The following is a 70,323-nucleotide window of genomic DNA, read 5'->3' as shown; positions in this document are numbered from 1 at the left end:
ATTTGGAGCAATGTCCCCCTGTCCCTCTTTCCTCCTCATTTGTCCATCATTTCAGCCTGATCTATATAGTTGTATATAAAATGCATTATTTATCTTGTAAAAAAAGTGTTTCCAGTGCTAAACCTTTCATACAATTTTTAAAATTTTGCATTGGTAAATTTCAAATGCCAATATAAAGGAATAATATTGGTTAAGAAAAGCACTTGTGGGCTTAACTAATCATTTTTTTTGGGTATAATTTTCCTTTAAGGGGGCGTGGCATGGGGGTATGTCCTATGCCTATATACTTTTGCTAATAGGTGTCCCTTGTTCCTATAGCAAAAAGTTAGCAGGTATGACTTACACAAGCATCCTAAGCACCCCTCTCAGTGGTAAATGGTTTGTCTCAATACTCTTAACTGATACATCTGCAGGAGAGCTTGTTCTTTTGAAAAACAACAGACTTACTGGCCAGATCACCAGGTGAAAGTAGAAGAAAGAAAGCCTAAAAAAGCAAACTAATGCAACCAGCAGAATTGTTAAGCTGCAATATAATAAATATTTGCTTTTGGGTTTAATATCGATTTAAATAAGCTTGGGTTTCCTCCAAACTCATCTGTAGCTGATCTCTGAACTTGTTCTCTTTTTCATTGTAATGAGCAGCAGGCTGGGTTATTCCTGCCCCTGGGCTCCCATAAACAAAGAGGCGGGGTGAAGACAAGCTGTTCGTTCAAGTAAAAAAGAAAAAGCGCGAGTTCAGAGTTCAGCTAGAGGTGAGTTCAGAGAATGTCTGAGCTCATCTCTATTGTTCATACATGTACAAAATGCTTCGTATTTATTTGTAGAGCTCAGATGTGTAGTCAGACCCTCAGTGTTATTTAAACCAGTTATAAAGGCTATTTTATGCTAGTAATTTCTTTTCTATGCAGACAGTTCTTAGGCTTCGTTTACATACTGGCGTATCGGATCGCAGGCAGAATCGCCGCCATTCTACCCACGATCCCGAATCATTGCAAATTGCGGGATGCCCATGCGATTCCCGTGACTTGCAATAGCACCCCAAACGCGGCGCGCGATTGTCGCCCGACGAATCGTTGTAAAATTGCGCAAACAGAATCGCAGGACGCCTGTCCCCCCAAAAAAGTACAAGAACTTCTTTTGGGTGATAGACTTCCTGCGATTTTGTTTGCGCGATTTTACCGTGACTCGTTGGGCGAGAATCGTGGCAAAATCATGCTGCGTTTGGGGTGCCATTGCAAGTCATGGGAATCACATGGGCAGCAATTCTGCCTCCGATCCGATATGCCAGTATGCGAACAGAGCCTTATTGTTATTAGTGTCCTTCACAGGCCTACTTTACTTTGAAAATTAAGAGTTTCTGAAATGACTTCTTTGCATCTCACCCCCTTATTGACTGCAGACTGAACTCTGTGTGCTGTATGAAACTCCCAGGGATCGATCGAGAAAAACCAGACAGGCTGTTTGTACAGAAAAAAGTTGGTAGATCAACTTGCGTACAACCAGCCGATCCATACATGGATCGAAATTTTTCCGGTCCCTGCTGAACTGGCTGAATTTCCATCCATGTATGTAAAACGGAGTTCCAGTCTGGGGGTAAAAAAAATAAAAGTCAGCAGCTACAAATACTGTAGCTGCTAACTTGTAATATAAGGACACTTACCTGTCCAGGGATCCAGTGATGTTGGCACCCCAAGCTGATTCATCCGTTGGCTTTGGGTGCAGGCGTGGTCATTGCAAGTAAGAGAAACCGGCAGTAAAGCCTTTAGGTTTCCTAATGCGCATGCGCGAGTCACTCTGCGCTTTCTGAATGGTTCCGCCGTCTTTTCTGGGACTCACACAGGTCCCGGAAGGCAGCGGGGGGGGGGGGGGGGAAGGAGGGGCTGGAGCTGACATATTTTGCTGTGCGCCACTTTTAATAGCAAGTGGGAGCGGGTACTTATCAAAACCAGGTACTTGCCCTCCCCCCCTAAAAAAGTACCAAATGTGGCAGTGGAGGGGGGGGAGGGCGTGAACAAGCGGAGCTTCCACTTTTGGGTGGCGCTCCGCTTTAAGGCATAGATTGACTGATTGCCTGGCAAACAGGTTCTACAGGGAGCAATGGTGTGCATCCCAGTGCACAAACACACATGCGTGTATATCAGCAGAGCAGAGATTGGTGTCAGTAGGGCAGTGGATGGTGTCAAAAGTTTTTATTATTATTTTTTTATTACGATTTTTTTTTTACAATTTTTTAAGGAGCCCTGGGGGGCATTGATGAAATAACAAGGGTCTAAACAGAGAGAAAGGGGCTGAGGACACAGCCAGGAAGCAGGGGGAATCGGCACTGCAGGAGAGATGCCAGGAAGCAGGGGGAATCGGCACTGCACAGGGTGATTAGGGTGTGCCCAGAGAGAAAGGGACTGAGGACACAGCTTCCCCAGTCTCTTTCTCTGCAGCCTCAGCTACACTGGACAATGAATAAATGGGAAGTGCTCTTTGCTGAGTGGCTTCCTGTTCATTCACAAACTGAAGCGTAGTAAACATAGTATACTATGCTGCATTTAAGAATGAACACAGGAGCGATCAATACAGATCACTCACTGTTCGTTCATTTATCCATCCTGAAACATCCCCTGCAGCAGCCAGCAGGAGAAGAAAGAGGAGGGAAGTTGGCTGCACTGCAGGGGAGAGACAGGAAATGCCAGGAAGCAGGGGTAATGGGCACGGCACAGAGTGATTAGGGTGTGCCCAGGCATACTCAGCACACCCTGTGCACACGCCTATGACAGGGAGGATAAGGTTAATGCAGAGCTTGGGAAGCAGTGTAGAAAACCACCACCTATTTTTTTACCTTGGTTGCTTAGAACAGGCGGGGGGGGGGGGGGGGAGCATGTTTTCTGAGGCTCTGGAAATACTGTATTTTCCTAAAGATTTTTTAGTTTTGTTTTTTTTAAGCGCAAACACTTTGAATAAAAATAATATAATGGATTCTATAGATACCAAGCGATAAGAGAAATTCCCAGGCTGCCATTGCAAACATGCTTCTGAAAATACTAGGTGCCTGGCTGTCTCTGGAGTCAGTAGTTTCCGAGTCATTGACGTGTAACAAATATTCTAGATGCAAGATGATATTGTCTTTGTGTTGGAGGGTCTAGATGACGTTTTTTTTCGAAATGCATAACCATCTGGCGCGTCCTGAGATGGATAAGTTAGGCTGTTGCGCAGGTAATAGATCCCCCTCCTCCTCTTAGTGAGGGGGGCTCTCTTATCTTTTGTCCCAACCTCATTCAATGCCTCCATTCTTCTCTAATGCAGTGTTTGTGTTCCCGGCTCCTGGGACCGGCTGGTGAAGGTCACCGCGGCTGGAGCCAGCCCAAGAAAAGGGATTTCTCGTCCTCAGATTAGCGGGAGGTCACTAAATGAGGCATGAATGACTCAACAGCACAAATAATAGCGCAGGCCGCGTCACTGCGGTGACCCCCGCGTGACCGAGAGATTACACCAATCAGCCACCAGGCCGGACACCTGTCTTCACAGGTTTGGCGCTTGAGGAGTCAATAAGAGGGGGCAGTAGCCGGGCATAGGTGGCACAGGTCAGGGGAATTAGAGGATTACATACCCTAATGGAAAAAAATCCATCTTTAACCCTTTAAAGAGGAAGTAAACCCTCCTCTGCAACTTTTACCTCTAGGTAAGCCTCTGATAAGGCTTACCTATAGGTACTGTAAATATCTCCTAAACTTGTACCGTTTAGGAGATATTTACCTTACATGCAGCCAGTGACGTCACTGGCGCATGCGCTCTGAAGGAACGGCCGCTGGTGCCGTTCCTTCAGAGCCCGTGCCGAGCGATGTCACCGCGGCTCCGGCCAATCAGATGGCCGGATGCCGCGATCCCGGAAGACAGGCGACTGGACATGTCGCCCATCATACAGGTAAGCGGACGGCACGGCGGGGGCTCGTTCTAAGGTAAGTATTTCATAATGAGCTAGTATGCGATACATACTAGCTCATTATGTGTTTCTCTTTCAGGTCGAAAAAAAAAAAACATTTCGTATGGGTTTACAACCTCTTTAAGTGTAAGGGGCGATTTTGTAACACCGGAAAATAGCTGCTACAGATCACTAATGAAAACGATTAAGAGCGTTTTGGAAATAGCGATGGAATTGCTATAGTCGTTGGTGATTTGTCGCATAGAACAATTTGACACTGCTACAATTTAAAATACACGTGTAGTGCTACATCATTGGGTTGTGTGCTTTGCTACAAACTTCTAAGCCATAGAAGGGTTGTTCTATTGTAGCTGGTGAGTAGAAATGCTGCTCAGGCTGAAGTTGAGCGATTGAGCTACAAATCACATTACAATTACTGAGTTAGCGTTTCAATAGAAAATAACAATGTTTTCCCTTCTGCTGAGTTAAGCAGGCAGTACAGCCTGCCAAACGTGACCCATTTAAAGCGGAACTTCAGTCTCTCAATCAACATTGACTACTTTTAATCTTTATGCTGCTGGCATTTATAAATAGATAAAAAAAAGGATATTATCTTTACTTGTTTTAAACTGTTTTCCTGGTGCCTCCATGGCAGCATACTAGTGATAGAGCTCCGCCTCGACTCCACCTTCAGGATCAGTGAATAGCATAAATTAAAAGGTATAGCCCCCCCCATCATTCTCCTTTTTTTCCTCATACCTCTTGAGCAGTGAAGATGGCAGTATGTCCCTACCTCTGCCTGTGAAAACGGGCAGCTTCCACCGGGTTCAGCCTCTCCCGTGTGCAGTCCCTGTTCTTGGGCCGCTAAACGCGCTAATAAGACTGGGAACCCCTTCTGTGGATCTTCTGGGGTCTGTGAGTAACGGCGTTTCCTAACGTGGAACAAATATGCCGTCTTTTCTAAAGATATATTTATATGCATATATAAATACATTTGTGTTGATACGTATGTATATGGAAATCATTACATATGAGGTGGAAGTTATGGTGGCAGAAGGATCAGCAGTCTGTCCTGGCTTTTCTGTTTTGTCTACTATGGTGTGTTTGTTTCCTGTACTGGCTCCCCTTTAGGTAGAATTTTCCCACTATTTATTCATTTTAATATGCCTGCTTTTATTTAAGCTGTACCTGGGGTTTGTGCCTTGTATCCTTTGTTAGCATTTATTTTCCTTTCTACCGAGGGTTTCCATGTCGGGTCCTGGGGCCGTGGCGTCCTCGTGTCTCGTTCGCGCCGGTCGCGCTGTGATGACGCGACGGTCGGCGCATGCGCATTGACTCCCGATGCGGCCATTTTTTCGGTGGGAGCAGCGGTGCGGCGACACGTCGGGTTGCGGCGGCGGCTGCGCATGCGCGGTAACTTCGCGGCGGCGGCGCATGCGCGGTAGAGATCACGGCGGCCATTTTGCCGTGGTCTTAAAAAAAAAAAAAAAAAAGAAGGGAAAAAGGACAAATAAAATATAGATTAATGATAATTTAAAACAAGTACATTTTTACAAATGATTATATCAGGAAACAGACTGGGGAGGTTAAATTTGGCAATGGATTAGGGACAGCATACTTGGCTGTTCCCTTAAAGAGGCGGTACTAAAAAAAAAAAAAAAAAAGAAAAGGGGGGGATCCGATTAAAGGCTTTCCTGTATCCTATTGGTACCTCGGTTCAGGTGGAGGTGGAGCTTGAGGTATTTAAGGCAGGAAGTTTAGAGTGGTAGTGTCTTCGGTTTCAGCTAGCCTTGCCCTGCAGACCCCTTTTGTTTGCTCTCACTCGGTAGGTAATTTCAGGCTGTCGTTCTTACCTTTCCTTTATATATATGTATATATATATTTGTATACATATTTTTCTTTTATAATTTTTCCCTTTTCAGCTGATCCTTTTGCCCTTACCATGAGTCATTCCTCACGAAACCAAGATCCACCTGACCGTAATAGGTATGGGACCAACTTTTCGTGAGTATTAAAAAAAAAAAAAAAAAAAAGAGTGCGCCATTGACATCCATTATTTTTGGTTTGTCATAGTCCAGTACCATCGAAGAGATCTCAAAAGTCATCGGGAAGACGGGATGACCACAGTCCTGATCGCAGGTCACATTCCTCAAGATACCCAGAGAGATCAAGATCCAGAAGCCGTTATCGCTCTCCTTCACCACATTATTCTTCGAGAAAAAAGTGCTGGTCTTGTGGCGCGGAACCCCTCCCGAGAAAGCTGGTCTGTAAAGACTGTCTCAGGGATTATGCGGCCAGTTGTGACACGGAGAGCCGCCAAGTAGTTGATCTACTTAAACAAACAATGAAGGACTCAATTTCAGAGCTGATGTCCACCACCATCCCAGCTCGTCCTATACCACAGGCTTCTCAGCCACAGGAATCGGATCCGGTGATCGCAGGTCCTTCCGCTATCACTGTTAGCGCAGTTCCAGCCACTAGAGATCCTTCCTCGGAGGAACATTCGGACAAATCTTCAGATGAAGAAGAGCCTTCAGGTTTCAACTTTGCTTTAGTTCAGCCGTTTATTCAGGCGGTTAAGCAGGCCATCGCCTGGGATGAACCAGCGGAAACCCGGCCTAAGTCAAAGTCATATTTCCCTTTTCTCAAGAGGAAACAAGTCGCTTTCCCTTTAATGGGAGAAATAAGGGAAGTGATTGAGAATGAATGGAGTAAGACAGATAAAAAATTCTCCTTCAACAGAGTGAATAAATTTTATCCGTTGCCGGAAGAAGGAATACAAGCCTTATCCTCCATGCCAGTAGTGGATGCAGCGGTGGTGCGTCTAGCGAAGAACATGACCCTTCCAATGGAAGATTCAACTTCATTTAAAGATCCATTGGATAGGCGCATTGATCTTGACCTAAAAAGAGGCTATCTGGCCGCAGGGGCAGCTTGTAAGCCCGCTATTGCGCTGACTTCAGTCTCAAGTGCCATTCATTCCTGGACTGACAACGTTGAGACAGCTCTGCGACAGGATGTCCCTAAAGAGGATATTATCAAGTCACTTGAGGAATTGAAGTTAGCGGCAGACTTCGTGGGAGAAGCCGCCATTGACACAATTAGGTGCGCCTCTCGTTCAATGCTCCACTCAGTGATGGCTAAGAGGGCACTATGGTTGAGGCCTTGGACGGCTGACTTGGCATCAAAGCAGAGCTGGTGCAAAATACCTTTTGATGGTAAATCGCTATTTGGTGAAAGATTGGAGAAGGCCATTTCCAGGGTCACTGGAGGAAAGACTGGTATTCTTCCACAAGATAGGAAGGAACGCAGAACAAGGGGTTTCCTCTCAAGGTTCCGCCAGTCAAATTCTAGAGGCTACAGACAGACCCATCCATTCAGGGACAATAAGAGGCCCTGGAAAGGTACCCAGTCTTCCTTTCTTGCATCCAGAAAAAATAAAAATCTCACTACCCCACAAGGGGAGACAAAGTCCTTTTGACGCCAGAAAAGAAGTGACCGATCCAGTGGGAGCCCGACTTCGCCACTTCTTACCAAATTGGATGACAAAATGCCAGGACCCTTGGGTCCTTTCTACCATCCGTTACGGTCACTTCTGGACATTCCAACAGCAACCACCTCGGGCGACTTACAAAAAGACGACACTACCATCATCCCCACAGAAGGCACAGGCCTTAAAGGACTTTCTAGTTTCACTTCAACTTCAACAAGCGGCGGTACCGGTACCCTATGGGGAACGCTTCACAGGTTTCTATTCAACCCTGTTCCTGGTGGAGAAGAAGACAGGGGGTTGGAGGCCGGTTATAGATTTGAAAGGTCTAAACCGCTATATTCATCTGGAAAGATTCAAGATGGAGTCTTTACAGACAATAATCCAAACAGTACAGCCTATGGATTGGTTGATATCTGTGGATCTGCAAGATGCCTACCTACACATTCCTATACTTCCCGCCTTCCAAAAATATCTAAGGTTCGCAGTAGGTCATGTCCACCTACAATTTCAAGCTCTGCCTTTCGGCCTGTGCACATCCCCAAGAGTCTTCACAAAGGTCTTGATATCGGCCCTTGCCCCCCTAAGGGAGAAAGGATTAAGAGTATATCATTACCTGGACGATATCCTCCTCCTAGCCGACTGTCCACGGAAATTGATTCTCCACAGGGACATTCTACTACAAACCCTGAAGGATCTAGGGTGGTTAGTAAATCGGCAGAAGAGTCAACTATCTCCAACCCAGGTGATGGTATACTTAGGGGCAGAATTCAACACGGCCAGAGGCACGGTCTCTCTACCCCAAATGAAGGCAACAGCAATAATTCAAAAGACACTTCATGCCATAGGAAGGGACTACATGTCAGCTTCACAATGTATGAGTCTGATCGGCTCAATGTCTTCCTGCATCCCTCTAGTGCCATGGTCACATTGGCACCTGAGGTTCTTTCAGTCGGGATTCCTGTCCCAGTGGCGCACACGTCAACTCTCGCAAACGATCCAGATAACATCGATAATGCGCAGAGGCCTTCATTGGTGGACAGATCCGGAGAATCTCGCCAAACCTCACCATCTGGGTTCTCATTCCTGGACCATGATCACATCGGATGCGAGCAGCCAGGGATGGGGAGCGCATTGCGAAACAATACAGATTCAGGGGAGATGGTCCTTTCCGGTGAAAGGCTTGGTTTCCAACATTCTGGAGCTGAGGGCGGCATTCATGGCACTAACCTCACTAGCTCCTCAGGTGAGGGCGCAGAGGGTCCTACTACGCCTAGACAACAGGGCAGCGGTTTCATACATCCAGAAGCAGGGAGGAACCCGCAGCAGGACCCTCCTGAGGGAAGTAGAGCCCATTATGATCTGGGCAGAAAGGTATCTGGTGGCCCTCAGAGCAGCCTATCTACCAGGCAGATTGAACACAGTGGCGGATCATTTATCAAGAGACTTCGAGGACACCAACGAATGGGCAATACATCCGCACATTTTTCAGCAGATCCTCAGCCTATGGGATCTCCCACAAGTAGATCTATTTGCAACTCCAGAGAACTCCAAGCTCCCGAGTTTCTTCTCACGTCTCCCTTACCCGCAAGCGGAGGAAGTGGATGCTCTGTCCTGCCCATGGCGGTTCACGACAGGCTACGCCTTTCCACCACGTCCCCTAATTCACAGGTTCTTACTGAGATTGACGAGGGAACCAGTACAGATACTGGCAATCCTTCCGTATTGGCCGAAGAGGCCTTGGTTTCCATTGGCCCTACGCATGAGCGTATGCTCCCCGATCAAGATTCCCCCCTTTCCTCACCTACTATCACAGGGGGGGAGGTTCCATCCAAGACCACAGACTCTGAACCTTCGAATATGGCTGTTGAGAGGAGGCGGTTTGAATCCTTAGGATGCTCCCAGCAAGTCATCAATACTCTCCTCAAAGCCAAAAAGCCAGCAACCAATTCCGTATATGCTAAGATCTGGAATAGGTTTGTGTCCTACGCGGAAACAGAAGAATTTGATCCCATCACGCCTTCTGTTTCAAATGTATTGGCCTTCCTTCAGTCTGGCCTAGACAGGGGTCTCGGCTTGAGTACACTTAAAGTTCAGGTGTCAGCGATTTCAGCGGCAACCAGCATCAGATGGGCAGATAATCCGCTGGTAATCACCTTTCTCAGAGGAGTTCTTAAGATTCGTCCTCCAAGTAGAAGTCCCTTTCCTCAGTGGGACCTTCCTCTGATTCTGGAGATGCTGTCCAAACACCCTTTTGTGCCGGTGGAGCAAATTTCGCTATGGAACCTGACTTTGAAGACAGTTTTTCTAGTGGCGATCACTTCCGGCAAAAGAATTTCAGACTTGCACTCCCTAGGAATAGGGGAGGAGCATATATCGTTTTTTCCTGACAGAGTGGAGCTACGGCCTCTTCGAGGTTTTACTCCGAAAGTGACTACACCAGACAACTTAAGTGAACCATGGGCATTACCAGTCTTCTCAGATTCGTGTCAGGAACTAGATGTTCCCAAGATATTAAAAGCCTATCTGGAAATGACAGCAGCCTTCAGGAACTCGGAAAAGCTTTTCGTGATTCCTTGGGGTAAAAACAGAGGAAAGGAAGCCTCAAAAAGGACCTTGGCATCCTGGGTAGTCAAGACCATTCAAAAGGCCTATACTGCACAAAACATGGATGTTCCTTCCAGAGTGAACGCACACTCAACAAGGGCAGTGTCAACTTCATGGGCAACGAGAGCAAACGTCTCATTGGAGACAATATGCAGGGCGGCATCTTGGTCGTCACAGCACACGTTTCTCAGACACTATAGAGTTGATCCAGGGGCCCTAACGACGGTTGAATTTGGAAGACGAGTTGTTCAAGCAGCAATGTCTTTGTCTAATTAAACTTTATTTTTTGATTAAGCATTATCCCACCCGTGTAAGCTAGTTATTTATCACTAGTATGCTGCCATGGAGGCACCAGGAAAACGGAAAATTGTATCATACTTACCGTAATTTTCCTTTCCTGGTGCCTATCCATGGCAGCATACTATCCCTCCCTCGGTTTTCCTATTTACGGAGAATGATGGGGGGGGCTATACCTTTTAATTTATGCTATTCACTGATCCTGAAGGTGGAGTCGAGGCGGAGCTCTATCACTAGTATGCTGCCATGGATAGGCACCAGGAAAGGAAAATTACGGTAAGTATGATACAATTTTCCGTTTTTTTTTTTACAATTCTTCAGTTGCTTTCTGGTTTTCAGGCCTAGGCAAATTATGTCATACATCCCAGCAGTCTTCAGGAGGGGAGGAGTGGTTTTCTCAGCTAACCACACCCTCCTGTCTGCATACATGAGCTAAGGGCAGATGGATTCCAGGAAGTTAATGCTACTACTCAAGATAGCCACTGCAAGAAATGCTAGGGGGTACTTTTCCGAGTGATTTCTCAGCAAAATAAAACATGGAGACATGGATGGATGGGTGTTTATTTTGAATAATAAACATGAATTAAATAGTGATTTTGGTTTATGGTGCTGAGATTCAGTGTAGTTCTGCTTTAACCACTTGCGGACCAGTCGCCGCAGATATACAGGTCTCTGTGAAACGAAGTACCTGTATGTCGCTTTGCGGGAGCGATCGTAGGGATGTGTGCCCATTCGCCAGAGGGGAAGCTGATCTGCGGGGCCAGCGGCCGTGATTGCCCTAGGGCACCCGCGATTGCTCCCCGTGGAGACAGAATGACGGTCTGCTCTTGTAAACACACGGCAGACCGCTGTTCTGTCAAAAATGAACAGAGGGATTTTGTGTTTCTCCTATTTAGGAACAAAGGTCCCTGTGTTTATTCCATAAGCCCATCCACCACACAGTTTGAAAGCACCCCCTAGGGATGCATTTAACCCTTTGATCGCCCCTGGTGTTAACCCCTTCCCTGCCAGTGTCATTAGTACAGTAGCAGTGCATATTTTTAGCACTGATTACTGTAGTAATGTCACTGGTCCCCCTAAAAGTGTCAGAAATATCAGTTAGGTGCCCGATCTGTCTGCCGCAAAGTCGCAGTCCCGCTAAAAATCGCTGACCGCCACCATTACTAGTAAAAAATAAATAAATAAAAATGACATCAATCATTTTCCTAGTTAGTAGACGCGATAAAGTTTGCGCAAACCAATCAATATACATTTATTGGGATTTTTTTTTACCAAAAATATGTAGCAAAATACAAATTGGCCTAAAATTATAAAAAAAAAAATTAGATTTTTACTTTTTTTATATATATATATATATTGGGAATGTTATATAGCAGAAAGTGAAAAATATTGTTTTTTTTTTTCAGAATTGTCGCAATTTTTTGGTTTATAGCGCAAAAAATAAAAAGCACAGAAGTGATCAAATACCACCAAAAGAAAGCTCTATTTGTGGGAAAAAGAAGGACATCAATTGTATTTGGGTACAGCATTGCACAACCGCGCAATTGTATGTTAAAGTAACGCAGTGCCGAATCGCAAAGAAATGGCCTGGTTATTAAGGGGAAAAATATTCCGATTCAGAAGTGGTTAAGCGAACAGGGACATGCCACAACTGCTCGGCATCCATGGTTTCAGCACAGTGGTGCATGCTTATAGGGCTGTTGTAAACAGGTGGTGGTTAGAGGTGTGCCGAACTGTTCGCCGGCGGACAGTTCCCGGCGAACTTAGCATGTTCGCGTTCGCCGCTGCGGGCGAACATATGCGATGTTCGGTACGTCCCCATAATACATCATTGAGGCAAACTTTGACCCTGAACTTCACAGTCAGCAGGCACATTTCCAGCCAATCAGCATACCTCCCTCCCACACCCTTCCACCTCCTATAAATAAGCAAGGGCAGCATCCATCTTAGATCATTCTGAAGCAGTGTGTGTTAGTGAGAGCAGGGAGAGCTGCTGCTGCTGCTGCTGTCAAGCTAGGGACAGTTGTTAGGCAGTGTTCCTGGTCTTGCTAGTCAGTGTTCTTGGTCCACTACTGCTGTAAGGACAACATCCTGACAGCACCCCAAAAAGCCCTTCTAAGGGCTGGTATTTGTGTAATTTTTTATATATATATATAGGATTTTTTTTTATTTATATATATATATATAGATATATATAGATATATCTATATATATAGTGTCCCCAAAAGCCCTTTTAAGGGCTGGAAATTGAGTTTTTTCTTTTTATATATATATCTATTGTACACTGCAGTTGCCTGCCCGCTGTGTGTGAGAGGCCACAGACCCACCACAGACTGTACTGTGTGCACACCACACTCATTTCGGGTGGCACAGGCACAGTACCTTGCATTTTAAAAAATATTTTTTTTTTTCCTCTGTCATAATTGCAGTGAGTGCTGTGTCAGCTCCACAGAGTGCACTGTACCCACTGCAGTGCACTGCCCACCACTGATATATATATACGGTGGCACAGCATCTTGTTGCAAATTGAAAAAAATATATATATTTTTTATTATTGCAGTTGCCTGGGCTGCCAGTGACTGTCAGGTCCACAGAGTGTACTGTGCCCACTGTAGTGCCACTGCGTGCCCACCCACCACTGATATATATATACGGTGGCACAGCAGCTTGCAAAGTAAAAATATATATATTTTTTTTATAATTGCAGTTGCCTGGGTGCCAGTGACTGTCAGGTCCACAGAGTGTACTGTGCCCACTGTAGTGCCACTGCGTGCCCACCCACCACTGATATATATATATATACGGTGGCACAGCAGCTTGCAAAGTAAAAATATATATATTTTTTTTATAATTGCAGTTGCCTGGGTGCCAGTGACTGTCAGGTCCACAGAGTGTACTGTGCCCACTGCAGTGCCACTGCCCACCCACCACTGATATATACGGTGGCAGGCATGACTTTTTTTGGATTAGTGTCTGGGGGGGTCTAAAAAGCGTACCTGTCAAGTTTCAGCTCTGTAGCATGTCCAGAACCAGAAAAAAAAGATCATATAGGTGTAAAAGGGGTTCCCACCATCCCTGCTCTACTGAAAAATGATCTTTTTTTCTGGTTCTGGACATGCTACAGAGCTGAAACTTCACAGGTACACTTTTTAGTCCCCCTAGACACTAAATCACACAAAAAAGTTCTTAAAAATTGTCATTTTTGATAAAGAGCCAATTATTGGGAAAAAAAAAAACTTAAAAAAAAAAAAATTTCTTTGTATTTATTGTCTGGGGGGTCTAAAAATCGTACCTGTGAAGTTTCAGCTCTGTAGCATGTCCAGAACCAGAAAAAAAGATCATATAGGTGTAAAAGGGGTTCCCACCATCCCTGCTCTACTGAAAAATGATCTTTTTTTTCTGGTTCTGGACATGCTACAGAGCTGAAACTTCACAGGTACACTTTTTAGACCCCCTAGACACTAAATCACACAAAAAAAGTTCTTAAAAATTGTCATTTTTGATAGAGAGCCAATTATTGGAAAAATTAAAAAAAAAAAAAAAAACTTAAAAAAAAAAAAACATTTCTTTAGATTTATTGTCTGGGGGGTCTAAAAAGTGTACCTGTGAAGTTTCAGCTCTGTAGCATGTCCAGAACCGGAAAAAAAATAGAATTAGGGTTAGGGCTAGGGTTAGGGTTAGGGCTAGGGTTAGGGTCAGGGCTAAGGTTAGGGTTATTTTTAGTGCTTAGGGTTAGAGGGTTAGAGTTAGAGGGGTAGGGGTAGGGCTACTAACTCCAACCCTAAGTATCTCACCGTAACCCTAACCCTAGCCCCTAACACTAAACCTAACCCTAACCCTCTAACCATAACCCTAACCCTCTAACCTTAACCCTAACCCTCTAAGCCTAGCCATAAAAATAACCCTAACCCTAAACCTAACCCTAACTCGTAATTTTTTCTGGTTCCGGACATGCTACAGAGCTGAAACTTCACAGGTACACTTTTTAGACCCCCCAGATGCTGAATCCAAAGAAATTTTTTATTTTTTATTTTTTTTAATTTTTCCAATAATTGGCTCTCTATCAAAAAATTACAATTTTTGAGAACTTTTTTTGGGGTGATTCAGTGTCTGGGGGTCTAAAAAGTGTACCTGTGAAGTTTCAGCTCTGTAGCATGTCCAGAACCAGAAAAAAATTAGAATTAGGGTTAGGGCTAGGGTTAGGGTTAGGGTTAGGGTTATTTTTAGTGCTTAGGGTTAGACGGTTAGGGTTAGAGGCGTAGGGGTAGGTTTACTTACTCTAACCCTAAGTATCTCACCATAACCCTAACCCTATCCCCTAACACTAAACCTAACCCTAACCCTTAAAGCCCAGTTCCTGTCCCATTTTGGTCGGTTCTGGTCTGTTTGCGGTGCGTTAAACGGGGAGTTTGGTCTGTCACTGTGAAGCGGGCGTAACCCTTACACTACCTGATCGATACAACATCATACCTGATCGTATACACACACTGGATGTTTTAAAGCACGTTATTCCAAACAATTTAGGAATTTTAGGTGATTTATGCCCTTTATGGAATAAAACCCGACTCTGCGTCAACTACGTAATTTTCCATGGGAGTTTTACCATGGATCCCCCTCCGGCATGCCACAGTCCAGGTGTTTGTCCCCTTGAAACAACTTTTCCATTACTATTGTGGCCAGAAAGAGTCCCTGTGGGTTTTAAAATTCGCCTGCCTATTAAAGTCTATGGCGGTTCGCAATGTTCGCCGGTTCGGCGAATTTTATGTTCGCGACATCACTAGTGGTGGTAATGCTTACCGTATTCTAAAATGTCATCTGCAGTGAATTGCTTTTCAGAGGGCGGTATAGCAGTGTCTGGCAGGCATTTCTAATAGTTTTTGTCTTCGTTTTTAAATTCCTGAATGGTAAGTTTACATTGCAGAACTTTGCTGCAACTGCAAGCCAATCATGATCTCAATGGGCATGATCTCAATGGGCAAGCTTGACAGGTGATGGCCGCATATCAAACTCTGAAGTCCAAGGTAAAATTGTGGCCGCAGCATGTATACAGCCTTCTCAGGCTGTAATGGTAAAATTCCATTGGACAGCTGTGGGCTGTAAAACCAATGCCTAACAACCTGCCTTTAGCACCCCCTGGCCACCAGTTAGGGGTTAAACCACAGGTCACTTTTCAGAGGGCAACGCTAGTGTAAGTGAGCCCTTACAGTGTGTTGTAATGGGATAAGGGAATCTGCCTGGGTTCAGTTAGCAAACAGTTTTGCGAATCTTGCTTGAAGTTCATGAACTTTGTGCTAAACCACATTTGAGTCTACAGTATGGGGAGTGAATCTTTGTTATATAAATTGGTGATTTATAAGGCTAATGAGCAAGTGTTTGTCAAAGGATATGGAAAGCTGTACACTGCCATGGGGGACATGCTGTATACTAGTGCTCACCAAACTGTGTCCCAGGGGCCAGGTGCGGCCATTTGCTTGCTTTTTTCCGGCCCTTGGGGTGCTATTTTATTCACTGACACCAAGGATGGGGCACAGTTCCTCCCAATGAACCCAACAATGAAATTCAATTACCCCAATGATGGGGCACAATTCCTCCCAATGTCCCCAACGATAGGGCACAATTCCTCCCAATGACTCCAACCACGAGGCACAATTCCTCCCACTGACACTATCGATGGGGGCACATTTCCTCCCACTGACACCAACAATGGGGCACAATTTCCTCCCAGTGACACCAATGACAGCCACAATTCCTCCCACTGACACCAACAATGGCGAATTTACTCTCATTAAAGGTAATGACACCCCCAGATGTATTTGCAGATTGCAGTGCGAACTGTGAAATGGTGCAGGAATCAGATTGCATAGGTGTGAACACCCATGCGATCCGATTCCAGTGCGAACAAAAAAAAGGGTCCTGCATCATTTTGGTGCAAATGTGATGTGATTTCAGCCATACATTTTGTATGGGTAAAATCGCATCGCACAGACATCGCATGTGATCTGCACAGCAATGCGGTGCAAATCACAAGTGATGTCTGGCATCATACAAGTGTGGACCGGCACTCAGTGCTGATGTCAAACAGCACTTTGTTCCTGTTTAAATTGGCCCCTTGCTTGTGCGTATGTGAGATGGGGACCTTAGATTGTATGCTCCATGAGGACGGTCACTAATGTAAAGAGGACACTAAATAAATACCTGTGGTAAATAAATTACAGAAAAAAAAAACTGTTGACAGAAACAAATTGTGTGCATTTAATTCTGAATTGAAAGACAAAATCCCAATTGACCATGGGCATATGAAGCAGACAGCAGTCGCCAACAATATTAAAATTAAATAAAAAAAAAAATAAAACAGCAGGATGCAAGCAATAATAAAAATAGATAAAACAGAGGCGCCTCTAAGTGTAGACCTTCAAAAGTTTATTATTGCATATAGGCATGTATACACTCACATTTGGATGTATGATAAACGGCCTGAAATAAGAATAAAAGGATGAGTCCCTTTGTGCGTCCTGGGCGGTGGGTCCGGAACTAGCGCTGATCTCAGTTGTTATTGTTATTGCAAGCAATAATACCACATTTATGCTCTAGGAAAAACAAAAAAAAAGGAAGGCCAAATATTTCAATTAAGTTTAGAGCGTAAAAGTACTGACGCAATTGGATCAGCCAGACAACTAGCATTTTCAGGAGTCCAGGAATGCCTACCTGATTTTCTTAATGGAAGGTGTGCATTGCTGGAATTATACAATGCCGAGTCTTTGAAGGGAAGCTTTTCAAAAGTAAAATGAAGAAATTGGAGCTGCCATGAATGTGGTACTTTAGTGCGGTGGATGGAAGTTGCAGCCCCCATACAGCCCCTTATCTTCTCTTCCATCAGGCGCGATCTGTGGAGCCCATCTGTGTAGGCAACTATACAATCTCTGCTGCCATCAATGCTCCCTCTTGTGAGGGAACATGTAGCAGCAGTGCGGAGGGGGCATCATGAACCGCACGCACTGTTCTGGGAGAAATGGAGACATGCCAAAGGTAGTTCCAACCAGAAACAGTACTAGTGTATGGAAACCCCAACAATGAACTTTTCTTATCTCCCGTCGGGTACATTAAACATACTATTTTTTTTTTTTTACCGGCAAGTGTAAAAGATTTTTTCCTTGACCTTGGCAATGTAAATGTTGATCCTTATGATATACCTATAGATGTACTTTAAAGTATATTTAAACCCCAAACAAAAATGTCATATATTGTAGATTACAAGTCCTTTTTTTGGCTTTATTTTCCATCAGGTTATCCTGCCAGTAACATACCTACTGTCCTAGGATGACAACGCCCGCTCATTCTCTGCGCTGTAATTATAGAGAAACAGCACTGAACGCCACCACCTTAAAGCGAAGCTCCAGACATTTTTGTGTTTATTAAAGCGGAGTTCCGGCTTTAAATACCTTTTTTAACTAAAAATACCCCTATAATACTAATCCATCGCCCTTTACAGAACCGCTATTCTCATACTTACAAGGTGTATAGTATTGGATTTTAGTCAAAATCTTACTTTAAAAAACGCTGTCTGAGTGCGGCCATCTTGGATGTGGGCATCTGAAGCCGCAGTGTAATCTGCTGTGTCCTCCTTCCTGATTCCAGGGAGTGTTCTGGGAGTTCTTCCTGATTTCAGCCTCCTGGGAGTGATGACAAACAGCTCCCAGGATGCAATGCAAAGGCGGAAGTGATGTCGGGTACTGTGGCCACATAGGGGGGAGAAGGAGGAAGTACAATTGTGCTGCCACGCAGCTTTAACTGTCTAGCAGTTGTTATTACATGTTATGTTATGCTATGTTATTGGTATCTTCCTTGCACCCCTGTTGTTTCTGGCTAGATGGTTTCTCCCATCCTCCATTTTCCTGCTGTAAGTGCCATTTTGTTTAGTTGTTATGAGGAGACTGCAGAGTGTGGAAGCTGTGTAACTTCATTGTAAATTTACCTATGGAAAAGCCTCTATGTTTATGCCTTTGCTAACTTGAAGCATAAAGAAGCATTGGAGAACACCTCTGGAGTCTTTATTCATTGAGTAAACTATCTGTTAAAGCCATCATTCAACCTGCTGCACACACTTACAGACTGGGTATCTACAAGAAGGTCACAGGTACAATCGATGCTGAGACAGAACAGTAAATTTACAGGAGTACACAGCTTCAGAAAGTAAATTTCCAGGAATACACAGCTTCAGAGAGTACAGTTCCAAAAAGTACTTGAAGTAAATGTCCATGGTAATATACAGCTTCAGAACTGTAAGTACCAAACTTGTCTGTGAGTCACCAGAAGCATTACTCTGCATATGAAACCAGCCACCTATTACTGCTTCATTACTGTTACAGCCTTCTGAGGTGATCCAGTTTGAACTAGTTCCAGCACTAGCCACTATTGTAACAAAAAATACCTCAGCCCAGCCTGCTTAATAACAGAAGTCACTACTTACAGAGCTGAGCTCTGGCAGATTTCTAACAAGACACCAGAAATACAGTACTTATTATGTCTGACAGAGATCTCACAGAATTACCTGCATTTAGTCAAGATAAAGCAGACTCCTTACTTCATTCTGCTCGTCCTGTCAGAGCCCCTCACCCATCCTTGAAGGCAAGGGAGGTTTATGAAGCAAGTAAGGAAGAAACATCTAGTAATCTGACTGCATTATGGGAAAAGACTTTAAGTTGTATAACAGCCACTAATGTAACTAGCAACAACTCTGAGCAATTGAACACTGCTCTCTCAAGGGCTAAGAAGGCATTTGAGAATTATAAAAGACTTTCTGAGAAGTACTATTCCCTATTGTCACATTCCAACATAGAGGAAGCTGCATTGGAATTAAAGGACTTTACTTCTAATGACCAGCAGAGGCATAGTACATATCTTGAAGCAAAGGCACAGATAGAAGGGAGATTGGCACAGCTATATGAGACTATATCCTGTAACTCTGCTTCTTCAAGACACTCGGGAAAATCTTCTAGGTCTGCCCGCTCATATCATAAATCTTCTTCTAAGTCATTGCGGTCCTGCTCTATAAGGTCAATACTGAGCGACCAAATACTCAAAGCTCGCCAAAAGGTTGCAGTAGCCCAGGTTCAAGCCGCCTGCTCTGAAAAAGAAGCAGCCTTCAAGGCTCAGCTAGAAATTCTTCAGAAGAATATAGAAAAGGAAGTAGCTTTAGCAGAGTTATCTGTCTTGGAACAAGCCCTATTGGACGAAGAAGGAGCAGCTTGTGCCAGCTTAGCTGCTTGTCAAGACCCTGTTGAAAGGACCCTACAGTTTGTCCTAACTCAGAACCACGACAATACAGTCCCACCTACAGTTGGAGATTCTTCTCATAATCATCCAGCAAGTGGATCAGAAGGCAATGTGTCGCCAAAGCAAGCTGGTCAACTAGACGCACCTACTAACAGAGACCCTCCACAACTACCGCACGTCACAAAATCAAGTGAATCAACCTACGCAGCTCATGTGCCACCACAACCCTATGTGCATAGAGATTACAAGGGCACAGCAGAAGACTACAGAATGAACTCTATACCCCCTTTGATACAGCTCTCTTTGACTTCAAATGCTCAGAGACCTTCAGTCGACAGACCCTTACCTAAATTAAATCCATCTGCAACGCCTTTCTCTCTACCTACCAGCCAACATCAGATACCAACCATGGTCCAAGACGGCGCACCATCAGTAGACCCTGTGGCTATAAAAACTGAAAGCACTGACATTGCAGAGTTCAGCAAGTATATGATTCGACGAGAGTTGATTACAACTGGACTGTCTGGATTTGATGACCGCCCAGAAAACGACAGGAGTTGGAGATCTACATTTAAGGCGGTAACCAAGAACTTGGACATTGAACCTCAAGCAGAACTTGACTTACTAATAAAGTGGTTGGGGCGTCAATCTTCAGAACAAGTAAAGAGACTTAAATCTGTCTACATTTATAACTTTAAAGCAGGCCTTGATGCTGCCTGGGAACGTCTAGAACAAGACTATGGGAGCCCCGAAGTCATTGAATCTGCCTTATTCCAGAGACTAAACGACTTTCCTAAAATCTCTGTTAAGGACAATCATAAGCTTAGAGAGTTAGGTGACCTCCTTCATGAACTTGAAATTGCTAAGTTAGATCCTAGTTTACCAGGTCTTAGCTATTTAGACACTGCTCAGGGCGTAAATCCTATTGTAGCAAAGTTGCCTAGTTATCTTCAGGGAAAGTGGACTAGTGTAGGATCAAAGTATAAGTATGAGCATCGTGTTTCCTTCCCTCCCTTTTCTTATTTTTCAGAGTTCGTGCGGAAGGTTGCAAGATCTAAGAATGACCCAAGCTTCTTCTATCTAGATACAACCACTATTCCTTTAAGTACTTCAAGGGGTATTGCCACCAACAGTAAATTCAAGGATTTAAGGCATCCTATTGCCTTGAGGAAGACTGCAATAGCATCCAACGTCTTGGCTACAGACATCAAAGCAAGCAATCTTAATCAACAGTGTCCTATTCATAATGCGCCACACTCTCTCTCCAAATGTCGTGCATTTAAGGACAAGCCTATTGAAGAACGCAAGTCATTTCTCAAAGAGCATAATATCTGTTTTAAGTGTTGTGCATCCTCCGATCATTTAGCTAGAGACTGTAAGATCGCCATCAGATGTTCTCTCTGCAACAGTGCCAAACATGTGGACGCTCTTCATTCAGACCTGTTCAAAAGGAAACCTTCACCCGGCAGCAACCCCAAGACTACATCAGATGATGGCGGGGAGAGAACTGAGCAATATGCCGACCCCGTAACCACAAGGTGTACAGAGGTATGTGGAGAAGGGCTTCATAGCAAGTCTTGTAGCAAGATATGTCTTGTAAGAGTTTTTCCTGAAGGATGTCCACAAAAATCCATAAAAATGTATGCCATACTCGATGATCAGAGCAATCGCTCATTGGCCAGTACAGAATTCTTTGACCTATTCAACATTCAAGGAGAGACCTGGTCTTATACCTTGCAGACATGTGCAGGAAAGGTCAATACTTCTGGAAGAAGAGCCCATGGCTTCGTAGTTGCATCAGAATATGAGGACACAGAGTTTCCTCTTCCAACTCTAATCGAATGTGATCAGCTACCGAACAACAGAGAAGAAATCCCCACACCAGAGGTTGCACGTCATCACCCTCATTTGAGTCACATTGCTAACTACATTCCACCACTTAACAAGGATGTTAAGATTTTGATTCTACTAGGGAGAGACATTCCTAGAGTTCATAAATAAGAGAGTTATGTAACGGTCCAGATGATGCTCCTCAGGCCCAGAAACTCGATCTTGGATGGGTGATAATAGGAGAAGTCTGCTTAGACCAATCTCACAAGCTCTTGGATGTAGCTTCCTACAAAACTAATGTTACCTGTCAATTGATGAAATGTCCATCGCACTATTATGTGAAGGAAAGACTTGATTTTAAGAACGAAGTTCCATATCAAGCACTCCAAAGCATTAACTGCAAGCTCACTTCTCAAAAAGACTTTGGTGATTCAGTGTACCAGACTACTTGTGATGACAACAAGATTGCTCCTTCAGTCGAAGACAAGGAGCTCATTAAGATTACGGATGAAGAGTTCTTCAAGGACAATTCCAACAATTGGGTAGCTCCAGTACCCTTCCGAGTACCAAGGCTTACTCTCCCTAACAATCGAGAACAAGCTTTAACCAGATTTGCTGCACTGAAGAAAACTCTCCGTAACAAACCTGAGAAGCGAGAGCACTTTCTAGCATTCATGCAGAAGATTTTAGTGCCAGCAGTTGTCCTCACACAAACCATTTGGTTTTCAGAACCCAAGTTTTTAATGGACCAGTCTTCTACAAACTCAGAAGAAGATATCGATTTCTACCTGGAGGATCCAGATACTGATCCGGAAATCCGGCCTGAAGTTGTAGCATTGAGTTCCAACATCTGCTCAAGAAGAAATTTGGAGGATGAAGATGACTCCACAGTTATGGGGGATGGAGCTGATGAATGGATGCAGGCCAAGACTCTGGTTAAGCCTCCGGACCAGCTGGAACTCAGCGAGGCTGAACTTAAGGAGGAATTCACTCGTATCCTGACTGCAAACAACCCTCATGCCCCCCAGAACATTGTGAGGTACAGTTTTAAGGAACTGGCCTACAAACCCATTAGCATCGTGGACCAGCTGGCCGTACACTTCTCCCTGGATGGAAACATGTTAAACGAAGACTCTGATAAAGCGCGGCGACAGATGGCGAAGTTGGGAGTCATTGAAGAGACTCAGACCAACGACTCCACAGAGCCGGGAGACAAAGATACAGATGGGAAGTCTGACGCTCAGGCTAGTGAAGAATGGACAGAAGGTGAGGAAATACCATCCAGGAACAAGAAGGAGAGAAAACTGACCAACCAGTTCAATTATAGCGAGAGAGCGTCCCAGAGCATTAACAAACCCCTGCGGGAGCGAGCTTCTCAGACAGAGCCATCTCCAAGGGCCACCTTCTCCGCCACTGCAGACCAGTGGAGATTCAGCCCACCACACGCTTCACAAATGGGCGTAGCATGGGAACGTATGATTGGGATAGCAAGGCACATACTGGATTCTATGTTGCTTGATGTGAGTTCTTCACGTCCTACCCATGAAGTACTTACTACATTCCTTGCTGAGGTCGCAGCAATAATCAACTCAAGACCGTTGACCGCTGTATCTACAGACCCAGAATGTCCGACTGTTTTAACTCCAGCTGCATTATTGAGCCGGAAAATTGGACAGATCCCAGCGCCAAAGAGCATCTTTGATGAAAAGGACATATATAAACGTCAATGGAGATATGCTCAATACCTTGCAGATTGTTTCTGGGACAGATGGAGGAGGGAATACCTCACACTTCTTCAAGGACGTAAAAAGTGGCAAACCCAGAAGCCTAACTTAAAGGAAGGGGACCTGGTTCTTCTAAAAGAAAAGCAAACCAATCGGATCCAGTGGCCAGTTGGAGTTATTTCAAAGGCCATTGCTAGTGATGATGGAAAGGTCCGAAGTGTGGAAGTCAGGATTGTAAAGGACAGGAGCCCAAAAACCTTCCTGAGACCAGTCACTGAGACAGTCCTAATTATGCCTGCTTCCAAAAATTCTGATTCAGTGTTATGTGAAGGAGTCACTTAGATCTCTAGCATAGTTAGCTTAGAGGAGAGGGCTACATAGCATTCTACTGTATGCAATGTTAATTGTATGTTTATGGAAAATAATTGTGTAGTGGTATCTCACGATACCAGGCGGGGAGTGTGCTGCCACGCAGCTTTAACTGTCTAGCAGTTGTTATTACATGTTATGTTATGCTATGTTATTGGTATCTTCCTTGCACCCCTGTTGTTTCTGGCTAGATGGTTTCTCCCATCCTCCATTTTCCTGCTGTAACTGCCATTTTGTTTAGTTGTTATGAGGAGACTGCAGAGTGTGGAAGCTGTGTAACTTCATTGTAAATTTACCTATGGAAAAGCTCTATGTTTATGCCTTTGCTAACTTGAAGCATAAAGAAGCATTGGAGAACACCTCTGGAGTCTTTATTCATTGAGTAAACTATCTGTTAAAGCCATTATTCAACCTGCTGCACACACTTAGAGACTGGGGGTCTACAAGAGGGTCACAGGTACAATCGATGCTGAGACAGAACAACAATCAAAAATGCCCTGAAAATAAGGTAAGGGACCCCGAAAAAAATTGAAAATGCCCAATTGTTAATCAGCATAGCGAGCACTCCAGGAATCACTAAAGTTGCAAAATAGGCCGGAACTCCGCTTTAACCGATTGACCTCCCTTCTTGACCAATTTTTGCAATTCAGCACTGCGTTACTTTAACTGGCATTTGCGAGGTCCTGCGACGCTGTACCCAAATAAAATTGATGTCCTTTTTTTCCCACAAATAGAGCTTTGATCACCTGCATTTTTGTTTTTTAGCGCTATAAAAAAAAAAAAAAAAAAAAAATGTTATACTTTCTGCTATAAAACATATCCAGTAAAAAAAAAAAATTGAAAAAAAATTGAAAAAAAAAATTGAAAAAAAAAAAATTGAAAAAAAAAAATCAACCTTCTTTAGTTGAGGCCAATATGTACTCTGCTACATATTTTTGGTACAACAAATCCCAATAAGCGTATATTGGTCTGTGCAAAAGTTATAGCATCTACAAACTATGGGATATATTTATGGAATTTTAATAAATGTATTTTTACTAGTAATGGTGGCGATCAGCAACTTATAGCAGGACTGAGATATTGCAGTGGTCAAATGGGACACTGACACTTTTTGGGGACCAGTGACACTAATACAGTGATCAGTGCTAAAAAATATGCACTGTCACTGTACTAATGACACTGGCTGGGATAGGGTTAGAATCATGGGGGCAAACAAAGGGTTAACTGTGTGCCTAGCAGTGCCGGGACAAGGTCATCCGGTGCCCAGGGCGAAGATGGCAAACTGTGCCCCCCACCCCAGGTCTCCCCTGCTGAGCTGTTGTGTTCTGACAGTGGGACGCCCCCCTGCCAGAACACTCCAATCAGCGATCTCCGCCATTGGCTAAGAGAGCTGACAAGGAGTCAGTCGGCTGCTGGTTTTCCAGCATGCTCATCTGACTTCTGTTGGACACAAGGGCCGAATGTTAGCTATTTTTTTTTTAAACTGCTTGTTGTTCCCCGATATTTGGCCCCTGTGTACCTGGCTTAACTGACACTTTGTGGGAACTGACTGACTGCCACATCACCAGTGACACTAATATAGTGATCAGTGCTAATAATATGCACTATCAATGTACTGACACTGGCTGGGAAGGGGTTAACATCTAAGGGCAATCAAGGAGTTATTTGCGTGCCTAACAATGTATAATGTGTGCTGCTTTTTACTACAGATTTATTTCTTTATTTTCCCTGTAAAAATAAAAAATCATTCCCTGTATTGTCAACACAGAGCTCTGGGCTGTGATTTGACCCAGCCCATCAACAGGTCCTGGCCATGAATCATTGGCTGGGATCTGCGGACAGTCTCCTGCTGTGTCAAATCACAGGGCAGTAGGTGGGCAGGGGCATACGCCAGAAACCCTGAATCAGGCAGCAACGTACACCTGTAGCTGCCACCCTGTCGCGGTATATGTACTGTGACAGGTTGGCAAGAGGTAATTACCAATGGTAATTGTTTTATGCAGCATGAGGGGGTTAATGTATTGCCACTGATCAATGATGCATTAGTGACCAACCAGTTTCAGTAATTAACCCCTTTGTGCTGCATTAGTGGCACCAGTGTCAGTGTTAACTGACACTTTTCACTAATACATCAGTGATCAGTGACAATACATTAACCCCCTCTTGCTGCAGAATACAAATACTATTGGTAATTAACCCCCCCTCAGCCTCCCCCCAATCCAAAGAGTTCATTTCATATGCAGATGGCAATCTGCTTACTTGTTGGATTAACAGTGCTTGGTTCTTCCTTGGCACGGCGGCTCCCTCTAGGTCACAACTTCAGAAGGAGAACTCTATGATCCTCTCCAATACCACTGGCGGCCTGCCTCTCAGGGACGTCACGCCGGCCGGGACTACAAGGCCCCTTTCAGGCGGGTATCCCCGCTGACAGGGAAGTGAAGAGATGGGCTATACTAGATTGTGCAGGAGCGTACATCATTACAGATATTAGCGGCCAGCTGCCTCGTGCGTTAGTCACACACAGATTTTAGAAGCACTTGACCTGCACTGCACCCCCCCTGTACCGGCCCTGGTGCCTAGCCAGTGCTTGTGTACTGTGTAGGAGGTGATTTGACTAGGAGAAGGCATTAATCCATCTTCCACAAGATCAATGTCTTCTCTACTCACAGAATAATGACCTGCCTTGTTTACATAAGAAGATTGACACTCTGGCTCTCTGCCTAGTGATCGGTGGGTACCAGCAGACATTTAGTCTGCGGTACCTGCAGATCAGCTCCTGTTGTGTATAATTACAGCAGGAGCGGGTACCCGGCGGCCCGTATGCGCGCCCTAGACCCGAAGGTGCAGGATAGCCACCTTGCAGTTGTATATGTAGGTTATATGGTCGGCAAGTGGTAAAAAGTGTAGCTGCTGACTTTATTAATACACACTCACCTGTCCCACGATCCAGCAATGTGGCCACTTGAACCCTCGATTCTCTCCCTCTCCTCTCCCCGGCATTACAACTGTGGGCACCTGGCTGTGACAGTTTGCGGCTGCACAGCTGGCTGCACCTCCTGAATGGTCGGGCAGTCTTCTGGGACCTGTGAGGTGTTCCAGAAGATTGGAGGGAGGGGAGAGATCTTCTGCTCGGATCGTCTAGGCCAGTGATGGCAAACCTTTGCACCCCAGATGTTTTGGAACTACTTTTCCCATGATGCTCAACTACACTGCATGAGCATCATTGGAAATGTTGCATTAGCCCTTTTGCACCAACAGAACCCAAATATGCAGCCTCGGCTTCAAGGGGGTTGTACTAGGCTAGGGCGATGCCTGCAGCTAGAGGCATCATGCCGGTATTGTTGTTTAGAGCCAATGGTCTGCTTACTTGTAACAACAACGGATGCAGCTAAGGAGCCACTCAGTTGTTATTACAAGAAGCGGGAGGGAATGTTCACCCCCCCCCCCCCCATGGCTCGCCCAGGTCTCCCATCCGTCAGCTGGCTGTAGACCCAAAACAAAGCCGGATTCGGCTTTGATTGGGTCTCCAATGTAGAAACCCAGAAGCGATGTCATGAGATCACTTCTGGTTACTGAAGCTTTAAAAACACCAGATTTAAAAAAAAATAAAAAATAAGAAAAATTACACCTTACAAAACAGCCAAACTTGGCATTCTGAATGCTTTGAAGTGCAAAGGAGGGATTTGGTGTTATATATATATATATATACATATACATATACATACACATACACACACACACACACACACACACAGAGTACCGGTCACTGCCTATTATTGTCACAAGGGATGTTTACATTCCTTGTGACAGCAAAAAAAAAAGTGTAAGTCGCGCCCGCATATGTTAACGGTGTTCAAGCCACACGTGAGGTATCACAGCGATCAATAGATCAAGAGTAATAATTCTAGTACAAGACCTCCTCTGTAGCTCTCAACATTTTTTTAAAGCACCGCCTATGTAAGTTTTTAAGTACTGTAATTTGTCGCCATTTCACAAATGTGTGCAATTTTAAAGCATGACATTTTGGGTATTTATTTACGCGGCGTAACATCTTTCACATTATGCAAAAAAACTGGGCTAACTTTACAGTTTTGTTTTTTAAAATTCATGAAAGTGTATTTCTTCCAAAAAAATTGCATCATAAAGATACTGTGGGACATATAATACTGAAATCTAGTGTCTTGCTAAAAAAAAATATATATATATATATATATATATATATATATATATATATATATATATATATATATATATATATAATGTTTGGGGGTTCTAAGTAATTTTGTAACAAAAAATAGGGATTTTAACTTGCAAGCAACAAAATGTAAGAAAAAGGCTTAGGCATGAAGGGTAAAGCAGAACTTCCCTTTTTGGTGGAGCTCCGCTTTAACGCTTTAAAATCGGAATCCCTGCAGAGTCCAGACTACTTCTATAACATCAGCAAGTATTTTTCCCATTGACAGACTAAGTCTGGTTCACAAGAGTACAGAACAAAGTGCATTCTATGACCCAGAAGAGAAGTATGACCAAATAAATCTCTGGCCATATGTCTCTATTAAAAACAAAAATGTATATATGTGGATGATGTCACTGTAATTGATTTAATAATAAAAATTCCTAATCCATATACAGCTGTCACATGACCCAGCTTTCTCCCAGCCTGTCTGCAGGGAAACATAAGAAGGGGGAGCTTCTAGTCGTCTGCTGCTGGTCACATATTCAAAACCCAAAAAAATATATCAATAAACGGTATTCAATTGTCACACAAATATAGATTTGAAATCAATAGTTTTGGCAAAAACATTGTGCGGGCAGATTTCTCTCAGTCACAGGCTGTGTCACGCCCTTCCAGCCTGTATCTTAGAATAAGAGGGAGGTGAAGCCTCCATCAACCTCCATGTAAGACCCCACCCCAATTGTATTTAGCTGGTTAGTGGACATGGAGGGAGTGGGTTGTCATTTACCACTGTGTATACACCCACATGTGTGACTCTACAGTCACATGGGCTGCTCAGATTTGATAGGAAAAAATGCTCAGCATAGAAACCCACTGAAAACTGGACATGTGCAGAGTTGCCACCACAGCTGCAAAATCACTAGCTGAATTGCGGACATGAACAGAAGGAGGAGATAGAGAGCAGGAGGATCAACCAGGTTTTTTGCAGAATATAGAAAACTAATATCAGTGACTGAGTATGAACAGCATGTAATACACCATTTATTGATAGTTTTAAAGTGGGTTTAGCCACTTGCCGACCACCCGCCGCCTTTTTACTGTGGCAGGGCAGCTCGGCTGCATCCAGTCACATAGTAGTATGTGACTGGAATGCATGTGTTTAGACACAGCGGGAGGCGGCCGTGGGAGGAACAGCGGCGATTGCCGCTGCTCTCCCGTGATTGTCCGGGAAACCGAGAGAAGACCCGCCTGCTTATGTAAACAAAGCAGGCGGATCTTCTCTCAGCCAGGCAGGGACAGATCAGCAGTTTCAGCTAAGCTGAAACTGTAATCTGTCTGTGTCTGTCACAGAACCCCCCCCCCCCCCCCCCAAGTCAGTAAGCATACATTTAACCCCTTTGATCACCCCCAGTATTAATCCCTTCCCTGCCAGTGTCATTTATACAGTAACAGTGCATATTATTTAGCACTGATTACTGTATTAGTGTCACTGGTCCCCAAAGTGTGTCAAAAATGTCAGTTAGGGGTCAAATCTGTCCGCCGCAATGTTGCAGTCCCGCTAAAAATCGCAGATTGCCACCATTACTAATAAAAAAATAAATAAAAAGTCCAACAATCTATCCCATAGTTTGTAAACGCTATAACTTTTGCGCAAACCCAATTAAAATATGCTTTTTGGGATTTGTTTTTTACCAAAAATAAGTAGCAAATACAAATTGGCCTAAACTTATAAAAAAATGTAATTTTTAAAAAAAATGTTATTGGGAATTTTTTATAGCAGAAAGTAAAAAATATGGTGTTTTTTTCAAAATTTTCACTCTCTTTTTGTTTATAGCGTAAAATCTAAAAACCGCAGAGGTGATCAAATACCGCCAAAAGAAAGCACTATTTGTGGGAAAAAAAGGACATCAATTGTATTTGGGTACAGCGTTGCACGACTGTACGTTTCCGTTAAAGTAACGCAGTGCCGAATCGCAAAAAATGGCCTGGCCATTAAGGGGGCAAATCCTTCCGGTCCAGAAGTGGTTAGTGACACTTTAAATACAGCAATGCCATCTGCTGTAAAAAGGGGGACTTCAGATTTGATGTCAGCTTCTAATGTGAAGTTTTTTCTTGGAGCATGTCTATTAATTTAAAGGAAAAATTGTATTAATTCTGAAAACTTTAGTCTTGATTAATGGAAGGTTGTGTCCTGTAATGTACAATTGAGAAATAAGGATTTTTGACCTACTTGTAAAATCCTTTTCTTGGAGCACCTACTTTTGTAGTGCACATCCATCCAAAGGTATAAATTGTCTGTATGGGGGTCTGCCACTGATTGGGCATCAGGACCGGGGTGGAGAGTTCCTTCAAGGAGGTCATACAGATATCCAATAATATGAATTCCCCGAGTGTGTAAGTAAACCTTGGTGAAGAGACCTGGCAGGCCATGCACAGACTAAAGGGAAGAGACACAAACTCGAAGTGCTGTTTGCCCACTGCAAACCGCAGGAATTGCTGAAGCAGAGGAAACATGGAAACTTGTAAATATTCATCCTTGATGTCCAAGAATGCTAGAAAATCCCCCTTTGGAAGCAGTATAATTACAAATCAGGCTTATTCCATTCAGAACGTTTTGACCTGCAAGAAAGTGTTGAGAAACATCAAGTCTAGAATGGGGCAAAGGCCACATTGGGCTTCAGGACCATAAACAGGTTTCTACAAAGCAGTCTGGAAGGCTTGCAATCTCACGGATAAGCCAGAAAGCTTTCAGGACAAAGAGCGGAGGAGGCAGGGAGTGAAATTCTGTAGCCTGTATTGCTGGGACACATCACAGACCAAAAAGGTCAGAAATACTCAGGTTCAGGTGGCTGAAAAAGCCAAAAGACTCCCTCCATCTTGCAAAAGTAGAGGGCACACCTTACTGAGAAATGGACTTTATGCTAGACTTGGCTAGTATTCATCGGAATGGGCAGAAATGAAAGAATACCTTACAGCACTACCGAGGTTGCTGTATGAGAATTTTTGTAACTTTAATAACCTCTATTTTCAAAATGAGACTAGCATGAAAAAAAAAAAAAAAAAAAAACACACACACACACACACACACGACCATAATCACTCGTCCAATATTCTCATTGTATGTACAAGGCTTTAGCTATAGTAAAGGCTTACTTGACAGCAAGCATAAACTATAGGCCAATCAGGTAAGATCTGACCTCACTCAAACTTTAAAAAAAAAAAAATCTTCAGTGCTCTTTATAGACTTGTACCCTTGAGACCTTGAGACATGTTTATGTAAAATCAAGAGAGAACGTTTTTTCAGGCCATTCATGTCTAACATTATCCAACAAGTGATTCAGCTACAATGCTGATTACACCAACATAGAGTTAGGACCGCTCCTCTGTGTAAGATATTATACACAAATATAGCACAGTAAGCATTTGACAATGTAAAAGTTCCATCAAAGTTTAGTTTCAAGTAAATACTACAATAATGTTTCAAAATGTGGCTGAAGTTACAAAGTTTCATGGTATACTAAATGTTAAGAAAGGAGGTTTATTTTCACTCCACTGTTCATAGATAAGAGCTAAAGGGCAATTGACATTTCATTTTCATGTGGGCATGAAATTACAATGGCTTTTTTTTTTTTACGGCTGGTGGGGTTTCAGTGATGAGATGTCCTTGCAGAAATCCATGCCTCTGCTCTTGCCACAATGGTGACATTTCCCTAATATAGATGGTGTCTGCACCCCTCCCACAACTGTGAAATATTCTTCCAGTGGTTGGGGTCTCCTCCTCTCCCACAATAGTGAGATTTTCCAGCAGTAGATGAGGTCTCCATCCCTCTTAACATGGCACTATTTCCCTGCCTTGGTTGGGGTCTCTGCTCTTCTCATGGCAATATTTCCCTGCCTTGGTTGGGGTCTCTGCTCTTCTCACAATGTTTAAATTCCACTGCAGTGGATGGCGCCTCAGCCACCTGCAAGATGACACTATTACACTACAGTGGATGGCGCCCCTGCCACATGCAAGATGACACTATTACACTGCAGTGGATGGCGCCTCTGCCGCATGCAAGATGACACTATTACACTACAGTGGATGGCGCCTCTGCCACATGCAAGATGACACTATTACACTGCAGTGGATGGCGCCTCTGCCACATGCAAGATGACACTATTACACTGCAGTGGATGGTGTATCCACCCCTCCAACATGACAATATTACCCTGCAGTAGATGCTGTCTCCTCTCTCCCACCATGGCAAAATTTCCCTGTATCGGAAGAGCATCAGAGTTACACTGTGGAATCATTTCAATGTAAAGAACTGAGAAATCTAAATGGGAAATCTTGGCACCACCGTCCAAAAATATCCAAGAAATCAGCATGTGATTCAACCCAATAGCATCCACACAAAACAAGTAATAATTTAGTGTGGAGTCCATCCTAAAAAATGACAGGAAGGTCAATATTTGGGAAATTTAACAGTGGCACAGTCTGGAGATCCAGGGGGGAAGCCTAAGCAATGCCCAGCATTTTCTTCACACTTTGCTTGTAGGTGCTGATATTGTCCTCTGTTTCGCCTTCATTGCGCAGGTTCAGCATAGCGCTGCGGTATTCTTGAACACTGGGAGATTGGAGTATTTCTTCGCTGGAGGTGCCACAAGACTTGGAAAGAGTCTGTAGGGCGTTCTTTTCAGACATGCTGCCCTCCCAGATGTACTCGTCCATGTCGCCCTCCTCCATCTCGCTTTCCCAAGCCTCAGTTTTCTGGGGGGGGAAAAAAAAAAAAAAAAAAAAGTCAGAAATACCTGAAATTACACAAAAGTACTCACAAGTAGCATATTTACATGATCGTGTCATCCCTGAGCCAAATCTTAGCCCAGAAATATATTATGACCCTGGATGATGCTTAAACAAAGATTGTGCTGTTCTTCTGGAGAGAAAAGCAGATGAAGGCAATATGAGTGGAAGGGAGGGATACTGTGACCGGTTCCACTGACACAATTCTTTGGATTCTGATAACAGATCCACTTATCTGCAAATCTCCTTATTGATGCTGCACATGAAAAATTGCAGATTGGCAAAAGGCAGCTGACAACGTCCTATATGCAGCAAATGCAACCAGTGGAAAACTAGCAAGGCGGTGCATAAGGAGAGCTGCAATGCACTAAGAGCACAATACAATCCCAAATCCTCCATCTCCCAGCAGCAAAAGAGGACCAGTCTTGGTTTTCAATATAAAACAGTTGCACGGGTTGGAAAATGTATGCTTCTACTATGTACAGTATAGACACTTTGTTTTAGAGTATGCAATAATTACAACCCCTTTCAGTTTACTTTTTATCTGTGTCCTGTTGGGGAGATGTGCCTTCACTTCCTGTCTTATAGAAACAATAGGAAGTGAGGGGAAATATCCACAAAGCAAGTGGATTTCCGTCTTAAAGTCCATCCACCCCAGTAGCAAAGTCTCGCTCTAAAATGCTGCAGAAAGCCTCATGCAAGTACCGGTGTATATCTGCGTTTTATTAATAAAGGATAATAATTATTATTAATGCATCAATTTCTGTATGAAATTGAGGTTGTATGGCCCCAGGTGCTCATGTGCATGAGATCCTAAATAAACCTGTGGAGGGAAAAATAATTAAATTAGAGGGGGTGCCTTCAGTCATTCTCTTGCTAACAATATCCCTTCTGCATGTTGAGTATCCCAATCATGCAAGACGACATTGCAGCACAGGCCAGGATTATCTTAAGCCACCCAACCTTCTCTGACATCTGACCGGAAAGGAGCATGACATCACCCTCGCCTAGGTGCTGCAGAATAATAACTATGTAATCTGACTTTCATACACACAGGTCATTTTTTGCAGCATTTTAGCCAGGGGCAGGAGGAGCACCTTAAAAAGGTCCACTTTAAAAACAGTTGTCATTAGATCAGGTGTCCCCAGTGGAAGATTTACCCTCACTGCTCATTCCAGTGACAACTTTAAACTTTTGGATTTACCATGACTTTTGTTTCACTCATCAGGACAAAGAGGGTGAATATCCCCAGTGTGGACACAGGCTGGGTTCACACTTGTGCAATCACAGTCATTGCATTGCCGTGCATATCACACTCAATGTCTGTGCGATGCGAATTCAGCCATACAAACTTTATGGCAGAAATCACAGCGCACCAAAATGGTGCAGAACTCTTCTTTTGGTCTGCACTGGAATCAGATTGCATGGGTGTTCACACCTACGCGATCTGATTCCTGTACCATTTGACAGTTTGCACTGTGCTCCGATCTGGGGGTGTCATTAACTTTACATTAACACCCCCAGCGGTTCGCAGATGTCATTGTGATTCAGGTGCAATGAAGAAACTGGCACTGAATCGCAGGGTTTCCCGCACTGCACTAGTGTGAACCAGGACTCAGACTGTTATAAAATCATGACAGTGGCTCTAAAAATTCCCTACTCCTGTCCAAAACTAAACAAAGTTTTGGCTATACATACACTTCTACCACATAGAGGATAACAAAATTCTCAGAACTAAAACATTACATAAAAAAAAAATTGAAAAAAAGGTGAGTGTATTGCAAACTTTGATAAAACAGAACATTTAAAATATGCTTTAAATTAAATTCTGCTTGGAACGCAACATATTTTACAAAAATCTCTTGTAATCCAAATAAACAGTCTAATGCCCCATACACACGTGCAGATTATCTGCAGACTTGCCAAAACCATATTACCTAAACACTTTCAATTTGTATGCAATCCGGCAGGCCCTTGCACTACATAGAAAAGGTAAGTCTGCAGACAAAAGTCTGCAGATAATCTGCACGTGTGTACGGGGCATTAGGCTAGGTTCACACTAGAATGTGGTGCAGGAAACCTGCGATCTCTGCATTACCCGCACCGCAGCAGTTTTCTGCAGTGGGTGTCAATGTGAAAGAACAGGAAACCGAGGTTACAATTTGCACAGGCTCACCAAAATTGGGCAAAAGAAGATTTTAAAAACATTGCCTGGTCTGATGAGTCTCGATTTCAGCTGTGACATTCAGATAGTAGGGTCAGAATTTTGTGTAAACGTGAAAGCATGAATCCATCCTGCCTTGTATCATCGGTTCAGGCTGGTGGTGGTGATGCGGGGGATATTTTCTTGGCAGACTTTGGGCCCCTTAGTACCAATTTAGCATTGTATAAATGCCACAGCCTACCCGAGTATTGTTTCTGACCATGTCCATCCCTTTATGACTACACTGCACTCTTCTGATGGCTCCTTCCAGCAGAATAATGCACCATGTCACAAAGCTCAAATCATCTCACCACTGGTTTCTTGAACATGACAATGAGGTCACTGTACTCCAATGGCCTCCACAGTCACCAGATCTCATCCAATAGAGCCCCTTTGGGAGGTGGTGGAACGGGAGAGTCACATCCTGGATGTGCAGCCGACAAATCTGCAGCAACTGCGTGATGCCATGTCAATACGGACCAAAATCTCTGAGGAATGTTTCAACACCTTGTTGAATCTATGCCACGAAGAATTAAGTCAGTTCTAAAGGCAAAAGGGGGTCCAACCCAGTACTAGCAAGGTGTACCTAATAAAGTGGCCGGTGAGTGTACATAATGTATCCCTTTGGACTAATTGATGGGTTTTGCATACAACAGGTTAGCAATCAAGCTTTGTAACTCACAAACCATTTGCAGTGTGATGGATTTTGGGAATGTAGCACCCAGTTTGCGCTCTTTGTTTTTGTTGGATGTTTGAAACAGAACAGGGGTTCCACAAGGCCGAGGCTGCTCGCCCTGGGATTCCCCCCAAGTCCTGCCACTCAAAGTACGCTCGCCAGGATCATGGAAAAATCACAAGTGTCACAGATGCTCATAAAATATGCAGAGCAATCAAAGCCAATTCATCCGGTGAGGAGATGCTGAATAATTCATTAGCCACTGAAAGGTAATGAAAGCAGCTCAGGGCTTGTGTGCAGGGGACGGCCTGGAATCAGATGGCACACAGCGAATTCTGGATCCCAGCAACACCAAAGACAATGTGTAAAGACTCTGCCAAATCCATGGACTGGTGCCAAGCTCAGAAATTCTCCTGAACCGTGGACCAGCTTCAGGAAAGCCCATTCATATAAACAAATGTATACCCACCAAATTGTAAATGTTTTTTTAAACAAGGGTAAAAATGTTGTGTGACCCACTTTCCAGGCTTTGAAAGAACTAATTTATTGGCATTTGATCACTACGACAACTTATTTTGTAAAGCAATAACAAAACATATTACAGCTGAAGCTTATTCGCCTATATTTGAAAAAGTTCAATACTGTAGACCAGCCTTTTTTAACCAGTGTGCCATGGCACCCCAGGGTGCCTTCTGGGATCTTTAGGGGTGCCTTGGTAAAATGCAAAAACATTGCCTAAAATTGCCCAAAATTGTCAGCACTTTGCAGGTGAATCTCTTCTGCATTTTTTTGTTACACAAAGCCATGTGTTTTATTTTGTGCAGCATTACAGCCATGGACACCGTGCAAGGCAGCTGCTGGGATTCTAATAAAATGAGGAGGTCATAAATTGACAAGACTGAGAACCTGAGAATGTCCTTGTTTGCCCTTCTCTGTCTGCACTGGGGTTACATTAGCTGAATGAGGGAGGGGAAATTGAGGGAGAGGAGAAACACTGGAATACTAGTCAGTACCAGTGTGCAAAGGTGTATAAAAATAAATCATCTCAAATGTTGGGTGTCCTACATGTGTCGATGCGTCTATATTATGTAAAACAATTTGTTTCTTTTAAATTTTAGAATGGGGTGCCTTGAGATTGTGCATAATTTTAAAGGGTGCCTTGACTGAAAAAAGGTTGAGAAACACTGCTGTAGACGAATGGTGTCACACTCTAATAAGCGAATTAACTTAAAACACCTGTAAAAGGTTTCCTGAGCCTTGAAATGGTCTTTATGGTTCAGTAGGTTACACAATCAGTGCCGGTTCACACTAGCGCAATGCGGGAACCAGCGCGTTTCTAGTGCCGGTTCTCGCATCACATAGGACTAGCAGGCAGTTCACACTGCCCTATGTAAACTCCAGAAGGTGGCAATAGAAAGTTAAGGACACCCCCAGATTGGTTCGCATATCGCAATGCGAACTGTCAAATGGTGCAGGAGTCAGATTGCATGGGTGTAAACAACCATGCAATCCAATTCCAGCCCAAGCCAAAAAAAAGGGTCCTGCCCCATTTTGGTCCAAATATGATGCAAATTCAGCCATACAATTTGTATGGCTGAATTTGCATTGTACAGACATTCCGTGTGATCTGCACAGCAATGCGGTGCAAATTACATGCGATGTCTCACATCGTGCTAGTGTGAACAGGCACTTATGGGGAAGACTGCTGACTTGAGTGGTCCAGTAGACAGTCATTGACACCCTCCGCAAGGAGAGTAAGTCATAAAAGGACATTGCTAAGGAAGCTGGCTGTCCACAGAGTGCTGTATCCAAGCATATTAATGGAGAGTTGAGTGGAAGGAAAAAGTGTGGTAGAAAAAGGTGCACAAGCAACAGGGATAACCACAGCCTTGAGAGGATTGTGAAGCAAATTCCATTCAAGAACTTGAGATGTTGCTCTGTGGTCCAAAATCCTCTTTTCTAAAGAAAGTATATTTTGTATTTCATTTGGAAATCAAGGTCCCAGAGTCTGGAGGAAGAGTAGAGAGAAAGACAGAATCCAAGTTGTATGAGGTCCAGTGTGAAGTTTCCACAGTCCGTGATGATTTGGGGAGCCATGTCATCTGCTGGTGTTGGTCCACTGTGTTTTATCAAGTCCAAAGTCAGGGCAGTAAACTAGAGCACTTCATGCTTCCCTCTGCTGACCAGCTGCCCACACTGCCAAAAGTACCAATACCTGGTTTAATGATCATGGTATCACTGTGCTCGATTGGCCAGCAAACTCTCCTGACCTAAACCCCATAGAGAATCTGTGGGGTATTGTCAAAGAGGAAGATGAGACACCAGAACCAACAATGCAGAGGAGCTGAAGGCTGCTATCAAAGCAACCTGGGCTTTTATAACACCTCAGCAGTGCCACAGGCTGATCGCCTCCATGCCACACTGTATTGATGCAGTAATTCATGCAAAAGAAGCCCCGACCAAGTATTGAGTGCATACTATACTGTACATGGACATACTTTTCAGTAAGCCAACATTTCTGTATTATTTTTTTTTTTTTTTTTATTGGTCTTATGTAATATTCATTTTCTGAGATACTGAATTTTGGATTTTCACTAGCTGTAAGCCATAATCCTCAAAATTAAAAGAAAGAAATGGTTGAAATATATCACTGTGTGTAATGAATCTACATAATAGAGGAGTTTCACTTTTTAATTTGAATTACTAAAATAAAGTACCTTTTTGATGATATTCTATTTTTTTGAGATGCACCTGTATGTGCTTGAGTAACATTGTACCAAAACCTTACAAATCTTGGGGATGGGATGAGGGTGTGCACTGCACAGTAGGCAGTATACACAAAATAAAATAAAAAAGTGAACTTTTTTGGTGGATCAGATTTGGCATGCCCTTGCTGCTAAAAAATAAATATCTACCCCCCCCCCCCCCCCCCCGGCAAATTTAAAAATTTAAATTCTTGGATTTTAGCTCTGCTGACCATTAATTACAGCACCCCTGCTCGTGAATTGTGGTATTTCAGCACGACCATGAAACAGCAGGGTTTTCCAAGTGAGATAGGAGCCCCTCCATTTTTCTACCAAGAGGATTCTCAACCAAATATGGGAACCTTAAATTTTTCATAAAGTTAACCTTTAAAAGAAACACTTACGCAGGACTCATGGTAGAGTACTGTCAACAAGTACATGGCATAATCCTCGTTCTGCATCCTTAAGGGACACCTGAAAATCAGAAAGAATAAAATGGTCACAATCATACTGCTGCCCTCAGAATATGATATTGTCCAGCACCTGGGTAAGGGAATGAGGCATAAGAAGAACACTGTTACCTGTCTGTCTGGATTGTCAAAGTATCGCTTTCTGCATTGTACCGAGACCCTGCAAGTTTAATCAGCTTTTTCCTGGCATGTTTATCTAGATTCAAACTGGAGAGCTTGATCTATAAAATAAATAAATAAAAAAATAGTAGCAATTCTAAGAAAAAAAATTGTAAATCCATCAGAACTACTTATTTCATACAAGCGTTCAATAAGACCATAACTAGTTATAAATCACATAACTTCACTAAACACCTATTTTGCGGTCATGTGATGAAGAACATGTACCTCTGCTCCTCACTGTCTGATATTGGGGTGGAGAGAAGTTTAAGGCTCCATGCACACAGGGCGTCATAAAAACGTGCTCCAAAGCTGTTTACATAACGCCGGGAAACAGCAGCTGTAAAAACGTGCTTTCAGTAGCTTTTTCTACTAGCGTTATTGCACGTTTGGCCACAGTAGCTGTTAGCAGCGTTTTTTTCTGCCTCCATTCAAAATCAATGGTTCCCTATGGGAGCCTATTGATTTGAATGGAAGTCACACCGCAGGTCGGATCAGGGTGATCCGACTTGCGGTGCGACCTGCACTGTGAGAATCTCGAGGGGGAACTCCACGCCAAAATGGGGAAAAAAACGGCGTGGGGTTCCCCCCCAGGTTCCAAACCAGGCCCTTCGGATCTGGTATGGAATTTGAGGGTAGCCCCGCGCCGAAAAAACGGCGTGGGGTCCCCCCCAAAATCCATACCAGACCCTTATCCGAGCATGCAGTCCGGCATGCCAGGAAAGGGGAGGGGACGAGCGAGCGGCCCCACCCCCCCTGGATCATACCAGGCCACACGCCCTCAACATGGGGGGGTGTGGGTGCTTTGGGGCAGGGGGAGCTCTGCACCCCGCACCTCAAAGCACCTTGCCCCCATGTTGATGAGGACAAGGGCCTCATCCCCACAACCCTGGCCGGTGGTTGTGGGGGTCTGCGGGCAGGGGGCTCATCGGAATCTGGAAGCCCCCTTTAACAAGGTGGCCCCCGATCCCGGACCCCCTCCCTATGTGAACGGGTATGGGGTACACTGTACCCCTACTCATTCACCCCATAAAATGCAGTGTATGGAAATAACGACAGGAGACGTTTTGGAAAATTTATTAAAAATCTTCATCCGGCTCTTGTCCTCTCCGGGGGTCTTCTGCTCTTTTGCTGTCCGCCCTTCTTGTCTTCTCTCCGGGGTCTTCTGCTGTCTTCTCCTCTCCGGGGGGTCTTCTGCTCTTTTGCTGTCCGCCCTTCTTGTCTTCTCCTCTCCGGGGGTCTTCTGCTGTCCGCCCTTCTGCTGTCCAATCTTCTTGTCTTCTCCTCTCCGGTCTTCTGCTCTTTTGCTGTCGGCTGTCGGCTGTCCTTCTTCCTCCGGTCCTCCGACGACGACGTCTTCAGCGATTATGCCGGCCTCTGGTCTCTGCAGCTTATTATATAGCCATTAGGGGCGTGGCCGCCAGATGACGTCATCGGGAGACCACGCCCCCTTGTGTCACAGATGACGTCATCTGTGACACAGGGGGCGTGGTCTCCCGATGACGTCATCTGGCGGCCACGCCCCTAATGGCTATATAATAAGCTGCAGAGACCAGAGGCCGGCATAATCGCTGAAGACGTCGTCGGAGGAGGACCGGAGGAAGAAGGACAGCCGACAGCAAAAGAGCAGAAGACCGGAGAGGAGAAGACAAGAAGATTGGACAGCAGAAGGGCGGACAGCAGAAGACCCCCGGAGAGGAGAAGACAGCAGAAGACCCCCGGAGAGGAGAAGACAAGAAGGGCGGACAGCAAAAGAGCAGAAGACCCTCGGAGAGAAGACAGCAGAAGACCCCCGGAGAGGAGAAGACAGCAGAAGACCCCGGAGAGGAGAAGACAAGAAGGGCGGACAGCAAAAGAGCAGAAGACCCTCGGAGAGGAGAAGACCCCCGGAGAGGACAAGAGCCGGATGAAGATTTTTAATAAATTTTCCAAAACGTCTCCCGTCGTTATTTCCATACACTGCATTTTATGGGGTGAATGAGTAGGGGTACAGTGTACCCCATACCCGTTCACATAGGGAGGGGGTCCGGGATCGGGGGCCCCCTTGTTAAAGGGGGCTTCCAGATTCCGATGAGCCCCCTGCCCGCAGACCCCCACAACCACCGGCCAGGGTTGTGGGGATGAGGCCCTTGTCCTCATCAACATGGGGGCAAGGTGCTTTGAGGTGCGGGGTGCAGAGCTCCCCCTGCCCCAAAGCACCCACACCCCCCCCATGTTGAGGGCGTGTGGCCTGGTATGATCCAGGGGGGGTGGGGCCGCTCGCTCGTCCCCTCCCCTTTCCTGGCATGCCGGACTGCATGCTCGGATAAGGGTCTGATATGGATTTTGGGGGGGACCCCTCGCCGTTTTTTCGGCGCGGGGCTACCCTCAAATTCCATACCAGATCCGAAGGGCCTGGTTTGGAACCTGGGGGGGAACCCCACGCCGTTTTTTTCCCCCATTTTGGCGTGGAGTTCCCCCTCAAGATTCTCACAGTGCAGGTCGCACCGCAAGTCGGATCACCCTGATCCGACCTGCGGTGTGACTTCCATTCAAATCAATAGGCTCCCATAGGGAACCATTGATTTTGAATGGAAGAAAAAAAACGTATAACGTGGCTTAACGCACGTTAAGCAACGTTATGGAGCCTCATGGAGCCTTTAGCAACGTCAGACGTTTTTTGCAGCTTGACGCTGGAGCTCCTGAACCCACAGTTCCTGGGTTTTTTTTGGAGCTGTAAAACGCCTATGCCACTTGGAGCTCCTAAAAGCTCTATGTGTGCATGAGGCCATAGAATAACATGGATGGGCGTTCTGCAGCTGCAAAAAAAAACGTCTGACGCTGCTAACAGCAGCTGTAAAAACGTCCAGTGTGCATGAGGCCTTAATGTGTGACAAAGCTCTGCCCCAAGTAATATATGAAAGAACACATCCCTAGCATTCCTTTGGACATGCATGTCTCCTTGCTGGCAAAGGGGTAGTGTTAGAATAGGGTTTTTTTTTTTACTAAAGCTAGAGAGGGCAAAATTAGTCACAATTCTGTAGAGAAACCAATCAGCCTCCAGGTTTTATTGCTAAATCTTAAACAAGCTGCGGTTAGAAGCCAATTGGTCTCTCTGCAGAATTGTGACTAATTTTGCCCTTTCTAGCTTTAGAGTTGAAAGGCTGAAGATGGAGTATCAGCTGGAATAACATTGCCACACAGCATGAACAATTAATTGTAGAGCCAATGACACGTTGGAGGGTATGTTCACACTGAATGCGGGTCTAAAATCATGCAAATTCAGCTGAACTCGCACAATTTCAAATCTGCATTTCAGTGCAAGTTCGGAGTGATCTGAAAGACATCTGTGTGGGTTCATGCAAAGAAATCTATTGGAATCACCCCTGAAGTCACCAAAAGTAGTGCAGGAACTACTTTTTGGAAATCAGTGCGGTGCCACAAAGTCTGCGTCGCACCGATTGGGACAGTGCCGTTGCTGGCAATAGGCTGCTATTTGGCATGTGATTGGCATAAAACAAATGCTGTAACTACCTGATTTCAGTGTGCTGCTCGACAATCACGTGACTGACTGGCCGGCTCTCTCTCCTCTTGAGGGACATCAGCAGGGGAATCTCTGCCCCGCCCCCTGCAGCTGTCAGAAGAGGAGAGGGTAGAGCCGGCCGGTCACGTGATCGCCGAGCAGCACACTGAAATCAGGTATTTACAGCATTTTTTTTTATAAAACACAGAGACAGACAGAGGCACACAGGCTTAGAAGACAAAGAGGATTATACAAAGTCATCCAAGTGGCTGAACAACCACTTTAAGCGTCTTGATGTGCTTTTGATACAGTTCTCATTTTAACTTAAATGATATAAACAGGCCATTTCACTCACCTGCAAGGTCACTACCCTGGCTTCTGGGTTGCGGATTGACGGCCCAGCGAAGACAAAATCCACAGACTTTAGCTCTATTGGGAAATGCTGCTTGCACTGGTCATCGTCAAGGAGTGCAGCTGGCCACTCAGTGCAGAACTCTATAAAATATACAAATACATCATATGTCTGCCTATACCCTACGTAATGTTATTTTACTATATAAATCACTAAAAATGAAATATTTTTGTGTTTTCCATAGCTCTTGCTGTGTCTCAGAGTATCTTTTATGTGTTTAAATGAGTTTCTATTGTTTTAAAAGTGTGTTTAACCACCTCCCATCCGGCAATAGTATATATACGTCCTGAGTTTAAAACTAAATACCGGTGTTATGGCAGCAGATAGCTGCCATAACCCTGGTATTTTTTTAAACTGCAGGCGATCGGCTTTCCGATAAGGGTGGTCCCAGCGGCGGATTCGCCGCGAGATCACCCTCCTCCCGCCGTGTCCCGGTCCTTTTCCCCGCTTACCGGACCCGCCGGCAGCAGGGAAAACGATCGGGTCCCGGATCCTCACAGACAGGATGTCGAGAGAGGGCAAGCTTGCCCTCACTCGACTCTATTGTCTTGGACGACCGGAGCGACGGCAAACATCGTTGCCGAGCAACCGGCTTAAAGGTCCCTTTTTTTTCCCTTTCTATCTTTATTAGTGTACTTGTGAGATCTGAGGACTTTTTGACCCCAGATCTCACAAAAAAGAGGTCCTGTCGTGCCTATTTCTATTACAAGGAATGTTTACATTCCTTGTATTAGAAATAAAAATGATCATTTTTTTTTTTTTTTTTTTTTTAAACGGTGTAAAAATAAATAAATAAAATAAATAGTAAAAAAAAAAAAAAATTAAAGCGCCCTGTCCCCGTTAGCTCGCGTGCAGAAGCGAACGCACACGGAAACCCCGCCCACATATGTAAACGGTGTTCAAACCACACATGTGAGGTATCGCCGCGATCGTTGGAGCGAGAGCAATAATTTGAGCCCTAGATCTCCTCTGTAACTCTAAGATGGCAACCTGTAGAAATTTTTAGTGTCGCCTATGGGGATTTTTAAGTACCAAAGTTCGTCGCCATTCCGTGAGCGTGCGCAATTTTGAAGCATGACATGTTGGGTATCCATTTACTCGGTGTAACATTATCTTTCACATTATGGAAAAAAATTGGGCTAACTTTATTGGATTCTTATTTTTTTAATTAAAAAAAGTTTGGAAGATCGCTGCGCAAATACGGTATGATAAAAAATATTACAATAATCTTTATTTTATTCTCTAGGGTCTCTGCTAAAAAAAAAAATATATAATGTTTGGGGGTTCTAAGTAGTTTTCTAGCAAAAACAACTGATTTTAGCTTATAAACACCAAATGTCAAAAATAGGCCTAGAAGGCAAGTGGTTAAAGACCTTAAAATGCTTTTACACGTACAGTGACAGTAAAAAAAAAAAAAAAAAACATGCCTACAATGCATTTTAATAGGGTTTTTCTATTTCGCGGATTTTCACTCTTCGTGTCTGGGTCCGGAATGTAACCCCCGCAATGGAAGAGGGTTTACTGTATATATAATTTTTTTTTTTTTTTTAGAATTATTTAAAGAAAAATAAAAAAAGTCTGTCCCTACATCAAAAACCTGGACAATCTACGACCCTTAAGGCCCCTTACATACGGACGGGCTCTGTTGGAATCCACCTGCTCAGCAGGGAATCTGTACGCTGAGCAGGCAGATGGCTGGTCCATGTCTGCTCTGCTTATGCAGATCGGACACAGACACAGTGGTCAGATGTAAACAGACCACCTATCTGTTTACACCCGATTGCCATACGGATGGGGAACGGATCCCCATCCATCTGTTTTTAGCAGACAGGACTGGATCAGATGTCGGCAGGTGTCAACAAACTCATGTCTGTTGACACCCGCAGCTCCACAGAGGAGACGGGAGGGTCAGATTGGATCCGCCTAAAAAACTGACAGGAAGAGTTGATCGATCCGCCCATGTGAAAGGGCCCTAAGAATTAAAATTACACATCGCTAGTTTAAAATGTATCTAAACCCAGGAACAAATCTGGAAATCTATTGCAGCTTGCCAGTCCTTAGACTGCAATTGTTTCTCTTTTTTTCACCTTATGGTCCTGCCAGAATCACAATTCCTCTCCTTGGGTGACAACAGTCACTTGTTGTATCCAGCAGTGTTGTCACCCAAGGTTCTCTCTATAAAACAGGAGAGTTGTTCTGTAGTTCTTAGACCTTGGAACAATGTTACTTGTAAGAATTTAGCACAGACAGAAAGCAAAGGGCGGTCATCAGTTGACAAGGTCAAAAGGTATTTTTTGAATTTATGATCGGCTATACTAAAATGGTATGTTTACCAGACCAAAATAAGAGACATTCATCGTTGGGGCTTACATACATTTCAAAGGGTTAATACACCCACAACTGACTGTATAGTGGTTGGGTGAAATCAACAAGGGACTGGGTTACATAGCAGCTTGTTCAAGGTCTCCAGGAACCCAGGAATTTCCCAAAATCTCAGTTCCACTCCCCAATTGTGGCAAAACAGAATCTGCTTTTTGCCAAGCAGAAGTCTAATGTATTAATTGAGGGAATCCAGCAGGGGGCAGATGACTTAATTGATAGGATCGCAGGATCTTCGATCCAGCCAACAGATGGCATTCTAGTACCATAGTATTCTTCTCAGAAGTGCTGAAAGTAGCCCTGTTTAAAAAAACTCATTAGGTCCCAAGAGTAGAAACTCCTCCCTTATCAGGAGAGTCCAAAGGTTTCAATAAGCCAAGGAGAGCCTCATAGCAAGCTGTGTTTGCTGTCTCTTTAGTTACCCCCATAGGACATCTTTTTCATGTATTGATGTAAATAAAGTGTTTGTATACCCAAAGCATTAAGAGCCGGTTCACACTGGGGAGACCTGTCAGGCGACCTGGTCGTCTGACAGGTCGCCGTAGGTCGCCTTCCATAGAGAAGCTGTGGACCCGTTCTAATAGGAGCAACACAAGTCGCTCCGACTTAGAAAAAGGGTCCGGAGCTTCTTTGGGGCGACCCGGAGCGACCTGCATAGACTTCAATGTTATGAAGTCCGTGCCGGCCGCTCTGAGGTCGCCCCGGCGAGTCGGATCGCTCTAATGAGTATCGGCTCTAAAAGCATTTTGTTTTATCTGCAAAAAAAAAAAAAAAAAACCCATTGATTCTGTCAGAAATCCAGTGATCACACTCCCATTATAAAGGAAGAAGTTGGCTCTACAGGGTCCCAAGGCATATGGAATATAGCCACCCTCCTCCGTGCAAGCCTAAAATAAACCAAATTCTGATGCATCCAGCGCCACCACATAAAAGCACTGAAAACCACCTATTCATTACTGCACCACCCACAGTCCTTTTGAGTAAAAGCAAGTGTTGCACAGCAAATGGATGGTATGCACATTTGAAGTTGAAGCAAACACAAATCATGGTAGACGTAGTATCTGTAGAGTAGTGCATGTATTGCAAAACTGGTAGTTTGGGGCAAGGCTCTCCCATTGCAGTGCAGAGACAATTGTTTGCAGATTTAAACAAGTTTGGCCTTATTCATTATGCTGGGTCCAAAACTTGTTTTTAGCACTGGGGAGGGGGGGGGGGGTTATTTATACATTAACTATGAAAAAAAAAAAAACAGATACATTTTCTTTACAAAACCCAGCAATTGTATTTAGTTTGTAGGCAGCCTTCCCATATTACTCTTCCACTTGTTAATATAAATGGATCCGGTCATTTCAAACGTTTGCAGGGGAAGGATGTAATTTCCCTTTGTACAATGTACTACAAGTTTCAGTTCAGATTGTATTGCACATCTAAAAGACTATCAGTAAGGAGGGGGTGCTACTCTGCCAAACAGTACATTATCAGGCAGGCAGGTCCTCACTCTCAGCCCGAACTTAAAAGATTTTTGTGAGAGTGCTGGCTTGGCCTACGTCACTATCTACATAACTGAAAGAGGACAAGAAGGGAAATACTGTAAATTTTTTAAAATCAGCATTTTATTTTGCATATGCGCTCCAGAATTCACTGAAGTGCATTGTAAATAGAGCAACCTCCAGTTCCCAGCAAATTGTCATGGCCAAATTTGGAAGGGTCTACTTTGGGCTCACATCACACAATCTACACAGTCTGAAAAAATACCCAAAAACTATAGTGTTCCGCATACGTCTTTTGGGTCACAGTAGACTGAAGTCTGATCTAAAAGTGTATATGTACACACGTAAGATACTTACCTACTATCAAGAAAAGTTGGGGTTCCCTCATGAAGAGAAATGGGACTTTAAAGGCTCAAAGATTGAACATAGAATTCTGTTAAAAAGTTATAATTTATTTATTAGCCAGTTCTGGACCGCCCATTGCATAATACTGTGGCAGGGCGACAGAGTGGTCCGGCTGTGCAAAATCATGTACATGTATGTAAATTTTGTGCATGTGATCTAGGAGGGTGCGCACGCCACCTGGGCGCCGCTTCTACTGTAATTGGACACAGTGGAAGCCAATCAGCGGGTCCTATGCCCGCGATTGTAAAATGCATGGCGTGGTTTATCTCCTTTGTGTGTTTGTGGTTCCTTCTATGTAGGAAAAACCAAGCTTGAATTTTGGAAAAGGATCTACAGACATATTCGCAGTATGCAAATATGTAACCCTGAGTTACCATTAGGTAGACATGTCTACTGCCATACACGGTGGGAATTTTTCAAAAGTAAAATTTTTGGCATTGGATCGAGTCCACTCCAGCCCCAGAGACTGGAAAAAGCTCCTCCTCCAGAGGGAGCTGAGGTGGATCAATCGTATTAAGGCCTTAATGAAGCAATGAATTTCAAGCCCTCCTTGGAAGGATTTGCCTCGGAGGGAATGGAAAACGAGGGCATTTATGCATGTGGATTCCATTCAGGTTTTTCCTTCTATCTGTTTTGGCAATTTACAATTTTGTTATGTCCATTAGACTCCTACATGGGTTCCTTACTGTGAAGCTTTGGTGTGTCTCCACTTGTGGATGTGACCTGTGCCTTTTTTTTTTTGTTAAGAGCGGGCACGCATGGCAGCACCCGGCACGCGCTGGCTGCATTGAGTGCCGAGAGCGGTGTCGGCTTTTTAAAATGCTGGCGTTGTGTGGTTGGGAGACATGGCTAGTGGTGCGCTTCCATGTGTCTTTCTTTTACTTTGTGTTGCTTGACAACACACAAGCCGGCCAACACGCGTGCTGGCGGACTTTGGACGCGTGACCTCATATTGCATGCGCCGTCGTCACACGGTGGTGGGCGGAGGGTTACGCCGTATGCTGGAAGTTCGGGGGACCTAAATAGGGCATTGGTTTATGCAAACAACTTCGCATACACAGGAGGTTCCTCCCCCTTTATACTTACCAGGGGGAAATTTAATGATTAGCACTGCCTATTTAAAGCCCATAATCAGACATAACACTGACTTGCCAGTCCTATTTAACCCCTTTTACTGCCAGGTCCATACGGACCTACTTCTCGCAGCTGGCCCGGTTTGTACGCTTAATGGACCTCATTCCTCCTTGTGTTACAAGTTCAAGATCACTTTAGTGAGCTTATATCAGAATTGTTCAGTAGACTCCGCTGAACAAAACCGTCGCACTGATCAGTGGATAAAAATCCACTGATCAGAGCTATAACCCCAAAAAGATGCCCACCTCCCCCATTGCTATATTGACATTCCTCCCTGCTTTTCCCTAAAATACACCCCTTCCCCACCTAACTAATTCCTACAGCACCTCACTAACTCTGTACACTAACCCCCCCTACACCGATCCTGACCCCCCCCCCCCCGCAACACTGCAGCTTGCGGCTTCCCTCCTCTGCCCTCCCACCAGGTTATTTGCTGCAGAGGCACATATAGGCAAAAAAAAAAAAATGTATAAACCACCAACATTTTGACCGCCCCCACCCCCTCCGTAGTGCCCCGCATTCTCGACCTTCAAGGACCCCTCCCTGCACTGCATCATGACATCCAGCGATCCAGGATCTCTCCCGAGCAGGAGCTGCAGCCGGGGAGGGAAAGCAGGCCAGCTGCTGCTTGGGAGAGATCGAGGGGGGGACTGGTAAACATGTGTTTACCAGCCCCCTTCCTTTCCGAGGTAAATATAGTGAGCAATCGGTACCGATCGCTTCTATGTTCATCTGTCACTGTGGCATAGTAAACAAGGTTTACTATGCCCCAGTGTATGAATGAATGGGAGCCGCTATGCAGAGGCTTCTATCCATAAGTATTACAGTTGAGCCTTCAGAGAAAGGGACTGAACTGTCTCCAGTGCCTTTTTCCTGTCTACAAAAAGACATTTGAGGTTTGTTTAGACCCTTGACCTCGCTCTATGGGGAGATCGGGTGAAAACAGACCACCTGTCCATTTTCATCTGATCCTATCCAATCCGCCAGATGGATGGAAAATAGGACCATGATTTGTCTGTTTTTTGCAGGCAGGATCGGATAGCGGTGGATGTCAGCGGACATGTCTCCGCTGACATCCGCCTCTCCATAGGGGAAACTCGAGGGTCCGATCAAGTCCGCCTGAAAAACTGACATCCGAACCTGATTGGACAGCCCATGTGAAATGGCCCTAAGGGTAGATTTAGACATGTGTCTAAATTGCCCTTGCCTCTGAACCCCCGAGGCTACGCTCCAGAGGCTGACAGGCAGTGAGGAAGCGATGCCTCCTCACTGCCTGTTTTAACCCCATTTTTACTGACAAATGTGTTGCAACTTCATGCATTGCTCTCAGTTGTGGGGCATTAGCGGCACTTCCTTATTAATTTGAATGTGCAGTGATCGGCATGCAGCATTGCCAAAAGTCAGGCCAACTATGCCACGGGCGCAAAGCATATCAGCCCCAGCATGCAAACACCCCCGTCCACTGCCTATTGCAGGCTTAAGAGTTTTGGTTGCTGGGTGGCAGAAACACAGCTCAATCGTTCACTTTTGCCACCCCCCCCCAACCGTAAGTCTAAACAAAGCCCAAGGCCTTTTCACCTTGGGCATACTACTACAGGGCCGTGTCATGCATTGATGTCAATTAGGAAACAGCAACTGCACAAGAATGCACAGGTGTTCCATGCATTCTTGTGCAGGCAGTCCCATTCAAGTCAATTGAGATGCAGCAGCTGCAAGGACACAGCCACTGACCTCAACTTGACATCCATGTGGGTGCATGTCCCCGAACTCACACTGTCTACGTTTAGATCCATCACCTACACCCGCATGATGTCAGATATGTCCTTGCAGCTGGTGCTTCCCACTTTACATGAATAGGACTGCCTGCACAGGGATGCACAGAATATAGGTGTATCCCCATGCAGGTAAATATGGCCCTGCATGGGCATACGCTTGAGCACACCCCACTGAACAAGGCCTTCGTAGGAATTTAGCAGGTATTACTTAAGTTAATTTGTGTTTGAATGTGCAAAAAAGGATTTTATTTAAATATATATGGTTTGGGGCGGGTCTTTTACAAACTCTAAATAATGTAGGTGAAAAATAAAAACCTCCAGATTTTTAGAAGAATTTTTGGGTGCGTTTGATTTTCACCATTTTGCAAAAAAGGCGCAATGTAAAAATTACAAATATTTGTTATTAACTCCATATAGGTTAAGCTTTTTATATTTAGTAGGAATTTAGCAGGAATTTTGTAAAATTAGCGGTGTTTTTATCTGCTAATAATGGATTTCATGTTTTTTTTGCGAAAATATTGTTTTGTTTTGTTTTGATAAACGTTTGGGCAAATACCACAAAAAAAAAAAAAAAAAAAAAATCAGTAGCACCTTTTTATTCTAGCGGTCATAGGCTTTCAGAAAATATATGGGTTGTGGGGCTTTCACAAATTCTGAAAACTAAAAAGGGAAAAATGAAAACCTTCAGATTTTTATAGCAATTTGGATATGTACATTTTGTGTACGTTCGATCTTCAATTTGCAAAAAGGCGCAATGTAAAAACTACAAATATTTGTTATTTATTAACTCTATACAGGTTAAGCTTTTATATTTAGTAAGGATTTAGCAGGAATTTTGTAAAATCAGCTGTGTTTTTATCTGCTAATAATGATTTTAGTGTACTTTTAGCAAAAATATTGATTTGATAAACATCTGTGTAAATACCACAGGGCCAAAAAAAAAACAGTAGCACCTTCTTTTTATTCTAGAGGACATATTCTTTTTAGAAAATATATAGTTTCGGGGGTTTGGGTTTGGGGGGTCTTTCACAAATTTTGAAAGCTGAAAGGGAAAAATGAAAACCTTCAGATTTTTTAACGGAATTTGGATATTTACACTTTCACTATTTAGCAAAAGGCGCAAATTAAAAAAGTTACAAGTATTTTGTTATTTATTAACTCAATACAGGTTAAGATTTATATGTAGTAGGAATTTTTTAAAATGTGTTGTGTTTTATTTGCTAATAATGATTTTAGTGGATTTTTAGCAAAAATATTGCAAACAGTAGCACCTTTTTATTCTACTGGTCATGTGCTTTCAGCAAAACTATATGGTTTGGGGGGTCTTTTACAAACTCTGAAAGCTAGAAGTGAAAAATAAAGCAAAGAGAAAAAAATTGTAAAAATGGTCTGGCCAGCTGAGTTTAAAAGTGGAGCACAGGACCTGGCAGCGAAAGGGTTAAAGCTCACAATCAGGCATAACAACACTGACTTGTCAGTCCACACAGAATGGTCTGAGAGAAACATTTATGGTATAAGGTAAGCCTTGCACTCTCTATATGCTAGGAAATGGAGGCACTTTTATGCCCCATTCTTTTTAATGTGGTTGTACCACATAGAACTAGTCAATACTTTATACATTACTTCATCTACCAGCAGACTGTTTGGGGATTCACACTAAACAGGAAGAGATAAACATGCATCTGATATTTTTAATGCATACATCCCTGTGTGTTGCCTGTCTTGGATACCAACATATTGGGTATGTGATTCTCAATGTAGGATTACACATGGATGTTTTAAGACATTAAACGTCTTTTTGATTCATACTCCTCCACTTTACATTTTTATTTACACCTTTCCTCTTGTTTCCGATGCCAGGTGGTCTCAGTGTCTGCCGAGCAGCCTCCGCCCTGGTATTATTTATTTATTTTATTTTTTTTTAAGTGGCCGGTGGCTGGTCAAGCCACGTGAGGACGCACCGTATGGGTCACACCTTGAACCCACTCTTCGCCATAGATTATGACATATAACATTATATATATATATATATATATATATATATATAAAAAACTATGTATGTTTAAGATGACTTTTTTTATTATTTCAGACCATATCAAAATTACATGCAAGTACTTCTGAGGAAGGAGTCTCAGAAATCCAAAACGCGTCCGATTTGCTTATGCACCCTCTGCATGGTCATTGTAACAGTACCACTATGCAACTCTGCTATGAGTAATATTGTACCCCATTTTTATTGCTTTATCATTTTGATTTTGTATACTGTATAACAATATTGTTTAATGAAAAAAAAAAACAACTTAACAGAATTATATGTTCACTCTTTGAGCCTTTAAAGTCCCATTTCTTTTTATGAGGGAACCCCAACTTTTTAAAATTAATTTCAGGATGTGGCAGAATAGCTCTCCCCACCATATTTTTTGATTTACCTACTGTCAAGTAACGGGTGACTTCTCTACCTACTCAAGCACACTGAGTGGCCTTTCCTTCTGTTTCTTTTCCTATACCTAATTTTCTGGGGAGTTTTCTGCCTTCCTCTTTTACGCTGGCTTCCAACCTTATACGAGTTCATTTTTGGGCAGCTAGAAGGCCAATCAATTTACAGACAAAGTCTTTCTTTCCCATGTTCATTCTGCCTGGTTGCTTTGGATCTGTATTGGTATTATCGTCTGAACTTTGTTATAATTTGGTCCGTTTGGATCTTTTTTTTTATTGGTATTGCATGACATTGTGCTTTATTATCACACTGGCAGGTCTAAAAAAAAACGTTGGCCTACTGTCCAACTTATGATTGCAACCTATTCTCTTTCTGGTTCTGTAATTTAATGAAAAGTTATAAAAAAAATGATTTTGTTTTTTTTTTTCAAAGTATGTATTTCTGCCAAATAGGGTTTCCAAACACAAATCACAGACACAGATAAGCTGCTATTGCTCCTCTAACATACGCTGCCTTAGAAGGTGGGGGAGGGAGGGGTTTTGTAAATAAAGGGAAGAAGAGCTCCATAATGAAAAACAGATTCGAGTGACCTACAAGTTTTTACTGGGCAGAAAGCAGAGCACTTACCTTTCAGAACAGCACAGTGCTTCCTAATAGCCAGGGGGGTTAGGTGCAGGAAGTTAGGAACCTGGAAAAGCACCAAGGAAAAATAGGTGAAATAAAAGCTTTGCCATATTTAGTTACTCAGAAATATTTATCCAGCAGCTCAATGATGTAACAGCATAGCTTCACAAATAACTTTTTTATTAAATTTAATCAAAAGGGCTAGACCCAAAAAGTCTATTAAGTTCAGACACTTAACACCAGCACTCCAGCTATTGCCAATTGTGGCACACAAGAAGAAAAGGGAGGAAAGCAACAAGTTTTCTAAAAGGATAAGTTCACCTTTAAAAAAATAAAATAAAAAGCTATTTTTTTTTGCATTTTTCAGCAGATCTCGGGTGCAATCTCAGGCTCCTGCACACTCAGCATAGATGTCTGCTTGTACCTCGTATGGGCAGGCAGGTACCCGAGAGTAGGAAGATCAATGGACTATGAGCTGGTTCACAGTACAAATCCATTTCGGAAGCGTTTCTGCATGTGTGTTTAAACGCGTTTCCGGATGCCTTCCAGAAGCTTTTTTCTTTCCCACTGCACTGGGGTCTGGTGCATTTGTGATGCATGCCAGTGCATTTTTGATGCATTTTCCAGTCCAGTGCAGGAGAGATGCGGTATGTTCTACTTTTTTGTTCGGGAACTGGCTGCCATTAGAAACCATACAACCTACTTTCCACACGTTTTTGATACAAAAAAAAGAAAAACTGGGCTGCATGTGGTATGAACTGGCCCTATAAGGAAGCCCACCAGCACCCTTGTAGTTCATTAAGAACTACAAGCCTTCAGCTGCAATGTCCGACGGTTCATGTAGGCATTTATTCACAAGAAACTGAATGAATGACGCGGCCGGGTGGGCGGCTGTGCTATTTTATATTTGTGACAGCAAGTACGGGGAGAGGATCCCTGTCACAGAGAGGGGGAGGAGGGGGGTGGCTGCAGATGATGGAACATGTTACATGTTCTGCCCTTAAATCTGTGGGGGGGGGGGGGGATACAACATGTTCCAAAGGTGAACTTATCCTTTAAAGTCTCCTCCTCACCATTACATGGAATGAGTCACATCCTCCTCAATGTTCACATTGGGTTTCTTCTTTGCTCAAGTGAATGAACAAGGTGGAGGGGAAGCAAACTGAAAGTAAGCATGTGTGCTGTTTGGAGGAAGACAAAACTGAACTTTTTATTTTTTTGCTCCTCATGTAAAACAATAAAATTAAAATTAACAAAGCGTATAAAAAAAAAAAACAAAAAAAAAAAAAAAAAAAAAAGGGAAGAATAAAAATCGGCAGCTTTGGGAAAGTTAATAAGAGCTGCTTAGTGCAAACTGACTTCTTAAACGGATTAAAGCTCATCCCTTTGGGGCCCTTTCACAGGGGTGCCTTCTCTACAGATCAGCAGAGGATCTGTGAACTGATCCCCTGCTGATCAGAGCAGCATGTAAGACAGGTCCGTGTTTAGTCAGTTTATGCAGAGCAGACACGGACAGAGCCGGCTCTGTTCTATGGGGAGCCAGGAGTAAACGGACTCTGATGTCTGTTTACAGCTAGCTGCCCACGATTGGATATTCCATTTTTTTTTTTACTAGGCTTGCTTGGACCAGGAGGAAGGCAGGTGTAAATGGACACAAGTCTGTTTACATGCATTAGTCAATAGGAATGCATTGAGCTTCCGATCACATCCGCCTGAAAAAAAATAACAGGCGGACCTGATTGGATCACCCATGTGAAAAGGCCCTTGATCTATAGATGAATGAAACAGTAGATACAAAAAAGAACAATGTAACTTTGAATCTCTCGGTCTCATGTCTGAACATTGTTTGTAAACACTGCGTTACAGTCCAAAAGAGAAGCAACCAGGGTTAGACTAGGTTCACATTACAGCAGGTTGGGAGAGTTGCATGCATTTCTGACCAGCAGCAAATGCACTGCTTTTTAGTAGACGTACATTGTGTCTGCAAATCTGCACACACCAAATCTCATAGTGCCATGTGGCGCAATTAAAAGAAAAAAAAAAGTGTGGGACTTTTTTTCCCCACACATCTGAAATTAATGGGCTGCCTACACGCGTCACAATATTGTGAAGCTAGCCTTAGGGCCAAGTTGATCTTTGGCAAGAAAAGTCAACATCTGCATAGTAAATTGGACATCTGCATAGCTTTACTACTTCCAAATCCTATTGTACTGACTGTCAATTATCACCAAAGGTAACCCCTGCTTTCCATATTTCACCAGATGCTCAGCTGGAACTATCTGGGTTTGGATCACATTAACGTCTGGGTTTGGATCACATTAACGTCAGCGGACATATAATGCAATTAAACTCATGATACAGCATTAAAGTAATTTTTTGACACATGCAAAGTAATACATTTTACCTTCATAAGTTCCAAATTACCATACTTGTCCGGGGGTGCTCCCCTCCTTAAGGGATTGCCCATCCGCACAGGAAGGGGGACAGCTGATGGCTTGAAAGATGCCGCTGTCGGATATACGCTGGTCCAGTCTTGATCCAGAAGCATTCTTTCTGTACGTGGAGAAAGAGCCTGAAGCAGAGAATTCAAATAAAAATTGTGTTAGGATCAGCTTTATACAGAGACATGTATAGCACCAACATCTTTCAGCAGCTACTGAACAATCACATTATTTGGCTTGTTCAAAAGGATGCTGGATGAAAAAGGGGAGCAGAACTAGAAAGGAACCAAAATATACTTTTGTTGCTTCCATCCTTTTTTGTCCAGGTGACCCCACAGAAATGTAGAGAAATCTGTCCAAGTCTTTATAGTCAGAATACAGAGATCTGGGCACCCTTCATCAGAGTTAATAGACATATAAAGTACAATTTATACAGATCTGTTAAAAAATAAAATAGTGTATATAACATTTTGACCACACTGAGTTTCATAGAACATTTTGTTTATAAATGAATGGCTGTGTGTTGAGTTATTTTGGGGGGACAGCAAATTTACACTGTTATACAAGCTGTACACTCACTACTTTACATTGTAGCAAAGTGTCATCTCTTCAGTGTTGTCACATGAAAACATACAATAAAATATTTACATAAATGTGAGGGGTGTACTCACTTTTGTGAGATACTGTAGATCTAGAGCAGAGCTGGCCACATGCTGAATGCTGGCAGCCCCCTTGCTAGGACCAAGAGGTTAGAACCTCTGTCAGGTTTTATTGCTCTCTGCCTTCCTCTGTTTTTCAGGGATACCAGGACAGAAATTAAAGGGGACAAGGGTCACTTGAACAAAAAAAGGCAATCTACTTCTATCCAAGGAGCTACCTTTTCCCCACTGTACCTAAAAATGTCTTTGCTGCACTCTCTGTATCAGCTTCTAACTCCAGCTTGTTCAATTAGGCCAACTGGCTACCATGCAGAGTAGAGTGCCTCTGCACGCACTGTAAGGAGAAGACTTTTGGAGGATGGTCTGATGTCAAGAAGGGCAGCAAAGAAGCCACTTTCTCTCCAGGAAGAACATCAATGACAGACTGATATTCTAAAGGTACAGGGATTTGACCTCTGAGGACTGGGGTAAAGACATTTTCTCTGATCAACCCCCTTTCTGATTGTTTTTTCTGGATGCCCGAAACCTTGCCCGGAGAACAAAAAGGTGAGCGCTACCATCAGTCTTCTGTCATGCCAACAGTAAAGCATCCTGAGACCACTCATGTATGGGGTTGCTTCTCAGCCAAGGGAGTGGTGGGTTCACTCACAATTCTGCCTAAAAACACAGCCATGAATAAAGAATGGTACAAAAATATCCTCCAAGAGCAACTTCTACCAACCATCCAAGAACAGTGTGGTGAGGAACAAAGCCTTTTCCAGCATGATGGAGCACCTTGCTACAAGTCAAAACCGATAACTAAGTGGCCTGGGGAACAAAACATCAACATTTTGGGTCCATGGCCAGGAAACTCCCCAGACCTTATTCCCACTGAGAACTTGTGGTCAATCCTCATGGAGGCAGGTGAACAAAAAAAAAAAAAAACACATTCTGACAAATTCCAAGCATTGATTATGCAATAATGGGCGGCCATCCGTCAGGATGTGGCCCAGAAGTTGATTGACAGCATGCCAGGGTGAATTACAGATGTCTTGAAAAAGAAGGGTCAACCCTGAAAATATTAACTCTTTGCATAAACTTAATGCAATTGTCAATAAAAGCCTTTAAATGTTTGTAATTATAATGCAGTATACCATAGTAACATCTGACAAAAGATCTAAAAACACTGAAGCAGCAGACTTTCTGAAAATGTATGTTTGTGTCATTCTCAAAACTTTTGGCCATGGCTGTACACATTGTTTAAACCTTTCTTTTCCAAAAAGAAAGCAAAAAAAAAAAAACACAACAGTTTTTGCCTATAGTACTGCTTTTTAATGCTGACAGACTGCATCACATGCGATTTTGATTTGGTCCATAGTTACACTTAAAGGCATCTTACAGCTTTGCTTCTGTCCGCTCTCTGTGCAGGCCGCGGTCTTCTGCGGGCTGGAACTGAACACAAAAAAAAAAAAATAAAAATAATTAAAGAGACAAAACAAAAAAAAAAAAAAAATGCGCTGCTTCCTACATGATTGGTTTAATGTATGAACCATGCTGTGTGCATATCATAAACATATGACAGGTCTGTAATCAGGAACAGCTGACCTTTTAGTAACTAAACAGATTCCTGACAAGTCATGATATACAGCAATATTATCATTTTTCAGAAAAGCTCCAACTTTTACCATTAAAAAGCCATCATAGTCAAAAATTTCCTGAGGAAGTCCCCAAAAAATAAATAAATTAGCAAAAACAAACTACATATAAGATTTTGGAAACTAGAATAACTATTGCTAAATATTGGAAGCAGTCGATGGTTTCCCTTGACTAGGTAAGAAATAAACGTATAAACGTAACTGGATCATGGTTAATAACCTTACTTTATCCTTTACAATTCTACTAAGAAATTTGATGCGACATGGGACCCATGAATATGATATTTATCTGCAACTTAACCACTTTCAGACTGGAGGATTTGGCTGCTCAATGACCAGGCCCTATTTTTCGATGCAGCACTGCGTGACTTTAACGGACAATTGCACAGTCGTGCGACACTGTACCCAAACAAAATTTATGTCCTTTTTTCCCACAAATAGAGCTTTCTTTTGGTGGTTTTTGATCACCTGTGCGATTTTTATTTTTTGCGCTATAAACAAAAAAAGAGCGACAATTTTGAAAAAAAAAACAATATTTTTCACATTTTTTTTTATATGAAATTCTCAAAAAAAAAACTTAAAAAAAAAATCTAATTTTTTTAACATTTTAGGCCAATTTGTTTTCTGCTACATTTTTTTTTTTTTTACTAAAAATATCACAATAAGCGTATTTTGATTGGTTTGCGCAAAAGTTATTGCATTTACTAACTACGGGAAAGATTTATGTCATTTTTATTGTTTTTTTTGTTTTTTTTACTAGCAATGGCGGCGATCTGCAATTTTTTTGCGGGACTGACATTGCAGCGGACAGATCGAACCCCTGACTGACATTTTTGGGGGTACCAGTGACATTACTACAGTAATCAGTGCTAAAAATATGCACTGTTACTGTAATAATGACACTGGCAGGGAAGGGGTTAACAGCATTGATGATCAAGGGGTTAAATGTGACCCTAGGGGTGTGATTCTAACTATGGGGGGGCATGGCTTGTGAAGTCATCACAGAGACATGTGATCCTATATAGCAGGATCACATGACATCTGTGATCACTTCAGGGAGAAGTACGGACGGCGGTTTTTACATCAGCCGTTTGTCCTTCTCTGTCATCTGCAGGAGATCGCCGGTGTCAGGCGGCCATCGGAACTGCCTGACACCCGCACTGGCTTCCCCGCTGACGAGCGGGGGTGGGAGTGCGCCGCTGGCGGTGCGCGATCACCCCCTAGCTCCTCCCAGGCAAGCGCCGTAATTGTTCGGGACTTTGCCTGGGAGAGCCAGCCTGCCGCAGTACATCTGTGGCAGCTGGACATAAAGTGGTTAAAGCAGTTGTTTACCCCGCTTGGTGATTTTTACCTACAGGCAAGCCTATAATAAGGCTTACCTGTAGATAAAAGGATTACATTCGCCCAGCATGCAGCCGCTGACACCAGCGGTGCATGCACTCTGAAGGTCCGGCGTATCGTGCTGGAACTTCAGAGCGCCTTGTCGGAATGGAGGGCTCCCGGATGCATGCATACTAGCACATTATGCTATTATCTTGCAGGTTTCTTTTTTTTTCAGTGGTTTACTACAACTTTAAAGTGGTTGTAAAGGCAGAAGGGTATTTTTTTTTATTAAAATAATAAATGAGACTTCAGTAATGAATCTCTGGCTGGCCCTCTTTTTTCTTGATCTACTCCCTTTTTTCTCTTTTATATTTTTTTCGTTTGTCTGATTTCTTAGATAACTGCAAGATGCTTTTGACAGAACATAGAATTCTATGCCGATGATATTCATAGGAATGGGCATAATGGTCTCCTGTTTTACCGGTCTCTTTTCCCTGTGACATAGCCATTCCCTGTACTACCTGTCAAATTGGCAGGATGGGACACTACACAGCCCCAGTGGATCGGATGTATATTCCTCAGCCCTATTAGTAATGACTTGCATCTTTCTACACTGTATTGTTATTTCTGCCGCCAAGAACATTGAATATGGAGATCTCTCTGTTTGACATTAAATCTTATGCTTATGAGCATTTTTAGGGAAAGGCATTTTTTATTTGTGATCAGTTTTACATTTGTTTGCACTATTGTTCAAATATTGTACCTTTTATGACATTGTCTTGTTACTAGAGATGCACCGAAATCTCGGCCGCCAAAACAGATCGGCCAAATATGGTGTTATTGGCATTTTGTCAACATGAGAAAAAGATGCCGATACGGCATCGAGAACGCACGCAATTTTGTCATAAATTCATAGATCTTACCGCAATTTTACCACTTTTTTTTACTGTTTATGGTTTGTTTTTCATAAGTCATGTGACAAAACCGCATCATAAACTTAACATGGGTGCGTTATTGATGCAGTCTTGCTGTGTTTTCAATGCATTTCAACGGGGAGGTGTGTTTTTTTTTTTTAACTGAACAAAAATGCAGCAAGCAGGATTTTTATCACCACAACGGAAATGCAACGGAGCAGTGTGAAGATATACATAGTTTTAACCACTTGCTGACTGCCGCATGACTATATACTGCGGCAGTCAGCCTCTCCTGGGCAAAGGGACATATGGGTACATCACTCGCCCACGAGCCTGTAGGGGGCGAGAGCGCGCGCCGCCACGCTCCCGCCCCCGATCGTTCACTGACATCCCCGCGCGTGTGACCGGCGGCTCCAATGTCCCCGGCCACTCGCAATCTCCCTCAGGAGAGGGAGAAAGACAGACGGTTGATGTAAACACAGCCATCTGTCATTCTCCCTTAGATCATGACAGAGGCTATGCGATCCTGCTATGTAGGATCGTATGTCTCTGTGATGATCTAACAAGCCACGCCCCCTGACAGTTAGAATCACTCCCCTAGGGACACACTTAACCCCTTGATCACCAATAAAGTTAACCCCTTCCCTGCAAGTGTCATTTTTACAGTAACAGTGCATATTTTTAGCACTGATTACTGTAGTAATGTCACTGGTACCCCCAAAAGTGTCAAAAATGTCAGTTAAGGGACCGATCTGTCCGCTGCAATGTTGCAGTCCAGGAAAAAAAAAAAAATGCAGATCGCCGACATTACTAGTAAAAAAAAAACAACAATAAAAATGACATAAATCTTTCCCGTAGTTAAGAAGACGCAGTAACTTTTGCGCAAACCAATCAAAATACGCTTATTGCGATTTTTTTTACCAAACAAATGTAGCAGAAAACAAATTGGCCTAAAATGTTAATAAAATTTTGATTTTTACATTTTTTGTGGGGGAATTTCATATAAAACAAATGTGTAAAATATTGTTATTTTTTCAAAATTGTCGCTCTTTTTTTGTTTATAGCGGGAAAAAAAAAAAAAAAAAAAAAAAAAAAAATCGCAGAGGTGATCAAATACCACCAAAAGAAAGCTCTGTTTGTGGGGAAAAAAGGACTTCAATTTCATTTAGGAACAGCGTCGCACAACCGCGCAATTGTTCGTTAAAGTCACGCAGGGCCTGGTCTTTGAGCAGCCAAATCCTCCGGGGCTTAAGTGGTTAAAGAGATGCATTTTTCTGGAGCTTTTCTTGCTCTAAAAAAGGTGCCAATAATGGCCGACAATAAATATTCATTTAAATTCATCATATTAAATTAAAAAGTCGAATACAATTATATATAAAAATATGAATACTTTTTTAAATACTTTTTCGGGACCAAAATTTATTTTCAGTGCAACTCTACTTGTTGCTACAATAAAAAATATTGAAATATGAAAAAAAAAAAAGCCATCATGGAGTGCCAGTCAGCGACTTTGCCTAGGGTTAGATTATACCATCATTCTGCTGCAGGCAGGAGGAAGCATTTCCTCAGTCTCCCCTCCCCCAGTGATCAGACTGTGCATTGTAATTTTGTAGAAAAATGAAAAGGTAAGAGGCTGATCTGTGCCAAGACCTGCACAGACACCAGGATTTACTTGATTGAAGAATATGTGAGCAGGCATTTCTGTCCAGGAAATAGACAGTGACCCTGGATGATGCCTAAACAAAGATGGTGCCTTCTGGGTAGTAGATCCGATGAAGGGATAGTCAGGGTAGTAGTGTGATCCCTGTGATGGGGTAATAAATATCTGGGGGTGTTATAATGTCATATTACATAGCATATGATAGGATACATCTGAAAACAGGTCCACTTTAATATGCTGAACTCATCTGGGGGAGGTTCTGGCGCCCCCTTATGGTATTCTATTCCCACCCCAGCCAGAGGAACGGTCATGCTGATATTTGTAGTTCAGCCAACAGAGGATTCCCCCCTTTAGACATATAGAAAGCACACTGGGAGTTGTAACCCCTCTGCTGGAGACAGAAATAAGGCATGCTGGGAGTTGTAGTCCACACAGAAAGCCCTCTTACCTTTTCCTGACACGGCCGGGTCATTGGCGTATTGCCTCACCCTCCCCGGGGCCACACCGCACAGCCCCGGAGTCCGAAGGGTCACACATACCCGGGCCAGCATGGACGCCGCCATCTTGCTACACCCACCCTACGGGGAGCGGCCCAGGACAAATCAGGAAGGGGCGGAGCAACGAGCCGCCTGCCAATCACAGGAGGGAGGAGGAATGTCACCGCCCGCTGCTGTCAGCTCTGTGTGTACGGAGATCCAGCTCTAGCGCTCCACCATCATTGAGCGATCATCTGCCCGTGTATGCAAAAACCAAATATATCGAAAGACAGTGTACATATCAGAATTGGTTTTTAATTGTATTTATTAATTATTAAATAGATAATACGAAAATTAAATCTAAACATTTTAAGCTCAATCTTCATAGACAATTTAAAATGTTACTAAACCCAGCAGGCCCCTGCATTCATTATATCTACTCCCCCACAGTACACAGAAGATGGAAATGCAATTATATTAGGAAACATAAACTGCTAAATACTAGTGATCGACCGATATCGTTTTTTTTATTACCGATACCAATATTTTGGTCATCGCATATCAGGACAGGAGACCCGGGCGAGCCACGGAAGGCGGGGGGAGGGGGGGGGGGGACGTCCCCTCTCGCTCCTTGTAATGACAGCTGAGTGGCTTCTCTGCCGCATCGGTTTTCATTACAAGACAGCCGACCGTCGGCTATGGACGCCGGTACCGGGGTGATGCCTCTAGCTGCAGGCATCACTCTGGTACAAGTATTTTCCGAAATATCGGTAACCTCAGGGGCCGATTCCGATATATCGGAAAAAGTGCATATCGGCCCCCCGATAATCGGTTGATCCCTACTAAATACCTTTTCTCATCAGCGGTATATAGCAGTCTTGTGACTTCTATCAGTGTCTGATTACAGCTTGTGGGAGGAGTTTTCATTCTCCTCTGACTGTCCTATGAGGCTGAAGAACCCCTGACCTTCTGTCTGGACAGTGTTGATTGGCCCTGTGCTGATCACATACACCCCCCCCCCCCAAAAAAAAAAAGAAAACTCTAGAAAAACACCAAACTGAGCATTTGCAGAATGACGCCAAAGGCTCTGTACTTTTTACAAAATGCAGAGGATTAACCCTTAAGTTCCACAGTTAATATAACAAGCATGCATATACAGAGTGATTTTACTGTTATAGGTTTAGTAATACTTTAAGGCAAGAAAAGTGCTATTTTAGGTGTGATTCTGAAAGCATGCCTAAGGGCTCTTTCACACGGGCGGTCCAGTTTTTTAGGCGGATCTGATCGGATGCCCATTCAGCCCTATGGAGCAGCGGATGTCAGCGGTGACATGTCCGCTGACACCCGCTGCCATTCGCATCCGATCCTGTCCGTGAAATCCGGACGGATGGAAACCCTATTTTCCATTTGTCCTGGGGATTGGATCGGATGGGATCGGATGAGAGCGGACAGGCGTTCCGCTCTCATCCAATTCCCCATAGAGAGCAGCGGGGGCTGTGACACCTCCCTCTCCGTACTGCAAGCGGAGACGGAGCTGTCATCCGCCGGCTCAGCGGGGATCGCGGATCGATCCCCGCTGAGCAGCACGGATCCGCCTACGGAGGCGGACCGTGTGAAAGAGCCCTAAAGGTTTTTGCATTTGTGTAAAAAGAATGGAATACAACTACCCACCCCAGTTAGTTGGCATGCCATACAATCAGAGCTCAGATGCAGGGCGGGGGGGTTCCCTTTATTACACCCAGTGTCTACATTCCAGTGCACAGGAACCACTGCAAGCTCCATAGTGATGAATGGGAGCGCTCACCTCTCCCAAATCTCAATCTGCATCACTAAATGCTTAGTTAGACTGAGATGATGTCATCAGTCTGCTGCAGGAAGGGGGAAGCATTTCCTCAATCTCCTCTCCTCCATTGATCAGACTGCAACATTGTAACTTTGTAGCAAGTCACAAGGTGAGAGGCTGCTATATGGGCAGATCTGTGTCATTTGTAAACTTTAGGCCCCTTATTATACAGGGGCGCAATCCATCCAAGCGGATTCTCCTGCTCAGCAGGGGATCTCTCTGCTAATCCCCGCTGAGCAGGCGGTTGACAGGTCAATGCGGAGCAGACATGGACACAGCTGCTTTCTATGGGGCTGTGGGATGGAAACTGACTACATGTCCATTTCTATCCGATTGTCATCCGATCCCCTGGATGGATGTCAAACGTATCCTCTTCCGTCTGTTTTAGCAGACCGGATTGGATGAGATACCGGCGGGTGACAGCGGACACATGTCAGCTGACATCACTGCCCCATAGAGACCAATAGGTGGTCTGATCAGGTCCGCCTGGAAAACAGACAAGCATAGGCGTGCGCACAGGGTGTGCCAGGTGTGCCTGGGCACACCCTAATCACCCCTTGTGGTGCAGATTCCCCCTGTTTAGACCCCTGATATTTCACCAAAGCTTCCTAACTAGGCTAACAAAAAAAAATAAAATTGTAAAAAAAGAATAAAAAATAACAATAAAACTACAGACACCGATCTCTTACCTACTGACACCATCAGTATATACACATGTCTATGTGTTTGACACCTATGCAGACAAGTGGACCTGATCTGTCCGCTGGTGTGAAAGGGGCCTTACAGGCATCAGGATTTACATGTCTGAGTAATCTCTGAGCCAAATCTCAGTCCTAGTAGACGGTGACCCTGGATGATGCCTGAACAAAGATGGTGCCGTCCTTTTAGAGAGAGTGGAGATGGAGGCATTGTCAGGAGGGGGAGTACTGTGAGAGGTAATAAATACCTGGAAGTGTTACACTGACATATACTGCTTAGCATGCTGTACCGAACATGGAATATACATCTGATGACAGGACCACTTTAAGAGCTGTACTGTGCATTTTCCATCCCTGGCACAGCCCAGTGATCCAGAGGATTCATTTCGTTATGAGATTTGCGGTTATCAAAGACAGGGGGAGAGGAGATATAAATAGCGAGCAATGCAGAAGCCAGATCTTCCGATAAGTCGCTGAGGGGGGGGAGGGGAATCGTAATAAAATATTTGGGATCAGTAAATATTTGGCAGGCCTGATAATGACAACAATTGTTCTGTATGGTAGTTTGAGGAATACATAATAAATAGGAAAGGCCAGACGGGCTGATAGAGGATAGAGATGACGCACGGACATTTCCCGTTATCGCAGCGAGCGATCAGTGCAGGGAAGTTGAGCAGAAACGATTTTATTTTTGTGTGCGCTGTGTTATCCATGCTGAGCATATTAAAGGGAATTCCTGAGAAATAATGTCACATTTCATCCATTCCTGTTATCTAAAGCTGAACTCCAGCCTTCCCATCTGTCTATCACCGCTGAACAGGCTCCTCTTCTCTACCAAAACTACTTTGATTTCACTGCACACTGTGAGCTTCTCAGACACAGCCTGTCTCATTTTCTGACTCCAGCATCATCCAGCCCTTTTCTCCCCAGTGGTTTTTCACAGAGCAGCTCCGAACCTCCTCTTTTTGGAGTCCACCGCTGGCGCTCCTGGCCCCTCTTTCTCCTGCCGACATCCCAAGCAAGCAACGTGCTATGGGGGCACCCAGGCAAGGCTCGCTCGCGAGCGGCTGCTATGCACGTCCATTTACACACAGAGCCGTGGCTCAACCCTGCCCCTCTCTCTCCTCATTGGCTCACTGGCTGTAATTGACAGCAGTGGGAGCCATTGGCTCTTGTGCACAGCGGTGGAGCGAGATCAGACTCTGGTAAGTATTGGGGGGGGGGGGAGGGGGGAACTGTGGTATGAAAGGGTGCACTTTAGGCTAGTTTCAGCCTGGATCTATGATGCTGAGGCTGTTACTGGCTTCTATGTTTTTGTAGTAGTATGTAGGTAGTTATGTGTTGATTTACCTAATCCGGGGTACGCCCCAATTGGCTAAAAAAAAAGTATGGGGGGGGGGGGGCTGTTGCACACAGAAGGTTTTTTTTGCCCTCATGCATAGAAGCATAGAATGCATGAAGGAAAAAACCTTGAGCCTTTACAACCACTTTAACCCCTTTACCACTGCTCACTAGAGCTCTACTGCGGCAAAGTGGTTCGTTATCGTCTGGCGACGTAGGTCTACGTCGCCAGACACTCCCCCTTCTCGGCGGCGCGCTCCCGCTGTATTCAGTGATCACCGCCGCTCATCCCCGATCGTCGGGGAATCGAGTCTGGAGATCCGCCCGCTTGTGTAAACAAAGTAGGCGGATCTCCTAAGTGACAGGCAGGGTCAGATTGCATAGCTGAACCCTCGATCTGTCCTTGTGTCACTCAGTCACCTCCCCCCACACCCGTTAGTAAGCACCAGGAATACATTAACCCCTCCCTCTCCAATAAAATTAACCCTGCATATTTATAGCACTGATTACTGCAGTAATGTCACTGGTAACCCCAAAAGTGTCAAAAATGTCAGTCAATGGTCCGATCTGTCCGCCGCAATGTCGCAGTCCCGCAAAAAGAAAAAAACGACAGAAATCTTTCCCTTAGTTAGTAAATGCAATAACTTTTGCGCAAACCAATCAAAATACGCTTATTGCGATTTTTTTTACCAAAAATATGTAGCAGAAAACAAATTGGCCTAAAATGATAAAAATTTTTGATTTTTACATTTTTTTGGGGGGGAATTTCATATAAAAAAATTTGAAAAATATTGTTATTTTTTCAAAATTGTCGCTCCTTTTTTGTTTATAGCGCAAAAAGTAAAAATCGCACAGGTGATCAAATACCACCAAGAAGAAAGCTCTGTTTGTGGGGAAAAAAAGGACGTAAATTTCGTTTGGGTAGGGCGTTGCATGACCGCGCAATTGTCAGTTAAATTCGCACAGCGCCGAATCGCAAAAAGTGGCCCAGACGTAAGACAGCAAAATCCTCCGGTGGTAAAGTGGTTAAAGAGGAAGTAAACTCTTCCTGGTTTTTTTCGGGTTTTTTTTTTCTGTTTTTTTTTTCCCCTTGCAAAGTAAATGCATAATGTGCTAGTATGCATCGCATACTAGAACATTATGTAAAACTTACTTGCAAACGAAGCCCACGTTGTCCCCGCTGGCAACCGCATCCATCTTCACCCGTCTTTTTTCCGGGTCTGCGAACTCCGCCTGTATTACTGGCCGGAGCCGCGTGACGTCACTCCTGCGCATACCCGCGGGAGCCGCCGGTCACGGCACAGGGGTCTGAAGAAACGGCACGGTCGGCCGTTTCTTCAGAGCGCATGCAGCCGATGACATCACTGGCTGCATGCAATGTAAATATCTCCTAAACGGTGCAAGTTATAGGAGATATATACAGTACCTATAGGTAAGTCTTATTAAAGGCCTACCTATAGGTAAAAGTTCTCAAGGTGGGTTTACAACCGCTTTAAAGAATCTGCTATTGATGGCTTGGTGCCAGATACCACAGCATACCTTCAGAGGTCTAGTGGAGTCCATGCCACAATGGGTTAGCTGTTTTGGACATAAAAGGGGCTGTTTTGATGGCAAAGGGGGATCTATCCAATATTAGGTGGGTGGTCATGAAATTATGGCTGATTAATTTACAGTATCTTATATAGACTGAGATTAAAACAAAAGAAGGAAGCACAGCATATAAATCAATATGAATGTTACCGTGCAAAACCAACACGCATGGATTTTTTTCATCTTTGGGCCGACATCTCAGTCCAGGAAGCATATGTTGACCCTAGATGATGCCTTAACAAAGGTGGTTCCGTCCTTCTGGAGAGAAAAGCAGATGAAGGCATTGTCAGGGGAGCAACTCTATCTCTCTAAAAGGTGACAAATACCTGGAAGTGTTGCATGGACACATTACTTAAAGCAGGTGTAAACCGCTGGGTGTTTATTTTATTCGGACCTGCAAGGTAAAGACATAATGTGCTAGTATGCATCGCATACTAGCACATTATGTGACACTTACCTGAAAACGAAGCCCTTCAGCGATACAATGTAAATGCTGGAGGCAGTGTCCATCTTCCTCTGTCTTCCTTCTGGGTCCGCGGACACCGGCTGTGTGACTGGCCAAAGCCGTGATGACGTCACTCCCGCGCATGCGCGGGGTAAGCCATCATTCACAGCACAGGTATCTGAAGGAACAGCACGGGTGGCCGTTCCTTCAGAGCGCACGCGCGATGACGTCATCTGCTGCATGCAATGTAAATAACTCCTAACCGGTACACATTGAGGAGATATTTACACTACCTATAGGTAAGCCTTATTATAAGCTACCTATAGGTACAAATTATGCCTTTGAGTTTATTTCCACTTTAACATGCATATATGTAACATGATAACATATTGTATATCTGATTTATATTTTAACCCAAGACCAAAAATGTAATATATTGCATTTTACAAGTCTTTAGATGAGATGGCTGCATTCCTTTTGTTTTTTCAGTTTTTTATCCTTCATTATCACCTGATGATCGACCCAGTAATACATCTTGTCCCAGAGTGACACCATTCAGTCAGTGTACTATATCTATGGATGAGCACAGTTGTCACCCTAAGAAAGGACCTCCCCATCTACCCATCCCCATAACATAGGGAGGTTGTATAATCCTAATGCCGGCCATAAGAAAGTCGCTGGATTTCCCCATAAACACAGTCAGTGTTGATGGGGGAATCCCTTTCGTGGAGCTATTATGTTCTCCCGACAGTGAGTGATTACTGAACATAGTGATTACTGATAGATGCTATAACAGCCGCTAGCGATAATCGCACATAAAATCTGACAGGCTGGTTGTACCCAAGCTAATAAATCGATCAACTTGGGTATATTCAGCCTGCCCATAGATGGTTCGAACTGTCTATGGCCGGTGTTCTATCAGAATACCGCTACCTATCAGGTTCTGCAACCGGAAGTGACGTATGGACCAGAACAACTTACTGCGCAAGCGCCATGTGTTCCAGCATGGCCGCTATGCGTTCCAATAGCTTTCCTAATGTGACAGAACACGAAGCAGAGACAGACATCTTCTTACACCCATGCAAGTCTTGAATTTTACATTTATTCTAGCAATAAACTCATCATATATACTGAATCACAGTATTACATTCAGTGGTGTATTTTGGTTTTGTGCTGCCCTAGGCAAGACTAAAATTGGGCACCCCCCCCTCCCCCTCCTATGAAAATTTGCCCCACTCCTTATTTTTTAACGGATGTGGCTCCCTCCAAAATCGAAGGACCAATTGAACCCCTGAGATCTCACGAGAGGGGGGGGGGGGGTGGGTGAGGGAGAGAGAGGGGGGGGTGGGTGAGGGGGGATGAGAGAGAGAGGAGAGGGGGGATGAGAGAGAGGAGAGGGGGGATGAGAGAGAAAGAGTGAGAGGGGGGATGAGAGAAAGAGTGAGAGGGGGGATGAGAGAGAGAGGAGAGGGGGGATAAGAGAGAGGAGAGGGGGGATAAGAGAGAGAGGAGAGGGGGGATGAGAGAGAGAGAGTGAGAGGGGGGATGAGAGAGAGGAGAGGGGGGATAAGAGAGAGAGGAGAGGGGGGATGAGAGAGAGAGGAGGGATGAGAGAGATAGAGTGAGAGGGGGGATGAGAGAGAGGAGAGGGGGGATAAGAGAGAGAGGAGGGATGAGAGAGAGAGAGTGAGAGGGGGGATGAGAGAGAGGAGAGGGGGGATAAGAGAGAGGGGGGGTGAGAGGGGAGTGGTGAGAGAAAGAGAGAGAGAAGGAGTGAGAGAGAAAGGATGGGGGAGAGAGAGAGAGAGTGGGGGTGAGGGGGAATGAGAGAGGCAGCTCTAGCAACCAGTGGCCAATAGAGTCTCAGGTGGAGGGGGGCAGCTTTTTTGCTGCCCCCCTGCAAAGTGCCGCCCTAGGCCTGGGCCTTGTTGGCCTAGGCCAAAATACAGCACTGATTACATTTGTATTAATATTGTAGTCTAGTATAGCAGAAAAACCTGCAGGTAGAAGGTGGCGACGGCCATCTTGGTACACCCCGCTCTGCTCAGCGACAAACTGATTATATAGTGAAATAGACTATTTCACTTGGTCACGGTGAAATAGTCTATTTCAGTATGTAAGGGGATTGTGACAGTATTCACCGTCACTGGAGGTGAGGAGCAGATACTTAATGGTTTAAATTGCTTCAGATGGGACAGTAATATTTGTCAACCATATCTTCATATATAAATATGAAGATTTAATACCACGTTACATGGTGTATTCCATGTGCGTGTCTGTGAGAGAGACACATAGACTGTCATTGGCAGACTTCCCTATTGTTTCTGTATTGGGAAGGAATGTGGATTGTGCCTGTCTAATTGTTAAATGTTAATGACCTCACATTGTTCTGTCTGCCTTAAGATAAGCTTATTATGGGATGTATA

The 70,323-nt window shown here is 43.9% G+C and overlaps 1 protein-coding gene across 1 annotated transcript; it reads right to left on the bottom strand.

The window, feature by feature from the left end:
- Positions 1–31,546: 31,546 nt before the first annotated feature.
- Positions 31,547–62,108, bottom strand: MRPS35 (mitochondrial ribosomal protein S35). The gene is made up of 9 exons (XM_082255352.1): positions 61,953–62,108; positions 57,352–57,404; positions 55,278–55,445; positions 52,877–52,937; positions 42,573–42,712; positions 38,668–38,777; positions 38,491–38,560; positions 31,824–32,430; positions 31,547–31,639 (listed from the first exon to the last, which is right to left on the bottom strand). Exons 1-8 carry the CDS (start codon positions 62,065–62,067, stop codon positions 32,179–32,181), a joined length of 969 nt encoding a protein of 322 aa, XP_082111478.1. The 5' UTR covers positions 62,068–62,108; the 3' UTR covers positions 31,547–31,639; positions 31,824–32,178.
- Between the last annotated feature and the right edge of the window lie 8,215 nt (positions 62,109–70,323).

The sequence above is a fragment of the Pelophylax lessonae genome (genome assembly GCF_965119305.1).
Source record: "Pelophylax lessonae genome assembly, chromosome: 4".
Lineage (NCBI taxonomy): Eukaryota > Metazoa > Chordata > Amphibia > Anura > Ranidae > Pelophylax > Pelophylax lessonae.
The sequence above is the reverse complement of the archived record's forward strand: the minus strand, read 5'-3'. Positions and strand labels throughout refer to the sequence as shown.

Bases quoted from the DNA above. Each gene is read 5' to 3' on its own strand.
- MRPS35 (XM_082255352.1), bottom strand. From the start codon at position 62,067: ATGGCGGCGTCCATGCTGGCCCGGGTATGTGTGACCCTTCGGACTCCG. The intron at 52,938-55,277 runs GTAAAATGTATT...GTGCTTTTCCAG, and splicing joins GTAATTTGGAACTTATGAAG to GTTCCTAACTTCCTGCACCT. The intron at 38,778-42,572 runs GTGAGTGAAATG...TTTATTTTATAG, and splicing joins CCAGGGTAGTGACCTTGCAG to ATCAAGCTCTCCAGTTTGAA.